We start from the raw sequence: 72,089 nt of genomic DNA, 5'->3' as shown, positions 1-72,089 counted from the left end.
TAGAGAAGAAAATGGAAGCTTTTGCTGATTATGTTTTAGCCACATATACTGTTGACACGGTGCTTTGTTCCAACATTGCGTATGGGCTTTATCATTATTAGGAATTATTATGAACTGTTTTGTGTATTTCATCCTTCAATGTTTGTGTTTTTGGACAATATATAAAGTGAAGTTACAAGCTACTACATACATTAAATTGGGAAGTGCCCATGCAGCAGCAGTAAGAAGAAAATATGTTCCAGAAAAGGAAACATTTGGCGTGTAAACTGCCGGTTTCAAGTCCGAATAAAGGAGTAGGGAAGTAATTTTTCTTCTAATTGGTGCAATCGTATGTTTTTTTTTTGGCGCAAATGATACCATGTCAATTTAAAACATGTGGCGCAAACGTAGCATTGGAGAATAAAGTTGTGGCGCAAAAAGGACGCATTTTTGGCGCAAACGGATCTTTCCCATCTGGACAAGCGCCGTCGCATGACACTTTCGTATTCCGGCTCGTTTGTTAATTTTTATAATGGTGTTTAATAGCAATTGGTTTTACTTTGGTGTGTGGTTGAAATTAAAACTTTTTTAAAATAAGTTTCCAATGATGCATATTGAGTATCAAATCAATTTTGGTGTGTTTTTATTTAATTATAAATTTTTAAAGCAACGAAAATTATAATATAAGTTAAAAGTAAAATCACAAAAATACTGAACTCTGAAGAAAATTCAAAACGGAAAGTCCCTAATGAAATGGCAAAATCAAAAGCTCAACCACATCAAACGAATAGAGTAAGTGCTGCTTGTCTGTTAAGTACTCTACTCGAAATTTATCAGTATTAATTTTTTTAGTGGAAATAATGTTTACGAAGGGAAAATGCTAAGAACATGTCTGCCCATGGACTGCTATCTTGCGAAATATAGGACGTTGGAAAATCTTGACTCCCATTAAAAAAATAATCTGAAACGTGTTCTCGCACTTATAAAACACCCATATACTTGATGAGACTGTCGTACAAGGGAGAGGTTTAGTGCTATAAAACCAGGTTCAATCTACCATTTTCTACATTTGAAAATGCCTGTACCAAGTCAGGAATATGACAGTTGTTGTCCATTCGTTTGATGTGTTTTGCTTTTTGATTTTGCCATGTGATTAGGGACTTTCAGATTGAATTTTCCTCGGAGTTCAGTATTTTTGTGATTTTACTGTATACATGTACGTCTACAGTTTTCCATCAAGTGTTGTTAAAACATGATCCACCACTATCCTATTTGGTGTGCAAGTATTATGCGAACTCAGACATGATTTTTTTTTTAATTTTGCCAATCAAATTCAAAAGGTTGCAAAAGCCTCTTCAAGCCAAATGTAAATGAAATAAATCTGAATTACTTTAAACAAAAATTAAAAGATATTTTATTTGTTTTTGGTAATAAACGAAATATTTGTTTTTAAAATGTAGTAAAAACAGGAAGAAATCAAAATGACACATGTGAAAAGCTGTCAACTTGAAGAGCTGTTTATACGTTCATCGAGTATCTCATATTTCTATCTACGGATGTGAAACAAGGAAATAAATAAGTCAAAGTCTTAGTATTGTATTATATGTTTAGCACCACTTGTAATGGTACCACTTATTCAATATGTTCAAAGAGTGAAGTTTTTTTTATATATATACATGTACACGTGTTTCAAATAAGAGTATTACATTTGGACGTTGTAGAACTAGTAACTCTATGATTCCACCGTCAGGGTAAAATTTGAGAAAACTAATTAATTCGTTATTTATTTCATCGTCATGATACGACCGTTATATGTATTGGTTCTAACATTCGAAATACTTTACAGGTCTGCCTCAATAATTAAACGAAAAAATAGATTTAAACCGTGTGAGTTCGATCATAGATGCGCATGTAAAAGAGACCAGAGTTCATCGCTTTACGTTGCAGATTGTTCAAGACTAAATATGACACGAATACAAAGGTTTCCAAACGTACTTTTAAAACTATCTTTACGAATGAATAGCTTGGAGGTGATTAAAGATGGAATATTTTCGGAAAACACACTTCTAACATCGTTGGATCTTTCATTCAATAACATTCATTCAATTTCATCATCTTCTTTCATCGGATTAGAAAAGTTGAAAAAACTCGACCTTCAACATAACAATTTGAGTATGATTAGTTTTACGCACCAATGGTTGGCCAGTTTTAAAAGCTTAGTTTATTTGAACTTGAAGAAAAACTTTTATGATGAATATCAACCAGATATATCATCTTTAGTGCGATTGGAAACTTTGAAAATGGATTTTGTGTATAACAAAACAGCAATACTGAGTAAACAGTTTAAAAATCTCAAACGCCTTATGCTTCTGGATTTTTCTGGGTTTACAGGACATTGTTCAGTACCAATTTTGACACCCAACACATTCCAGAATGTACCACACGTTCGACATTTAAATTTGTCTATGTGCAAAATAAAATCCTTACAGATAGAGACTTTTCATGTAATGAAAAATATGACCTCCCTTGATTTATCAGGAAATACATGCTTGAAATTTGAGGTATTAGAAAACGTTACAGCCGACCTCCAGTTTTCCGCAATCAAGATATTAATAGTTAACAAAATCCATAAAGTCTTTGATATGAATACATATTTGCATACTAACCATATAAAGCATTTGAAAAACACATCCATCCTAGAGCTTCATATGGACAGCAACCGTCTACAACAAATAGAACCTGGTGCTTTGAGATTTCTTCCCACAACATTGATCCATCTATCAGTAAGAGACAACATGTTTTCCTTAGGACCATACCTGAATGACTTGTTGGCCTTATCAGTAAAAACTGTAGATGCATCCGGCATGAATTCATTCCACAAGGAAGATAGTAACCCAGAAAAATGCAACTTAGACCTTGTGTGTACTTGGCACACTGATGTTAGACTTGACGAATATTCGGATCCTCAATTTAAACATCTGTGGTTTCGACGTGAAACAAATGAACAGGATGGTTTTAGAAGAACTTTCATACCTATACCCTACAACCTTACAAAATTGAATTACCGTTCTTGTGGCTCACAATATAACATAACGGAAGTGGAGCTATCTAATAATAAACTAGAAAATGTTGATCTGAGTAACAACCTTTTGACACGTTGGATTGGCCCCTTAAGAAATGTAAAGAATTTGAGATACTTAGATTTATCTTCAAATATGTGCTCCTATCTTTCGACGTTCTTCTTCGGTCCAGATTTCATTGTATTAGAGAAGTTGTCAATGAGTAATAATTTACTGGGACTTATCTTACCATCCGATATCCATGGAAACACATTCCAACACTTGTTAAATGTAATAAAACTTGATTTATCTCAAAACAGAATATCGAATTTACCTCACCAGATTTTTAAATCTCTAAGAAAAATGGAAATATTAGATCTAAGTGACAATTTTATCGAAAATATTGACTTTCAATTATCACATTTGATAAAACTGTCATACCTAAATTTAAGAAATAACTTAATAACATTTATCAATAATCAAGCGATTATCCAGATTAATTCCATAGTTGACAAGAGAAAAAAACTTGCTATCAATCTGTCGGGGAACAAACTGATTTGCACATGTGAATCTCAAAAATTTATAGATTGGATGGGAAGTACAAGTGTACATATTGTTAATAAAACTCATTACTTTTGTCAATTATCAACTGGAGAACGTGTCCAGATGAAACATATTCCAGAACTATTCACAACATTGGAAAAAGAATGTACATCCTATGTGATTCTCACTTCCGGACTACTTGTTTCGCTTTCATTGTTTATAATTGTTCTTATCATGGGTATTTGTTACCGATTTCGATGGAAGCTGAGATACTGTTACTACATGGTGAAAATTAGATCACGAAGTAAGATACCACAAATTGACGAAGATGAAAATGAATATATGTATGACGTCTTTGTGTCTTATGCAGATGACGATCGATCGTTTGTTCATACACAATTACTTCAAACACTGGAAAAAGAAAATGGCATTCGCCTATGCTTACATAAAAGAAACTTTTTACCCGGAAATGACATCGCGACTAACATTACTTCCGCTATTCACAATAGTCGTAAAACTGTTGTCATTATGACTTACCATTACCTGAAGTCGTACTGGTGTATGTTTGAGTTTAATATGGCGAGAATGGAGAGTATTTACGAACGCAATAATGAAAACGTACTTTTCCTTGTGGTTTTTGAGCAAATATCTGCTCGTGATTTTCCTTTGCATATTTTAGAAGTCGTTCAATCCCAATCGTACATAGAATTCCCAAACGACGAGCAAGGAGATGTAGTATTTTGGCGGCAACTTGTTACAGCACTGAAATAACATTGAAGCAAAAAATTTTAATATACAAGATCGTCGCTATTTTACAAGCGGAGTCGAGTGATATGAAAAAATATCGCTAGAAACTAAGGGGGCACGTGGCGTTGTCATTGAAATTGACATATAATTGAAAACATAACCTGAGGTAAAATAACGATAAACATATTATCATTGGTCATTTCAACTCGTACCGGCTCAAACGAGAAAATCAATCTCAGTTAGATGGTCAACGATAATCTATAATTCTTTCAAAGGTGAACGCAGTTGTTTATGCATACACGAATAATAAGGCCTAATCTTTGGGTTACTTTTGTACAAAAATACTGTATATATAGTTATTATTTAAGCAGCAAATTGTAATGTGCAACAAGCTGCAACAGTTTCTTGTCTAAATTCGATATCACCTGGATAGGTGCACGCCCGATGAAGCTAGTCTGTGTAGCAATATATTGATTTTTAGATATTTGTAACCGTTCTTAAAATGTTTGTTAGAATTACATTGTTTAACAATTTATATATATGTATATACAAAATCAAGTCCTTCGTCCATAGTTTCATTATTACTGTTGATCAAATTTGAAGAAAAAAAGTATGCATATACTCATGTAATTTTAACACACGGGTGTTTTAAAGAGAGAGAAAAAGACAAAAATACATCCACACTCTACTACTTATCAAAAAACGATGGCAATTTATTGTTCACCTGATATGCATATGCATAATAGCTGACACTGAATAGGAGTAACGTTAACAGCATTAGTTAATAAAGCAATGAAAACAACAAATGTTTTTTTAAAACAACTAAAAAAAGTGTCATTTGATTAAATTTCTTTGTGTTGAAACAGAAAGCTTCAAATCTTTGTACAACGAATTACCCATAGTAATCCTGATACCGATATGTTCAACAAAACGATTTGTCTTTTCCTATTGTGAATTTTACTTTCCTTGACGATGATTTTCCGTGGGGTCCTTCTAAGGGAGCGTAAATGTCTCAGTTTGTCCGATATTTGCGTTTTTCGGTGGTGTCCTGGGTTTCAATGACTTTGATTTCTTCATTAATCAAAACTTTTATAGCACGAATGAATATTCCATTAATGAATGAATACTATATATATGTTAATTACAAATATTGAATTTTACCAGCAGGAATAAATTAACAAGTGGTATATAAAGCGCTTATATTATTGATAAAGCTATAAAAAAAAAGAGTGGGAACTAATGTCATGCTATAATATGCAAATTTCCAACTTTTCTATTGTTTTTCAGAAACTGCGTCTGATTTTTAGGGTGATAAATTTTGAAGCAATATCATTATGTTTTAATATTTTTTTCTTCATTCTGCAAAGGAATTCTGTACATAAAGTGTTTGTAGGAATTACACACAATAAGTAAAATATTTAGTAATTTTTGTTTCAAATGAAAGCTTCGTACATGACATCTCTAAATAACCCATGTTGAAATTCTAATTACAGTGTCCTTTTGGTCTATTGTGGAGTGTTGTCTCATTGACAATCATACCACATCTTCTTTTTTCATATTTTGAATAAGAGAGAAAATATACGAAACTATAAAAGGAGGGCACATTCACCTGTTTTGTACCAACTGAAGACAAAATATCCATGTATGCTAAACTGTATAGAATTTAACATTGAAACGAAAAGGGCTTTGCAATAGTGGTTTTATTCATTGAAAAGTATGCTTATTTATTTGAATGCCAATTGGTCGTATTTGTTTTTAGTAATCTTGTTACACTAGTTTATTATGTAACAATTTTGTTGGTTTCATATTACGATATAACGTGGTATTTCAGCCTTATTTTTGTCATACAGCATGCATACACTTAAGACTTAACATGAAGTTTAAGTTTTTGCATTAATCCAGACTGAAAACATGAAGTCACATAGTGATTAGTTGTGGGTTTTTTATTTGCAATGTGTGCTTGTTTTATTTATTGTATCACTTACCTTCCAGGATATGTATATTTTTATTCTTGAATATATTATATTCTTGTAACATACATCATATGTTTATAATTGTTGATAATGTTATTTATCCTGAGCAAGAACTGAATTTCTATGAGGATAGGCATACACTGTTTGTTTGGCAGTCCATTAAAATAAAAGTTCGTGAACCTTTTTCAAGTCAGGAATGTTTCCATTTTTGCTAAAATTGTAAAAATATAGATTTTTGGTTAAATTCATTCTTTTTCGTTTTCATGATTTACTGGTCAATGTGTATAAATCAATTATTGTGTTTACTATTCAACTTGTACCATTATATAATTGTAAAGAAAAACATATTGCGTTTTGTGAATTTCAAGACTTCCTGTACTTTGGGAGATCGACTTCACTTTAGGTCAAATGTCTGTCAGTTTTGTGGATTTGAAAGACAAACTAACTCATGCACTTTCGACTTATGTCAATTTGATTGATAGAATTTGCTGTTTTTCAATTGAAGGATATTGATTTTGCTTTCTGCTTTATAAATTTCCTGTTTACAAAACTTTGAATTTTTCAAAAAACTAGGGATGTCCCTGTCCCAAGCATAGATTACCTTAGCCGTATTTGGCACCATTTTTTGAAATTTTTGATCCTCAATTCTCTTCAACTTTGTACTCGTTTGACTTTATAACTATTTTGATATGTGCGTCACTGATGAGTCTTATGTAGACGAAACGCGCGTCTGGCGGACTAAATTATAATCCTGGTTCCTTTGATAAATATTAAGAGGTTTGGCCAGTTTCACTGATATTTTTAAACTCCAGGGATACAAGATTAAAATAAATCATAACACTAAGTGGAATTTCATATTACAGCAGATTATCATTTATAATATACAATAGAAACAATTTAGTCTGCGTCATATTTTGTCTTACATCTAGAAATTGACAATGAGGATCGGTACAAAACTTTACGACAAAAGAGATGATTTCAGTTTTCCAATTGTGAGCTTTTCATTTCTATGTATCAACATTCCAGCAGCGCCTGCATACGGAGCATATATCTCAATTGATACGATATTACCGAGCTTGTATTTCCTATCATGATTTCCTTAGTAGAGGGTTGCTGCACAAAAGGAAGCTATTAAACCAAGAGATCTAAATGGTGAAGTTGAAATCATCCCTTCGTAAATTTTACGGACGCCATCACGAGATGGTTGACCGTTATGGAATATCCGTATCACATATGATATTGGATATATTCATTATGTAATGACTATAATCCTGTTCCCTATCAATCAATGTGACCTAAAGACTATTTACCGGATTTGTAATAACATGATCGAAACGACGGGTGCCAGATGTGGAACAATAGTTGCTTACCCTTCCGGAGCACCTGATATAATCACCAGTTTTTGGTGGAGTTCGTGTTGCTTAGTCTTTAGTTTTCTATGTTTTGTCTTGTGTACTATATTTTTCTGTCCTTTTCGCTTTTAGCCATGGCGTTCTCAGTTAATTTTCGATCTATCAGTTTGAATGTCCATCTGGTATCATCCGCCCCTCTTTTGCATACAAAATACTAAAAATGTACTTCAAACAATGATAATATATCCGCGTGATTAACTTGTACCACTTGCAAAATGTGTCTTTCATTCCATTCTGTACGCTATAGACCGAAGATTAACCACGCATAAGAACTATAGTTCAAGAGATTTTTAGAATTTAAAAAAACTAACAAGCATTCACGTGCAATACCTATACATGCATTATATATCTCACAGTTCGTATGCGCTACTAGGGTTTTCTAAAACGATTTCCCTGATAGCGAGTTGTTGCTTAATTTTTTTTTATAAAATTTGAATAAAATTTGAATTTGACGGACAATTGTAAACTTTTGATTGGTCTCTTTCCGTTTCTTGCAATGGAGCAGGTTTTTTTTTTAATTCTAGTTTTGAATGAGTTTTTTTTTTAAATTGTTCGCCTTTCGTTTAAATCATTGTAGACAAACACATAAACAATAAAAAATCCTTATTTAATAAAAAAAGAAAAAAAAAATGAAGCTATGTTTTCATTTTCCTTAGAACTTAGATGAATTTGGCTATTTGTAAGTCCTTTTTAGGTTCGTATATAGCCCTTTAACTGTTTTGGCTGTTATATATCATTGGCTTACGAACACACGGCTTTGAGTGAGATTTATTGAGTGTTGTTTACATTTTGTTCATTATAATTATCTAAAACTAAGATTTTCCCATTCTGAATAAAAGTGTTACATATGATTTTAATATTCCATGTAGCTTTCATAACGTATATACTGACTGCGTTATTATATACGTTTCTGTGGCGACAAGTAGACTAATAGCTTATCTTTTTTAAACAGATATACTTTAAAGCTGATTCGTTACTTTATTTGTGAATATACAATTTCAGCTTATATAATCACAATAGTAGAAAGCACAAAAACTATTATTTTAATTAACCACTTGGAACACTAACATGTTCATAGGGAAGTGTTCTGATGACTTCAAATACTGACAGTTAATTCCTGCTATTCGACCATTAAAAAAAAATAATAATTACTATTATTTTATTTTTTTGGGCTCGATGTTGATGAGGTTGAATTATGGAGTGCCGTGATTGGAAGAACAATAAATACTTCCTCTTATTTAAAGGTCGTATGTTTAGTTAAACAAAATCATTTATATGTTGATATACAGAGAATAGATTGTACCAGTGCGTATTTTTGTTTATTGAAAAGTATTATACTGAACAAAATGTTCACATATCAATAAAAAAAAATGTGGTATGAATGATTATGATACAACTCTCCATCCAGGTCACAATGAATACCATGTTAATAATTATAGGTCAAAGTGCGGCATTCAACACGGTGCCTCGGCTCACACCGAAAAGCGAAATATAAAGGACCAAAAATGACAAGTGTCAAACACTTCAAACAGCAAAACCAACAGTCTAGTCTAAATAAGAACACATATGGATCACACCAACAAACGACAACCACTCAACAGCAGGATCCTGACTAAGGACAGGTGAACAAAATGCATCGGGTTTTAACGCTTAAACAGACGCCAACCTTTATCCTAACCTCAGACAGCAGTTAAACATTACCCCATAAAAAGACACAATATAAACATGATAAAATATTAACTTAAATGGCTTAACTCGATCAAAAAGACATTAAAACACAAACAAGTAAACATACACTGAACCAATCAGTTTTGATCTATGACACAATAGAAAAACAAAATTAAAACGGAGGTTCCTATATGATATATACACGCATGTAGGAGTGATACATGTACATCAACCGTTTGTTTTCTAAATCTTAAACCTATCTAACAGTTTATCTTTTATAAAACATTCTACTAACACACACACACACACACACAAATACAAACATTTAACATTAATATATATTGTTTTGAGTATCATGCAACTGCGACACGTCCAAATATGTTTTGATAGATCATTCTCATCTTAGCAAATATGCAAAATAATGTATGGCTACGCCTCAATCAAGTCAAGTCAAACAACTTTGAACACATTTACGAAGACTTTGAAATTTCTTTGGGTGTTCAAAAGTAAAATAACAATAAAATACCGAACTCAAGTCTGTAATCACATGGCTAAATCAAAAGCTCAAGCACATTAAACGAATGGATAACGACGATGGATAACAACAGTCTATTCCTGACTTGGTGCATAATGAGAGTTTAATGCTAAAGACAATTGAGTAGTTTTCTTCAAGACAATTTACTTAGGCATGGGGCCCCAGTAGATGAGTTGTCTAGGTATTTGAACTACTGTTATCATTTGCATGTCACGCTGAAGTTGCGAGTTCGAATCTCACACGTAGCAGCTTTGTTCGACTCTTTTTTTAATTTACTAGATTATTTTTTTTAGCGGAGGTCTTTGGTGGCCTTTAGTTCTCTCTAGGCACTACGTCTTCCTACATCCACAAAGCTGACCGCCACGAATTATCACAATAGTGCTGAAAGAGGCGTTAAACACCAATTAATCAATCAATCTAAAAATCAAAAATTTACTGCTTTAAAAAAATTGATAAATGCCAAATATCATTTATCTGATTCCTTTAATGGCTTTGGATTATGAATACATTTGTAAAATAATACTACATTGTATTCAATTTATGTAGTGCTTAATTAAGCTGCACAATATTATGCAATGAAATTTCCTGTACAACAAATTAACTTGCAACAATATTTACTTTTTTGTAGGAAGTAAAGAAGGAATGTGCATTTATAAAACGCAGTAATAGCAGGAACAAATTATTATTAAAAATTTATATATGCAGTCATAAGGTTTTTTATATTTCTCTTTACGTTATTGATTGATGTTCAATCAATGACAAGGAAATAATGAAGTAAAAGTAAAAGTATTGTATCACAATCTTAATATCACGTGTAGTCACAACTCATATTCCATATTTTCAAAGAGTTGACATTTAAATACATATGTGTTTAAGAGGGAAGTATTTGAATTGGAGATTGAAGTAAAGTTCTGGTATTTCTATATGATAACCCCGTCACTTAATCTTCACCAAAATCAACGTTGAGAAATCTAATTAATACGATTTATATTGAATAGCCATGATACGGTTGTTATATTTACTATTTCTTACATTCGGAACACTTTGTTGTTCAGTTTCAACAATTGCAATGTATACATTATTTAAACCGTGCGAGTTCTATCAGAGATGTCAGTGTAAAAGAGACCAGGGATCATCTCTTTACTCTGCAGATTGTTCAGAACTCAATATGACACAAATATGGAAGTTTCCGAATACAATTGTGAAACTTACACTGCGAATGAATAGATTGGAGCTGATTAACGATGGTATCTTTTTTGATAACAGACTTTTGCGATCGTTGGATCTTTCTTTCAATAGAATAAACACACTTTCGCCATCATCTTTTATCGGGTTAGAACAGTTAAAAGAACTCGACCTCCAATATAACAACCTGAGTGAGATTAGTTTTACACATCAATGGAGCGTCAAGTTACAAAACTTGGTCTCTCTAAATTTGAAAGGAAATTTTTATGATGAATATCAACCAGACATATCATCTTTGGTTCGATTGGAAATTTTGGAAATGGATTTTGTGTTTAAAAAAACAACTATTCTGAATAGACAGTTCGGTGATCTCAAAAGGCTAAAGCTTCTGGATTTTTCTGGATTGACAGGACATTGTTCAGCGCCATTTTTAACACCACATACATTCCAAAATGTACCGCACGTTCGAAATATTAGTTTAGCTAAGTGCAAAATTAGATCCTTGCAGAGAGGAGCTTTTAATATGATGAAAAATATTACCTTCCTTGATTTATCAGAAAATACATGCCTAAAATTTCAGGTGTTAGAAAACGTAACAGCCGACCTTCAGTTTTCCGCAATCAAAATTTTAAAAGTCAACAAAATCCATAAAGTTTTCGACATGAATACATATTTGCAGACCACCCATATAATGCATCTGCATAACACATCAATCCAAGAGCTTCATATGGACAGTAACCGTCTTCAGCAAGTAGAACGTGGTGCTATGAAGTTTTTCCCCAGGACATTGATCTTTTTATCAGTAAAAGACAACATGTTTTCCCTAGGACATTACATGTACGACTTACTTTGGTTGTCATTAGAAACTGTAGATGCATCCGGCATGTTTTCATTTCACATGGAAGATCAAAACGCTGAAAAATGCAATTTAGATCTTGTGTGTACTTGGCACACTGATGAAAGCTATAATGTTTTTCATGATTCGAAATCTAAACAAATGTTTTTTGAACAGGATAAATTTGGTAGGATGATCATACCCATACCTTACAATCTTAAGACATTAATTTTAAGGTCTAGTGGATCAAAATATAACATAACGGAAATAGACTTATCAGAAAATACGTTAGAAAGTGTTGACCTGAGTGACAATATTTTGACACGTTGGATTGGCCCCTTAAGAAATGTAACGAATTTGAGATACCTAGATCTATCTTCAAATATGTGCTCGAACGTGTCAACATTTTTCTTCAGTCCAGACTTCAACATGTTGAAAAAGCTGTCATTAAGAAATAATCTACTAGGACTGGCTTTACCATCTGATAGTCATGGAAACACATTCCAACACTTGCTTAATTTAATGACACTTGATTTATCTCAAAACAGAATATCAAAATTACCTAAACTGATATTTAAGTCTCAAAGAAAAATGGAATTTCTGGACCTTAGTGACAATTTTATCGAAAATATTGACTTTCAATTATCACATTTGATAAAGCTGTCATACTTAGATTTAAGAAATAACTTTATAACATTTCTCGATAGCCATACTATTGTCGAGATTAATTCTCTAGTTGACAAGGGGAACAACCTGTCTATATATATGTTTGAGAACAAACTGGTATGCACATGCAATTCCAAAAGTTTTATAGATTGGATGGAAAGTACAAGTGTACATATTGTTGATAAAAATCATTACTTCTGTCAATTATCAACAGGAAAACGTGTTCTCATGGAAAATATTCCCGAACTCTACAAAAAATTGGAAAAAGATTGTACATCTTATGAAGTTCTTACTTATGGACTAGTTGTAACAATTCTACTTTTCATAATAGTTATGATCATGGGTATTTGCTACCGATTTCGATGGAAGCTAAGGTATTTGTATTATATGGTGAAAATAAGATCTCGAAGTAAAATACCACAAATCGACAAAGATACAAATGAATATATGTATGACGCCTTCGTGTCTTATGCAGACGAAGATCAATCATTTGTTCACACACAGTTACTTCAAACACTGGAAAAAGAAAATGATATTCGCCTATGCTTACATAAGAGAAACTTTTTACCCGGAAATGATATAGCAACTAACATTACTTCCGCTATTCACAATAGTCGAAAAACTGTTGTCATTATGACTTACCATTACCTGACATCGTACTGGTGTATGTTTGAGTTTAATATGGCGAGAATGGAGAGTATTTACGAACGCAATAACGAAAATGTACTTTTCCTTGTGGTCTTTGAGCAAATATCTGCTCGTGATTTTCCTTTGCAAATCTTGGAGGTTGTTCAATCCCAATCGTACATAGAATTCCCAAACGACGAGCAAGGGGATGTAGTATTTTGGCAACAGCTTATTACGGCATTAGAATAACATAGTACCGAAACATTTCAAAATATTGCAAAAAAGTGAAAAAGCGTAAGATCCTCCACCTTCTTTCGGAGAGAAACAGGTACAGAAAATTATCTTACACCTAAATTCCACGCATAGACTAACGCGAACAGAGTAGAACATTTATTTTACATTTGTCAGTGACAGAAATATTTAATTAAAATTTGAACAGTTTGTTGATACTGAAAATATTTTGTAAATAATAAAAAAAAAAAACAATCATTTGATTTGATTTGTTGTAGTTGTGAATTGTGACCATTGGGATTAACCCTAATAGTTTTGGTTGCCAATCTTAAGACCATCGTTAATGCAAAAAAAAAATCTTTAATATATGCTCCTATTAGTTTGTTTATAAGCTTCCACAGTTCTTCAAACATAGTTCTTAAAATTACTTTATTATATTTCTTGTACATGTTTAATCACTACCAACAAAAAACAATAGTGTCGTTCGGTATCAAAAGAGGGATTTGTGAAACCTGGGGCCGGTAACAAGAAGCATTATTATGTCTTACTAACGCCTAAAGGGCGTCTTAAGATTTAATTTTGTTATAATAAAACACCCATGCAACCACGCATCCCATATTGCATGATAAGACCCGACACTACTAATTTCGTTTTTCGGCAGTTAAGCTTGGGATGATCATTTTAAGATGCGTTATTTGAATATAATCAAATATGAAAATTATTCATGTTTATATTGATATATTTGTATTTTAATTCTTCTTCAATAGATCAAGTTATTATGACAGATCTGCCATCATCAGGGTCCAACTGTCAATTTTATGATATCTACTAAGCATATCTGCAATAGTTGCGTATAGCAAACATAAAAGTATCGGAGATATGCTTAGTATATCAAAGTTAAAGACTTTAACATTAAATTGACAGTTGGACCCCTGATAATGGCAGATCTGTCATAATAACTAGATCTATTGAAGAAGAATTCAAATATAAATATATCAATTTAACATGAATAATTTCTATATTTGATTATATACAAATAATGCATCTTAAAATGACCATCCCAAGCTTAACTGCCGAAACACGAAATTAGTAGTGTCGGGTCCTATCATGCAATATGGGATGCGTGGTTGCATGGGTGTTTTATTATAACAAAATGCAACTTAAGGGGGAAATAAGACCAATCTACGAACAACTTGAGGGAGCTTTGATTTACACTCTTTGAATGATCTTAGAATTGTCTTATCTTCCCCTTAATTTAATACTTACGACCTCTCGTAATAAAAATTTTTTGTTACCGGCCCAATGGCTTGTACGAATGTTTTATTAAACGTGTTGTTCTGCTCATTGCGAGCGTCAAATCTATTACTTCTAGAGGCGACATACATTGTGAATTGTCAAATGTCAGTTTTATAACGAATTTTTATTCAAATAGGACTTTCATTAATTAGATGTAAGCTTATTATATGTGAGTGGCGTAAGCCCTTAAAATATGAGACGATTACATTCAATTTACATGGCAGATTGAATACATATTTTATATTTACTGTTCTTCGTAAAAGATCACTAAGTTTTGCTAAAATAGGAAACATGTCATTATCTTATATTTAACAAATGCAGTAACACATTTAGCAGATTTTTGTGGTTATAAATAGGAATGCAATCTAAATTGCTTCTACTTTTTTTGTCATCAAATATGAATCGTTGTACATGTACTATCATGTCTTTTTCCTGTTTGTTTGCTAACATGTCCTGGTAAATGATAACACTTCTATCTAAGTATTAGATACATCTAGTACTACATAAAAGTCCAATGCGGTGTATCTTATATACTCTCAGATATTAATATCAATGCAGAATGATAGTTTTAAATATTTAGTAGGGGTCTGTCAACGATTTACCATATGTTGTTGATAAGCATGATATATGCAGGATATTGAAATTCATTTAACAACATTGTTTTTTATAATCACTTAACTGTGCAAACATCTGTAAATAATACAGAGGACATGGTTTGTAGTAAAATATCAGTAGAATCCTAATTTTATGAAAAAGAACCATTTCCTTTTCAATTTTACATGACAACCATGGATTGTTCGTGCCGTAAATTCGCACAAGGTAATTAAATAAGTAAGGAAGTATACGGGTATTTTATAGGAAAAACTTATTTTTCTAATACTACCCCCATAGATAAAAAACAAAGAAAAGCACAGCTCACTGAGTGATAAATTTTACGTCCTGCTGATAATTATGGAGAAAGATCAATAAGGAAACGGATGTTTGGACGAGTTTTCACTTTTAAAACATTTAATCTTGTGAAACTTAGTAATATCTATAACAATAGTCTCCATACATGTACTTTAAATCTACAAAAGCGTCATTTGTATGTTTCAACAATCAATACTGATAAGAATGCCAGAAAAATAATAAAAATTAATAACAATATTTTGACACCCAAATACCGGTATAACACTAAACTTATTAAACATCTGCATTTTCCGCATTCCTCTTTTTTTTTGGGGGGGGGGGGGGGGGGGAGATTAAAGAAAATGCTGAAAGTTCAAGCATGTTCACTCAATTAACATTCAGAAAATTAAGTACACGGAACACGTTTTAGTATTTATTGCTCTAATATGGCGTCAGTTAATTTTGTTTTTATTTGATGTTGCTGATGAGAATAGATTCCGCAAATGGTGAAGACTATTTTCATTTTGTTGGGGTGGCGGGGTATTAACATGTAACGTGCGGTTGGCCTTGTACAATGGTTCTTGTACAGTTCCTGTTAATATGCAGCGTTAACATTAACGACCTATTGGGAAGTTCGTGACTGTAATATTTTAATGGCGTGATTTGGATTTTAATATTTGAGTAGCTGCGTTGCGAATCCACAAACGTTTAATTAATTAAATAAAAGATATTGAATGCAACACATGCTCCATTCATTCCACTTTTCAAGACTTGCTCAGCTTAGTAAGTTAACAACTTTTATTCTCCAGGAAGATGTACGCAATGTATAAATAACCAAAAAAAATCCTTTTTATACTATTGTTGAAATAATAAAACCAAGAAAAGGTGTTTTATATTTTAAGTCAATCAGTATATATTTTTGATATTTTCTGATGTTTCGTATTAAAAAGGAAAATCACAAAAATACTGAACTCCGAGGAAACTTTAAAAAGGAAAATCCCTAATCAAATGGCAATATCAAAAGCTCAAACACATTAAACGAATGGAGGACAACTCTCATATTCCTGACTTGTTACAGGCATTTTCTTATGTAGAAAATGGTGGAATAAACCTGGTTTTATAGCTAGCTAAACCACCCCCTTGTATAACAGTCGCATCAAATTTCATTAGTGTGACTACGATGTGTGAACAAAACAAACAGACAGAAAGGTGAAAATGTCAAAAATAGGGATACAGAAGTCAACATTGTGTTATAATCTTGTTTACTATAAAAACAAATAAATATGTAACAAAGAATCACAAAATGGCATATAAACAAATCACATTAGCAAAATGCTATTTGTAAAAGTTTGACGCCTTATTGTTCATACGTGTGACCAATTTCAAATTTGTAAAAATATTTATCAGACAATTTATGTCTTATGAACATCTGTAGTATGTGTGTTGGTAGACTTGGTATGCTCATTGATTTTCAAATCCAAGTGACCAACACTGTAGCCTTATCATATATTCTGTTTTGCTTTAAACCAATTGTTGACAAATGTTAACAAACCATTAGGATTGACAAAAGAAGCTCCCTTTCGATTTCGTCGATTTTCAATTTTGTGATTCTAGAGTTATGACACTTAAGTCATTAAAATTTCAAATTATTAAACATCTTCTACTACTAGTACTCTCTTTAGTCTCTTTAAACAATGGTGTTGTCATTCATGAGTTGGATGACCGTTTGGTATATTTCGCCTCTCTTTTGCTGTGATACTTTTTCCTGAAATTTAATCATAGGTCTGGAATATCTCAATACTAGCTCCCTTTCAATATTCACGATATTTACTTTTGCCATTCTTGATAGTCGAGCGAATATATCCATAAAAATAATCGACATATCACCCAATAACTCTAAAATGCTTGTACTGATTACTTCAAATCTTTAAATGTCACAGAAAAGAGGTGATTGATACAAATAAACAATCAAACTCAGATGTGGAAAACAGTCGGACAACGCAATGGCACAAAACTAAAATAGATCAAAGGACACTGTGAAATTTAACTGCCGAATGTAAATATATTTGTTTCCATATTGGTCCATTGCTTCAATATGCATTGACCGATTCACATCAAGCTTTACACAACAGTTGAATTTGGTAAAGATGAATAATTTTATTTAATTTTTAATTTTGTGTATTAGTTAACATTGTTCTTATAATTGTTGAATGCATGATTGCTTTAATTGTGAACTTTTTCGATTTTGTCGTTTAAGCGTTTATTGATTTTTCTACAGTTATTTTTACACCGCAGTGTTTACTAACATCTGATATTGAACTAAATATTAGTTGAGTAGCAACTGCAACACACAGATGAAGATCGTAATAATCTATAATGTAAGGATAAGTATCAACTTTGAACTAACAAAAACAACTTCGTACAAATACGCTGATTTATCTATCAAAATAATAAGTTCTATTATAGATGATAACAATAAAGGAGAGACAGATATCTTTTATATCTTTTATTCCATTATTAAATACACTTGCAGGATTGCATTTACACAAGAAAGAAGTTCTAACGAATTTTAAAAAGATGACACATATGAAAAGCAAGGGGAAATTGTACATGTAATATGATCATGAATAGCTGTGAATGTTAGGGGACAATGGTACATATATTTTAGATGTCTATCTTCCAACGTTACACAATTTACACGGAAGCATATAGATATATGTTTTTTATTTCAACACAAAGCGTCTTATGAAATTGTATTCATAAACTTAGAAAACTTAACGACTGACCACGTTGAATATACTCGTGTTAAAGATTAAACATTTGGAAGGTACAGTTGTTATTTGTAACATCCATTTTTTGTTATAACCGATAACTCATCTACGTTTCGATGTTCTACATTTTAAGAAGAAATGATAACGACCATCATATCATTGAATAATTGAGCATGATGTTGTCGTTTTATATACTATTTCTAGTATTCGGAATACCTTGGACGTCACCTACAACAATTAAAAGTCAAAATGGCTTTACACCATGTGAATTCTATCCGGACTGTCAGTGTAACAAAGACAACGAATCGTCGCTTTATATTGCAGATTGTTCAGGGCTAAACATGACACAAATACGGAAATTTCCGAATATAATTGTGAAACTAACACTCCGAATGAATAGTTTAAACGAGGTTAAAAACGGTACATTTTTTGAAAACAGGCTTCTGAGAACATTGGATCTTTCCTTCAATAGTATAAATACACTTTGGCCATCATCCTTCATCGGATTGGAACAGTTGACAGAACTCGACCTCCAACAAAATAGTCTCAGTAGGAAAAGTTTAACATACAGTGTATTTGCCAGTTTTCAAAGCTTGGTTTATTTGAATTTGAAAGGAAACTTTTATCAAGAATTTCAACCTAATATATCCTCCTTAGTGCGTTTGAAAACGTTGAAAATGGATTTTGCATATAAAGAGACAACTATTCTAGGTAAACAGCTCAGTAATCTGAAACGGTTAATGCGTCTAGATTTATCCGGGTTTACAGGAAATTGTTCAATTATTCATTTGACACCACAGACATTTCAGTATTTACCACAGATTCATCATTTAAATTTATCTATGTGCAAAATAAAATCAGTGCAGAAAGGTACTTTTGATAAAATGAAAAATATTATCTCCCTTGATTTATCAGGAAATACATGTTTAAAATTTCAAGTCTTAGAAAATGTTACGATCGATCTTCAGTTTTCCGCAATTAAAATTCTAAAATTAAACAAAATTCATAAGGTTTTTGATATGAACACATATTTACAAACATCTCATATCAGACATCTGAACAACACGGCTATCGAAGAATTTCATTTGGACAGCAACCGTCTGCAGCAAATAGAATCTGGAGCTCTGAAATATTTCCCCAAAACATTAAAATATGTATCAACAAGAGATAACATGTTTTCTATAGGACCGTACCTGTATGACCTGATGTCCATGTCAATAGAACTTTTTGACATTTCCGATATGTTTAAAGCTCACAAGGAAGATCGTCACCCCGAAACATGCAACATGAACTTTGTATGTACCTGGCATAGAGAGGCTCAATATAATGAAAATCAGAATATACAGATGAAAGAACTATTGTTTGAAAGCGGACAACATTACCATGATGACAATGCTGTTACCATCATACCTATACCATATAGACTAAAAACATTGCGTTTTAGATCTAGTGACTCCAAATATAAGATAGCGGCAGTAACTTTATCCAATAATAAACTAGAACGTATTGATGTGAGTAACAATATCTTATCACAATTGATTGGTCCTTTAAAAAATACTAAGAATTTGAAATACTTAAACCTATCTTCAAATGTGTGCTCCAACATTTCGACATTCTTCTTTAGTCCCGACTTTAACAAATTAGAGGAACTATTGTTGGGAAATAATTTGTTAGGTCTTGTGTTACCGTCCGATACCTTCGGACAAATATTCCAAAATTTGCTCAATTTAAAAAAACTTGATTTATCTGAAAACAGGATTTCCATTTTGCCTAATCAGATTTTCAAATCTCAGAGAAAGCTTGAAATTTTAGATCTTAGTTCTAATTTTTTAGAAAAAATCGATTTCAAATTATCTCATTTGTCACATCTATCATACCTAAATTTAAGAAATAACCTTCTTACATTTATCGATAGTCATACGATTCTTGGGATAAATCATATAGTAAATATGAGTAAAAATCTTTCTATAAACCTGTTAGAAAACAGACTGGTTTGCACATGTAGCTCTGAGAGTTTTATAAAATGGATTGGTAGTACAAGTGTGCAACTTGTTAATAAATATCATACCTTTTGTCAATTATCAACTGGAAAACGTATCCTTATGATAAACATCCCAGAAATTTACAAACGTTTAGAAAAAGATTGTACATCCTATGAAGTTCTAATTTCTGTACTAGTTGTTACAATTCTTCTATTTTTCATTGTTCTTATCTTGGGTTTTAGCTACCGATTTCGATGGAAGCTAAGATACTTTTACTATATGGTGAAAATTAGATCTCGAAGTAAGATACCACAAATCGACGAAGATGAAAATGAATACATGTATGACGCATTTGTGTCTTATGCAGATGAAGATCGATTATTTATTCATACACAGTTACTTCAAACACTGGAAAAAGAAAATGGTATCCGTCTATGCTTACATAAGAGAAACTTTTTACCCGGAAATGATATAGCTACTAACATTACTTCAGCTATTCACAATAGTCGTAAAACTATTGTCATCATGACTTACCATTATCTAAAGTCTTACTGGTGTATGTTCGAGTTTAATATGGCGAGAATGGAGAGTATTTACGAACGCAATAACGAAAATGTACTTTTCCTTGTGGTCTTTGAGCAAATATCTGCTCGTGATTTTCCTTTGCATATTTTAGAAGTCGTTCAATCCCAATCGTACATAGAATTCCCAAACGACGAGCAAGGGGATGTTGTATTTTGGCTGCAGCTTGTTACTGCACTGAAATAATTTTTGAAAATAAGTGTTTAAGAATCAATAAATGATTTTGTGTTAGGTGAACCTCTGATTTAATAAACATAGTTGAATAAAATAATGTATGAAAACAAGTATTTGTGTTCACAGCTGCTTTATTGTTTATGTTTATGAAACTTGAAAGACAACCAAATATGCATATATTTGGGTATAAATAAAACATCAGATACATTCACACTCACATAGCTCTTTAAATTTACTTGTCTGTTAAAGCTCATCTCACATCTATGCATAAAAAAGCTCAAACTTAGTTTGAATAAAGAAAATCGCAGTACTAGCAATTTAAGGTATCTAAATGCATGTTCGGCGTAATGCATTTTCAGATCCCAACTATTCATATTGTACTCAAAACTGCTATATTAATTACTGGTATATACGAATATATCTAATAGACAGGTAAACAAGCCAGGAGGCTGTAGTTCGACAAATGGCGGACCCTGTGGTATGGGCTTTGCTCATTGTTGAATGCCGTACGGTGACTTAAATATTTTTGTTGTAGTGTGCACTTGAATCTTAATGTCAATTTTAGCAGGTTCCATGGTCTATTCGATGTACAAGGCAAACATCTACAATAGAAGAAAAATAGAAAAAGTAAGAAATTTGTAGAATCTTTTTTTTTTTGGAAAAAATGATTATTTCCTTTTTGTAAATAGATATAAGAAGATGTGGTATGAATTGTTTATGTGTACAGGTAAATCATGTCTCTTCTGGTCGTACAGCGCTTCATGTGCATAGGTCTTATTTACCTTTGCCTTTTCAGATTTTCGGGTATGAGCGTTCGTGATTAAGGTAAATCGGACGCAACAAGTTCATAGTGTTATTTACATTTACAGTATGAACCTAAAACATTTGCTACTTAAACATTTATCATTAAACAAACTTATTTTATGTTTATGCACACCTTTCGTTTTTCTGGAGAAAGGAATACATAAAATTGAGAATGGAAATGGGGAATGTGCCAAAGAGACAACAACCCGACCATAGAAAAAACAACAGCAGAAGGTCACCAACAGGTCTTCAATGTAGCGAGAAATTCCCGCACCCGGAGGCGTCCTTCAACTGGCCCCTAAACAAATATATACTAGTTCAGTGATAATGAACGCCATACTAATTTCCAAATTGTACACAAGAAACTAAAAATAAAATAATAACATGTATGGAAGTGTAGAGGACCTGATTATGTCTGTAAATATTTTAAGCACTGCAAATGATAAAACATACCAGAATAAACTCTGCAAATACCACTTCTAGCAAGAATATTAAGTATGTAGCAGAGTGTGATGTTCTCATTCAATCGTGCTGTAATAATATAATTTGATCCAGTTTCATGTATTGGTTAAATTTCAAGCGAGTTCAAAGTGTTCTAAATAGATCATAATTCTGAAAGTTCCATATCTCCATGTTGATACAATATATCTGGGTCTATTCCTATCATGATTTCGTTGATAAAGGATTGCTGATTACAAGAAAGATATTGAACCAAGGCTAGGCTAGGTTGTAATCACCCATCCAAATATATACGGACAGCTACATAAAAATAAACCTAATGTTTGTCAATAACTCGTCATTCATACCTGAAGAAGAAATGCCGCTACAATCATTCCTATGACAACAACAGAGAAAGGCAATTTAAATGGTGAATGATTCAGTTTCTTCTGTGTTACCCTCTGAATAATCTGTATCTTCTTTTGTGTGTATGGAGGGTACCGTATGCTAAATGAATAAAAACAAAGCTAAAATGTTTTGATATAAATTAATAAAAAAGTATAAATAATTATATCGAACTCAAAGGTTAATTTAAAAAAAAGAAAAAAAGAAATCCATAACAACTGACAGATCAAACTTAAGTTCAAGCTTCTTATTTCTCCCACCATTATCGGGGAATTTTTAAAATGGTTTGGTCATTTGTAGTATTAGTTTTCGTAAAGAAAAATCATTTACATGAATAAGGATTTCCAAGTATATGCCATGCATCAATATAATATAAACGATCTCTTCATACTCTTTGCCTTTTTAAAACTATGTTTTTATCTTGTCTGTGACGATAACTGTAACATGAGAAACATTCCGTGTTATAGCCGTAGTCATACATAGTAGTACTTGTATATCCTTGACAATTTCTGAACATGTGCAAATTTTGACCACGGATAAAAAAAAAACACATAGTAAACCTTATTTCACCGTATAAGAACGTACAAATCCGTTTTAGTCCCTTTCAGAATGGTATTTATACCCGTACTTATTCGTAGGGTCGATTGATTTCTACGGTTAGTTCCTGAGAACTATATGTATACGTATTAGAACAGTTACACCTCGTAATTGTTGAGGATACAAATTACAAAACGATTTGTAACAAGTTTGTCATGGAACAGCACGATTTCATTACGTATCAATACAGATAACTAGTGGTCAGCCAGGGTTCTAAAGGTATGTTTCTGTTTACTATGTTAGTTTCAGATGAATTTTTCAAAAGCAGTTAAACATCTACCTATTATGATTTTTATCACACACTACCAACTTCTTCAAAATAACTTTGGAGTCACATAATTATGGTTTTATTAAGATGCAACTGTTGAACCGTTTCGATTTGTACATACAAGTAAGTGTTCTTTTGGATTTTTTTTTATTTACATATATTTTATTGTTCAAAATGACAAATGGATTGCATCTGTTGAGATTTCATTGCATATTTTCATACATTGTGTTGTATTTCTGATATATGACTCCTATATCTTCAATCAATGTCTCATATATAACAATAACATATTTCTGGTAATGATAACCACGTTGAACATGTTTTTTTCTATGAAAATAACAGTCAGCATTTTAAATGAATATACCTGAAACTGTGATTCATGAATAAGTACAAAATGTGCATTGATCAAATTTACCTCTGTAATCCTTCCAATATAAGTTCCCTCTCTAAGCAAGCTCTGTTATGACAAAAAGTGTCAAAGGTCAACTTGCCATGATAAGCTCCCATACCACTGTTCCCAACACCTCCAAATGGCAAGGTCATTACTAAAACATACAATATACACCATTCATTTTATTAAAGGATTAAACGCCAATCGACCAATTCCCTCACAAACAAATAGAAGGACTTTTATGATATGTAATGTGAGTGACTTGGTCCAGATTATACACCAATAAATTCCTTTAAAAAGGCGTTTAATCCTTATAATTCTTTAAAATTGGAAATAGGGAAAAAATGTTTCCACACTCGTAACCTCTATCCCACGTAAGTTGTGTATATTTGTGTCATTGTATAGGCCTGGCGCATGAATTAATTTGTTGGCTTACGCAAAAATATGAACTGCATGACATTTGCAATCTGATAAAAATAAACTACAAAAACTCTTATTATCATTTAAACGAATCTATTTGTTTTTGTGATTTAATTTAAAGATTCACTTGCAGTGAAATAATTTTTGTTAACGTCGGTGTTATTATCGCCGCCATCTTGTTTACATTGGTTACGAAAAGAAGTTCGGTCAACGTCGTCTTTCCAAAAATAACCAACGTCATGATCAACTACCGAAAGTCCTCTTGACCAATCATATCAACGTATTTTCTAATATGCAAATCATATAAGAATTATATATTTAAAAATCATCAAATAAAAATATTTGCAGGTCAATTTATATTGTGTACTAATATTTGTCTGTTTGTCTTTTTATTTTATTAGCCATGGCGTTGTCATTTTATTTTCGATCTATGAGTTTGACTGTTCCTCTGGTATCTTTTATATCAAACAAATGTGACAAACCGAAATAAAATACATGTTGTTTTCAGGTGATAGTATATAGTCCAATTGTAAGTTTAAAGCAATATTCACGATTTTGGATATAGTGTGATTCTATAACTGATTTTAACTTCTATAGCATCGTGTATTTACTAGCTTTACGTCGACTGAATATTCTTAAACACAATGGTTAAAGATATTAAATATTTGCAGTTACTGTAAGATAAATTGCATACATTAATTCAAAATCGTGATGATTCTTTTTTCTAGAAAATACCTTATATACATTCTATACCTCGATTTTTGAGTTACAGCAACACAATTAGATATATTCCAACGGGTACGGTAGGTTTGACATACCAAATTGATTAAAAACGATTCAGTGCACGACAATGAAACCAAGTTTAGTTGAAAGATTTGGAAAGGAAAATTCCAATCTATATGTAAACACAAAAAAAATATTCAACATACTAACCTCCAGCATGTAACATTGTATCATTGATTACTAGACCGCCACTACTCGTAGAATTCCTAAACTTGTCTTTCACTTTCTTATCATTTGAAAATATATAGATAGCCAGAGGTTTTTCCCTGTGAAAATATGCTCAGATATTTAAATCTAAAATAAAAAAAAAAAAAATACCGAACTCCAAGGAAAATTCAAAACGGAAAGTTCCTGATAAAATTGCAAAATCAAAAACTCCTATACATCAAACAAATGGAAAACAATTGTCATATTCCTAACCTAGTACAGGCATTTCCGTATGAAGAAAATAGGGAATTAAACCTGGTTTTATAGCTAGCTTAAACTCCCACAACTAATATAGTGGAAGATATTAGCAGGCAAAATCGAGGGAATTGTGCAAATGATGATACAAGCATGAAAATTACCACAAAGCATCATTATTATATACTTTTTAAGAAATTACTGTTGGCCATTAAAATAATATTTTTTTTAAGATGGCCACGGCCATTTTCTAAAATGGCCGTTTTCTGCAGTTTGAAAATACTGATTTTTCTGGAAAACTTTTCTTTGAACTTCTTTTAGTAAAAACCAATTATCAGGTTTGGCGGCTACCTTCCTTACATCACATATTTATTAAAAATGAATATTTGATATATCCAGTATTTGCGGATGCGCGAAAATGTTACAAAATTCTTTCAAAAACATTTGAACTATTTACCATATATTTAGTATTTTTGGATTTCTAATGATATTATGAATTGGTTTAATAACATTTTTCAAGGTTATGCTACACATGTGTTTAACACTTTTGCGCATGTGCAAACTATTTATAGACATCAACAGCGATTTGTATGCACATCCAGGCAATTCTCAGGTATTCGATGGATAAGGCAATAATGTGGTGAATCCCGGAGAAACATCAATTGTAACTGCAGATCAGCCACTTTTGGAAATGCCTAAGCAAATTCAATGGGGATGGCCTGATTTTTACGGAAAAGATAAGTGTATCGTCATGTTTGGTGGATTGCAAATTGAAATGACTTGTTATAAAACTCTGGGTGATATATTACGTGATAGGGGATGGAAATGTTGTCTTACTGAAGCCAATATTGCAACAATTATGTATGTTCAAATGTACCTAGGACTAGACAGGCGCATCAGACAACTGCATGTATTTTGCTTGAACTGTTAATTTCGGATTATGAAATCTAAACTCAGAAAGTGTAGTTATGTCATGACTCTGTGACGTTAATGATTTAAAAGACTGGTGTATAGAGTCATCTCGACCACAGTTTCATTCCTGGCGTTCAATTATAAATTAAGAACTTCTTCTGATTTTGGTATTATGCTCATTTCATGAGTGAGTGTTCGTACTTTACAAACAGTCCATATAAAGCATGATAGCGTATTGTTTTAGGTCTTGATCGTGTAAATTATGCTCGATCGTTACCGACCATCTCCAAGATATGACTTCCCTTCACAGGTGGTAATGGAATTTGAAAATGATAATTTCACTGTACGCAAGTCCAGCAAATTTCTTTCTAATAAAGCAATTGATCAGGCACAAAAACAGAATAATGCAATTGTGAAGGGCGATGTTGGTGCCATATGATTAATCGAAGATCAAACTTAGACAAATGGATGGTAGCTGGACCAGGAGTCAGTATACTAGAAGATGAATTTGAAAGATCTTGTGGTTTGGGTCATTCGATAACAGATGAACGACATAATGAAGACTCTGCGAAAACACAAAACGGTGTCTTTAACAGCTTTACAGACTTTTTAAAGTGATGAACTAGTTTGGAAATTCATTTCAAGAAGATCGTCAGATTTGCAAAAAAAATACTCCATTTAGGATACTGTTGAACAGGTAAGATATGTAAATAAACTCCAAGATATTGGTCCAAACAATACGAAGATCTTTTGAAGCAAATGCAAATGAAGGAGAACCTGCTTTTTATAACCAAATTAAAAATAACAACGTCTTATTTTGGCCGCAAAATGAAACTGGAAACGTCTTTGTCAAAAACAAAGCTAGAGAACCTAAAAAGTGATTGCGATATATTTTCTAAACTTTCCAGTTCTTTTCACAGTAGACAGTTTTACTTGGAATATTTCTTTATCCATAAAAACCAAACTTCCCCTCCGTCTTTATCTCAGGATGTTTCTTGAAATAGTGGTATTAAATTGCTGCAAATGGGTTTACTTGAAATATTCTGCGATTTTCTGATCCAAAGTCGGACGCATTTATCGATGGTTGGATAGCAATGGTTAATTCCAGGTCACAAAGTTGGGCAAAACTATTTGATGATTATGCAAATGATGTCATACTGCCTTACATAAAATCTTGCATCGATAAGTATTCAAGAGTAGACATTGTATTTGATGTTTACTAAATGAATAATTTAAAGACTGTGACAAGACAAAGGCAAGGTTTTTGTGCCAGATAGAAATGTGTTGGTTCTGGTAGAACACCAAGGGTTTGGAGTAGTTTTCTCTGTGAAGATGACAACGAAACGAAATTGTTCAAGTTTCTTGCTGACAAAATTGCTTCTTAAGAGACTAATAATTATAGTATAACTAATCGCCGTATTTGAATATCAAAAATAAGACAACGCGTGACCGAACGACGCATGGATTAAACGAGTGCGCAGCACGAGTTTAATCCATAGCGGCGTTCGGTCAAAAGTTGTCTTATTTTTGATATTCAAATACGGCGATTAGTTATTCTTTTTATTACATTGGCAAATGGCTTTTTTTTATGAAATTAATGTAGAAAATGTAAGGAACTATATCTTTTTCCTACGCATTGACAATTTGTTTTTATCCGACGTTATCGACGTCTTGACAACGCCTATTGTTGTATGACGTCAGAGAGTGAAATAACCACGTTTATTTCACATGTGAAATTATCGGATTTTATCTATCTGGGAAATCAATGTAATTCATTGCAACCAATGTAATAAAAATATATATGTTACTCATGGTGAAAATATTCTTTGCAATTTCAATTAGGATACTTCCTATCTACCCCTTGTAATCATGAAGAAGCAGATACACGAATGTTTGTCCATGTTCGGCATGATTATGAAAAGTGTTGTAAAATGTTATTTTAGGTAGTACTGACACATATGTAATAGTATCAAGAATTACAGCAATCGAAAACTAGGTAGAACACATTGTGGATAGGTTATGGAAGGAATAAAGACTTTTGATGGTTTCCTGTACGTGACATATCAAATGCGTTTGGTCCTTGTGTATCTGCTCTTCCTTTCGCCCATGCATGTAGTGGATGTGACACTTTGTCGAATTGTCGTAGGAAAGGGAAGAGGTCAGCTTGGCTAACAATGGAAGGTTTTTCAGATGTAAAGGACGTTTTTGTTGGTTTAAGTATTAAGCGAGGCACGATGTGAATTGTTTGCCAGGAAGCAGCGGCATTGTGATGCAATTCCGTCAACAAGAGGTTCTTTTCCAGAGCACATCAAAAGAGAATTTAATCAAAGAGGAGTTGTTTGGGCTCAGCCTGATTCATGTATTCGCGACAGGTACATGTACCAAGTCATGAACACTGGGGTTGGATGACAAAAAGAATCAATGACAGTTGGAAACCGAAATGGACTTCTGTGACTGCCGTTGTATCCTCGTGTCAGGAACCTTTGAAATGCGGAGGCAAAAATCCAGCTGTGTTGGTACCTGTAAATGCTACCGTTCTGGCCTTCCTTATACGGGTTGTTTAGCTGTCAGATAATTATAAGATAAGCAACCTGTCTTTCTAACCAAACTTGGCATTAAAACTTAACAAAGAGTGTTATTACTTGTTAAGTTGATGGAAATTATGAAAATATTTTCTACGTATTTGCCTCCATTTTGGAACCGGAAATCACTATTTTTCTTCATTGTTTTATCGTACTTAGGAACTGTTTTGAATATTTTATCATAATTTACATTGGATTTTACATATAACACACCTTTCAAAGGATTAACAAATTATTGCCAATTTGTAATGACGCCATTTCCAAAATGTGTGGTGGCCATCTTGAAAAAATGATTTTTTTTCTGGCCAGCAGCGGATTTTTTATAAGTATCATTTAGTCAAACTTTATACCAAATTTCATGCTTGTATCACGATTTGCACAATTATGTCCATAATATATCCCACTAATATAGGATATTTTGAGTACTTGATATTGAAATCACTTCTAATTTCTCAAATTTATTTAAATCAAAAATATTTGGTATCTCATTTAACAGTGTATCTTCACTCAATCTTGACAATTTGTCTTGTCAATTTTAACTTTGGTTATCTGCTTTTCATTGTATGGTTCCCACTGACAATTTATTATACCATACCACACTTGTATTAATTATTTAAGTCGTTCTGATATCCAGTTATTTACGGAAATAATCCACTGGTCGTAGTCGAAATTTTATCCTTTTGTCAATTTCCTAGATTGTACCATCGGATATGTTTACTTAAAACTAGCAAACCCGACGGGTGCAAAACGTTACCAGTCCCTTATTACGAAAGCTTTGGGCTGATTAGCCTGATACATTTGTTTTTTTTTTTTGTCTGTTTTTTGTTGTGTCCTCCTTTTTCGGACAAGGTGCTGTCTTTTAAATGGAACTAATGGTAAATAAACTCATCATAGATAGCAGGACTAAATTTAGTATATACGCCAGACGCGCGTTTCGTCTACAAAAGACTCATCAGTGACGCTCGAATCCAAAAAAGTTAAAAAGGCCAAATAAAGTACGAATTTGAAGAGCATTGAGAACCAAAAATCCTAAAAGTTTAGCCAAATACAGCTAAGGCGATCTATGCCTGAGGTAGAAAAGCCTTAGTATTTCAAAAAATTCAAAAATTTGTAAACAGTAAATTTATAAATATTACCATATCAATGACAATTCATGTCAGCACAAAAAGTGCTGACTACTGGGCTTGTGATACCCTCGGGGAAATAAATCTCCACCAGCAGTGGCATCGACCCAGTGGTTGTAAATAAGCTCATCATAGATACCAGGACTAAATAGTAAATACGCCAGACGTGCGTTTCGTCTACAAAAGACTCATCAGTGACGCTCGAATCCAGTTAAAAAGGCCAAATAAGGTAAATGATAACCCGCTTTGTATCTTTTTTTCTTTTTCTTTTTATCTTATGTCTTTTGCCAGTCACATTTCATGTCTCTTCTGTATTATCTGTCTTTAATATTCCAATCAAGAACATACATTTCAATCATCATCAATGATTTTAACAGTCTTAACCCAACAGAACAAAAATGAACCAACAAATTTATAAACCATGCATGACAAGCATAAACAAGAATGTGTCCATAGTACACGGATGCCCCACTCGCACTATAATTTTCCATGTTCAGTGGACCATGCAATTGGGGTTAAAACTTTAATTTGGAATTAAAATTAGAAAGATCATATCATAGGGAACATATGTACTAAGTTTCAAGTAGATGTGACTTTAACTTCATCAAAAACTACCTTGACCAAAAACTTTAAGCTGAACTTCTCAATTTCATTTTCTATGTTCAGTTGACCATGAAATTGGGGTAAAAACTATAATTTGGCATTAAAATTACAAAGATCATATCATGGGGAACATGTGTACTATGTTTCAAATGGATTGGACTTCAACTTCATCAAAAACTACCTTTACCAAAAACTTTAAGCTGAACTTCTCGCTTTCATTTTCTATGTTCAGTGGACCATGAAATTGGGGTAAAAACTATAATTTGGCATTAACATTACAAAGATCATATCATGGGGAACCTGTGTACTAAGTTTCAAGTGGATTGGACTTCAACTTCATCAAAAACTACCTTGACCAAAAACATTAACCTGAAGGTGGACGAACGGACGCACAGACAAACGAACGGACGGACGGACGAACGAACGAACGGAGGCACAGACCATAAAACATAATGTCCTTCTACTATCGTAGGTGGGGCCTAAAAAGTCGTTGTTGGAAAACTCAATTGGATTTGATGACCAATTTCAATGATACATTTATAGGAACATACAGACGCGGACTTCTCTTGAACTGAATTTTAATGTGCGTATTGTTATGCGTTTACTTTTCTAAATTGGCTAGAGGTATAGGGGGAGGGTTGAAATCTCGTGAACATGTTTAACCCCGCCGCATTTTTTGCGCCTGTCCCAAGTCAGGAGCCTATGGCCTTTGTTAGTCTTGTATTATTTTTAATTTTAGTTTCTTGTGTACAATTTGGAGTTTAGTTTGGCGTTCATTATCACTGAACTAGTATATATATATTTGTTTAGGGGCCAGCCGAAAGACGCCTCCGGGTGCGGGAATTTCTCGCTGCATTGAAGACCTGTTGGTGATCTTCTGCTGTTGTCTGTTCTATGGTCGGGTTGTTATCTCTTTGACACATTCCCAATTTCCATTCTCAATTTTTTTTTCTCAATTTAACAACGCTGTAAATTAAGTACATCAGAACACACACACTTCAATTGTATATCTATTTACGAATTAACATCTAATATTGTCGTTATAAAAGCTTTAGTAGTGCGCTGACTTTTTTGTCGATTGTTAACATAGATAGAAGTCGAAAAGGAAGGTAATTTGATTTTGACGCGCGTCTGGCGTACTAAATTATAATCCTGGTACCTTTGATAACTATTGACAACTAATTTTTTTGCCAAACCTATGTTATTTTGCTATCGGTAAATAAAAGGTTTCCCTCAGTTCAACAAATAATGAATATCCCCTTGTAACTGGTAGAGTAAGCGTTTAACCCGCTCAAAAAATGACCAAAAAACCAAGAAAAAAATTGTGTCGCAATTTTGAGTCTTCACATTCTATTTATTATTATAAACACTGACCTTCCATGCGTAGAAATACCTCGCCTTCCGATGAAAGCTGAGCTTTATATACTATAATTTTCTTAAAACACCTTTTGTGATTATAATCTTGCTTTGAATTATCTATTATTTTAATGCAAAAATTTTGTCGATGTTTTGATTTTAATTCTGATTTTCAATTCCGGATAATCCTGTCATTGCAGACGTTTATTTCCTCTTCTATGCTACACATATGTATGTTTTTACTGTGTGAATGTATGTTATTTGAAGATACTTGTAAATGAAGATATATTGCTTGAAAATATATAATACCAAAAGAATAAAAATCAGTCAACTAACCCATTTACAAGAAATTCGATAGCTTCATCCTCGTTGTTCACTTGTATTATTGGCAGGACAGGTCCAAACATCTGTTTTAAAAACATATTTAGTTGCATTAACACTTGTGTATATTGGTTTTTGAATAAGGCAATGGGAATATGCAACATAAATATGCACAGTTAATATATAGACCTTTTTTGGGGCTTTATGATTTCTGTAATGTTCAGTACTTTTAAGTACGATACCGTTTAATTAAATTTTCTGTGATGTAACTTTTGAAATAATTTTAAATTCAGAAATGCATCTCCCTCATACATAGTTTTGAATCCTTGTCTTGGTTTGGTAATACTTTTTTAGTTTAGTGTAAATATATCAGAAATCAACGTTTATATTGAATTTCATACAATTCGGATTAGAGCATCACTGAAATGACATTATTTGTCAAAATTCCAATCTGATGGTGCAACATTGGTGCGTTAATATCATTCATATAGTTAGTTCGAAAGCGTTTAAAAAAAGTTATAACTGTTTCTTATTTCTATTTCGAATTGTTTGTTTTATTTTCTGACATTTAACTCATATACCTCTTCCATCATAGCAGGATCTGTAAACTTGACATCTTTTAAAACTGTTGGTGACACGTAATTTTCATTCTCATTTGTTATCCCACCAATAGCTATGTTGTCTTTACTGCTATCAATAATCTGTTTCACTCGTCTTAAATGTAAGCATTAAAACGGATATTTACAAAATGTGTATGTTAATGAAAACCATTTTAGTTTCGCTTTTTATAAATTGGTACAAGAAACTGTCGGAATGTTTTGTTATAAACAACAAAATATAGTATACTTTATTTGAAACTTCAACTTGGTGAAACCAGACCTATTAGTTTTCTCGTTTGAATAGTTTTACATTGTTATATGGGGGCCTTATATAGCTGACTATGCGGTATGGGCTTTGCTCATTGTTGAAGGCCGTACGACGACCTATAGTTGTTAATGTCTGTGTCATTTTGGTCTCTTATGGACAGTTTTCTCATTGGCAATCATACCACATCTTCTTTTTTTTTTATCTATATTGAGCTTGATTTTGCAAATATACTTAATAAAGAAAAAAAATGATTCGTATGATTTTTTTATACCAAATTATAAAATTTATTTAAACATATGCAATTATATATTGAAAATGATTTCCATTTTGTTTGCTGTTTTATTAATTTATAATTACTAGTAACGTGGTAAATGTCATGCTAAAAAGGTAATGTCCTTAAAATTGCATAAAAATCATAATTACTGGAAATGTCTTTCATTTCCTAATCTGCCGTAACTGTCTGAGCTTGACGGGTCATCTTGGTAAAACTCATTTATTGTTACCTTCATTGCTTCAATCAACTTTTCCTGTAAATGTAAAGACAGAAGGGTGTAAATAAAGAGCACTTTACTGTTGTATACCATCTGTTTTACTCTTTAATGTTTCTATTTTCACAGAAGTCTACCGAACAGGATAGAGCTGTACAAATTTGAAAGCATATTTCTAAAGTAATTATTCATTTATTGTTTCATATAATTAGTCATAAACCTTAACCAGAACTGAATTTGTCATATTAAAGGTCGTTAATATAATATAAAACAAGTGAAACTGCGAGCTACTGCTCACTGATGATACCCCCGCCGCAAGTGGATAATATTAATAGTGTAAAAATATGCAAGTGTTCGGTAAACAGGAAGTTGTCGAGAGATGAATCTGAAAACGCATCACACGGTATAGCTGACTTATATAAATCCTGAAACCAAATTTCAGAAATCCTTGTATTGTAGTTCCTGAGAAAAATTAGACGAAAATTTTCAACTTGGCTATCATGTGTAAAATCATACAAGTGTTCGGTAAACAGGAAGTTGTCAAGTGATCAATCGGAAAACGCATCACACGGTATAGTTGACTTAGATAAACCCTGAAACCAAATTTTAGAAATCCTTGTATTGTAGTTCCTGAGAAAAATGCGACGAACAATATTCATGGGACGGACGGACTGATCGACGGACTGACGGACTGACGGAAGGACAGACAGAGGTAAAACAGTATACCCCCTTTTTTTTAAAGCGGGGGTATAAAAAAAGTATGCATATGATTTGGTCATTAATTATTTCGAAAATAAAAATTGAGGCATTTGTTTTAAGAATGCAATGCTCGTTAAAAATATATATAAAAAAATCCGAATTTCAACAAGTCTGAGTGCTCCACAATAACTTTAAGTAACAATTACGATTGTACAGATTTATCATAGACCATCACTTGGTGTCGACAAGCATATTCATAAAAAAAAATACTTTTGTCTATTTTTCAGATGTCAATTACCAACCACCATCCGTAAAATTATAAATAATCAGTTCCAGTCCAAGTAAAGTTAAGTTTAAAATAGCATGTAACTTGCATATTGTACCAATAAACAACACTTCTTACCTGAATGTCTTTCGTACACATGACATAATCAGGTGCTATACATGTCTGCCCTGCGTTTATAGTCTTTCCCCATAAAATCCTGTTAGCTACAGCTCTAAGGTCACAGTTTTTGTCCACATATACTGGACTTTAAAACAAGAAAAATAGTGTTATTAAACATACTGTATAAAGTATTATATATTGTAGTGGAAAACCTATTTATGTCTAAAAGTTAAAGATAGTTAAACAAGTAAATTTCAGTGCCGCCATACTGCCTTTATATACAATATACATGTATCTATTATTTCATTTTGTGTTTTAAATGTAATTAATGATTTTTGTTCTCTTGTCTCCTTCGTGTATGATTATCCTTATAATTCAGATGCTCATTATGTTCCTTTTGTGTATTTTTTCACGATTGTCAGATGTTTCAAAAACGAGTTTAAGACATTACTATGTACCTTATTCTTAATATCATATCAATTATAAACACATTTCATTCGTTTCTGTACAAAAGCATAATCTTACTACTGTAAGTTAATGCTTATAGAATTATTTGGAAGACTTTTATCAGAATTTTATTAAACAAGTAAGACAAAAACAACATTTTTGGTTAAACTTTTATGTTGGATTAACTATGCGTTGTTATCTGTTGGTGCTTATTAATTGTACCTGGATTAAGGTCTGTTCTATTATGATAGAGAGTTAACTATTTCTAGAGCTTCGGTCAGTTTAAGTATACGATTTTAGTTGTATCTATATACTATGCATTCATCAGCATTCACACATATTGGGACATATTAACGTATCAGGGACTTTTCAATCTGCTTTCTTGAATTTTTATATAATAAAGTTTGTTTAACATTTTTAATATGTAAAATAAGTGTCCTTAAGATTTGATTTTATCGAATGTTGTTAGAATTATAAAATCAACAGTATATTTGGAATTTTTGTAATTTTCAAACAATGTATTGAAGTTAAAAACCATTATAAGCTAGGAAGAAAAATACTTTTTGCCTCCAAGTTCTAATGTGACTGGAGTAAGGTATTGACTTGCAGCTGTCATGACCATCTTCCCTATAGACGTATTTCCTGTATAGAAGATGTAATCATATCTTTCCTTCAGTAAATCTGTTGTTTCTCCAGTACCTCCATTAACAACTTTTACACAATCCTGTGAAATTGATTAAAAAAGGAGAAGGTATTATAAAACCACAACACCCTTTCCAATCCGCTATTATCAATGTCTAATCACAAGACGTGACTCATTGAGGAACTTTTCAGGAGTTACAGATCGATTGTTGAATTCAACCCCTGTTTTTTCGAAGGCTTCGTGTCGCTTTTTTTAAAGTTTTCTATGTAATGTTTTGTTGAATGTTGATTGTCTCTTCATCCTGTTTACTATTGCTGTGGCGATGACTGTTTTTGTCGGCTTATGTTTTTTTGTCTGCTTTCCTTGTATCAGTTGATTGTCAAGTTGCCATGGGGGTATTGGGGAGTCAAAATATATCGTTCAAACCCACAGTACTAGTAAATGTCAGAAACCTAAAACATTGTTTATGAATATACACATGGTTCTGCAATGACATTTGAATTTGATGCAATTACATTTACATTAAAGGTTTCTTATTTTTCTGTACCTGCGCGTTTCGACAATAAAAATGAGTGCTGCTCGAGGTCAAAAAGGAGTAAAAGGTAGAAAAGTTAAAAATAAATAAGTTTGATGCATGTGTGTGAAATGATGAATAAAGGTTTATTCGTATTTTCTGCGAATTTATTAAATTTTCAAAAAGGAGAAGTTATTAACTATTGTATAGGTTCACATGCAACAATTACTATTTTGCGGGTCGCACTTTCCATCAGTGAAATAATTCAATTCATTCTAATAAGCGGTCAACTTACATTGTCCAAGTATTTTGGAACTATATGTTCTAACAGTTTTGATGTACTCCAAGAAATTCTAGAGGTCTTCAGCAAAACACAATTTCCTTGAACAATGAAGAATTAGAATTAAAAGAATATATCACAACAACCAGAAAGCACAAAACAAAATACTCACTACTTTTTTTTTTAAAGACAAAAGTCATCTCCATTGTTATAGTATTAACTGACTTCTTACATGCAATGATAACTCATTGAAATGAATATTTTGTCTCAATTTACCATTCTGAATTATGTCTCACGTTTTCTTGTTAAATTTGTTGAATTATCCATAAATATTCAAACATAACTCGACATGTTTTACTGAAGTATATTAGTAAAACGTAATCTTCTTCTTTTTTCATTTTAGTAAAATCTGAATATTTACCACATTAATATTTTCAATCTTCAAAGCATAGTAAGAACATACTAACATTAGAAGCTAAAAGCTAGAAATTGATTCATTTTGTTCACTAGCTTAATCGATCTCAATATGTCTGCCATAGCTGTGGGGCATGCATACCGTCTAAATAGGCTTTAATTGATATGTATTCGTATTTCTAAGAAAGAACTGCAACAGATGAAACGTGTCTGATTGAAGTGATTTCAATTTTATATTTTAGAAGTGAGAACATTATTAGATATTAATTAATGAATTGATAACCATACCTCCAGCTAAGGCACCAAACATTGGCATAAGTGTAAGCATAATTGGAAAATTCCAGGTTCCTATAATCAAAACTACGCCATATGGTTGTTTTTGTATGAGAGCTTTGTCCATTAAATTAACCAGTGGTTTCTGTACCTTTAGAATTAAAAATGTAAAATTAAGATGTAATCTAATTGGTTGTACAATTAATCATAGACCTAATATTTACTACTCAACATGGATTCATTATACGTTTGGAAACTTTTAAAGTTATATTAACTGACCTAAACGGGTATACTCTTGGCGTTGTATAACAGCTTTTAGTAGTATTTTGTTATCATAATCTCGAGTATAATTTGTTCTGGGGGTTAAATAACACTGTGCAAACGATAGCCAGATTAAAACAAGGAGAATATGTAGCTGAAGTTTACATTGATAATTCTGATATAATATTAGACTGGTATCTTTAATAATCAATTTTAAATTGTAACATTACATACCCGCTGAATCTGCATGGATATGAAGATTAATATAAATTTATTACATTACAATACTAATTTTATTCCCCCAAGGGTATCATCAGCCCTGTAGTCAGCACTTCTGTGTTGACATACATTATCATTGATATGGTTATAATAATAAATCAACTGTTTACAAAACTTGGAACTATTGAAATGCAAAGGCTTTCCTACTTCAGGATTAGATTACCTTTGTGGTTTGTGAAAACTTTTAGGAATGTTTGGTTCTCAATGCTTTTCAACTTCGTCTTTTATTTGGACTTTTTCACTTTTTTATTCGAGCGTCACTGATGAGTCTTTTCCAGAATAAACACGCGCGTCTGGCGCAAATATAAAATTTCAATCCTGGTATCTATAATGAGTTTATTTATATAGTAAATGCATGCAATAATGATACCTTTTGGGGTTTCATCCATTCTTTTAAATTATTCATCGTGTCAATCAAGTCATTTCTACACTGATCTATTTCAAAAAAGGCTTCGAAAGGAGGCTGCAAAATAAATCGGAATATCATTTCACACAAAGTATAATTCTGAAAACTAATTCGATTTAGAACGAATCGGTGATAGAATACTTGTTAATTTCGTCCAGAAAAAAGTGTATCAAAAATGTCCAAAATTTTACGACAAAAAGTATATCACAGGATATTAAACTACCACTAAAACTTTTTAGCCAAATACAAAGGATCAAAATTGTATTTGATATTTAATGTTACGTTTTCGGTTATTATTCATAGTGATGTACTACACGTAGTGCTCGTATGCATACACATTAATAACAGTTAATCTATTTCAATTACTATATAGTTTCTTATCATATATGTATTGTTGTTGTACATCGAATGTCCAATATTTGCCCTTTATTCAATATGTAAGAAGTGTCGCCATCAGTTTAGTCACTGTTATTAAAATTATGATAAATTAAAAACAAAAAATTGATACAATCCATTATGTCCAGTTGCATTGTAGGGAATATATGGATCAGTTGAGTTTTTGAACGATTTCTGCACCACTATTATTGAGATACCTATACCTATATTGTCTTTATGGCTTATCTAAAAATATATATTATCGTACCTTGTGCAAATCTTGTTTCAAAGATTTCATTATTTCTTCTTTGTTTTCGTCTAACAATTTTAGGACACCCCCTAACTGTTGTCTTCTCCATTCATATGATACAGTTTTACCCGTTCTGAAGGCATCTTTTAATCCCTTTACAATCTACAATTTATTGATATCATTATCAGGTTTAATGACCTGTTCTTTGTTCCATATATATTTTTTAGAATAATTTTAGTACAAATTATAGTAATGGTGCCAATTGTTCTGCACAATATGTACATTTCGTACATCTGACTGGTATGACGTTCAAGTAAGAAGTAGTAAATTAAATGCATTTAGAAGAAGAAGCAAAGTTAAACAGATAAAAAACTTAAACTGCCATATACTAGTTAATGAAAGTCTCCGTGTAAAAAATAAAAGGTGTCCGTGTAACACCCGTTAATGAACTGTACTTCTATAGTTCTGCTGTTATTCTTTAAATGTAAATTAAATGTATATTACCTCTGTGCAATTAGCCATTGGTTAGATATCAAAGAAGTATCTACAGGAATCCAAGCAACAGCAAACCAAACTTGACTATTGCTGTAACTTGGTATATTTGGTTGATACTAGCCCTTTCTAAACATGTGTCTTACTTTAGCATCTATCTAATAAAAAGCAAATAGATTTTTGACGTGTGTCTCGAATTATTGCGACCACACATATAAAACATTGTAAAAATAAAAGCGTTGTAAGTGGTTAGAAACAGAAGGCAGAAATACTTTGTGGTGTCTTGATCAAGACTTTAAATCTTAAATAAGTCAGTCGAAGTAATTATTATCGAAATAAAGTGACAAAGTTGTAAATAGATGAAATGACATTTTCCGTCCAATATCGCGGTTGATTTAAACGCTTTCCCATGAACTCGATCATACCAGCATATAGTTAGCAATAACACTTCTACTTTGTTTATGCATATGTATTTAATACGTTCTTATATATGCAAGCGCAAAACTGCGGGATGCTTACTGGTGAATAATTCCACATAAGGTTATACCAGTCTTATTTTTACTGGTAAATCATGAAATATGTGTGTAATCAATGTAAAAATGTTGGATTATTACAAACCCCACTATTGAAATTGAAATTCTACACATTTTTTCATAATTTCATATGGTAACGTTTTATAAAACATCAATTTCATAAAGCAGTGAGTATTCGTTTCCAAATTAGTCTTTGTTTACTCTTTGCTCATACATACACATAAAACTATACCACTTTCCAGATTAATAGAAATGTTATGTATATAAAATACACTAACAAATGCATTTCAACTTACTCAAATGATTCTGTTCAAAATGTGATGGTCTTGTTCGTTGGAAAATAATTGTCCAATGGAACTTATATTCTTCTTCCTCGTTTACCCGTGTTCAACAGTATGCTTCATATAAAACGGTAGTGTATAATCCATAAAAATGAAAATTTGAATGATCAACAATTTGCTTGTAGTCTAAATAGAAAAATATGGTACGTTGGTCTTTGACTATTGAAACGAGAAAAACTTGTAGAATACATATGCTTACATCACAACCGCTTCAAATGATGAATGGAGACAATTTGAATTTTTTATCAAGAGACCACAAACATTTCATGCATGCTTTAGACTCACTGAACATCACTAAAATCTCAATGATATGGATCTGAAAAAGTTTTACAGCTAAGATTTCTCAAAATTTCTCGATTACAGATGACAAATATCATTTGATACCAGCATTCCGGTTTTGTGTGTCGACATTCCAAACTCGTATTTAGATAAGCAATTTGCAATCAATTTTAACATTTTTGAAACAACAGGTGTTTAAGAGCATGCATATGGTGGGCACATCCTGACAGTCGCTATTTTTGTAGTTTCTGCCTTACTGTCAAGGTTATAAAGATAAACAGTAAAACTTAAATAAGTAAAAGTCTTCTTTTACGGTCAATAACCAGCTCCAAATGATTTCCGTATTGTTTTATATCTGTATTTATATTTTCTTTCTATCTATCAAAGTGTCTGCAATAAAACAATACAAAACTAAAAATCGTCTTCTAAAAGCAGTTACTCCTGTTAGGGGCCATGCTGTCTAGTTTTACTGATGATTTTTATCACTTAAAAAAACAAGGAATTGTTTATAATTAATTAAATTCCATAAAAACCTTTTCTGCATCCGCTATAGTTTCGATCTTTCAAATGTACAAAAATAAATGTATTATTTTTCAAGAGAAAAAACTCTTATCATGTGTCAATTGGTGATATATTTGTCAATCGGTTTATTTATGGAACTTTTTTAGTGAAAGGTTTAGCTTCTAAATTTATCGTTTAAGACAATTACTCGTGTAAGAGATATTTTGTGACATTTTGTAGAGCAGAATCTGCTTACCCTTCCGGAGCACATGCGACAATCCCCAGTTTTCGGTGGGGTACGTGTTGCTTACTCTTAAGTTTTCTATGTTGTGTCTTGTGTTTTATAATTTGTTTGTTTGTCTTTTTTTTTTTTTTTGTTATCCTTGGCGTTGTCAGGTTATCGATCTATGAGTTTGAATGTCCCTCTGGTATCTTTCGCCCCTCTTTGACAATTTCTTCCAGCTCAATGGTTTGGAAGATCTTATTGTATTAGTAATTGTTACTGTATAAAATTATCTTGGACTATCAAAATTTCATGATAATAACCACACACTGGGAAACTTGATCCAACGGACATTTAAGGGACTATAATTCAGAATTAATTGTACGACTTTTCTGTAACTTCTTTCTTATTATGTCAGTTTGTTTTGTTCACACATTGTTGTCAATATAATAGAATTTTATGCAACTGTCATACAACTGAGAGGTTCAGCTAGCTATAAAACCATGCAGTTTTAATCCACCATTTTCTACAGAAAATGCCCCATGTACCAAGTCAGGAATATGACAGTTGTTATCCATTCGTTTGATGTTTTTGGATTTTGATTTTGCCATTTGATAAGGGACTCTCTGCTTTGAATTTTCCTTGGAGTTCGGTACTTTTTGTTATTTTACTTATTGAGTTTAAGTTGACAGACAACAGACAACAGACACAAAGTCATAAGCATAGCTCACCTGCTCTTATGCCAGGTGAATTAAAAACAGGAGATGTAGTATGTTAGCTGTTGGGATTAACTATCAGTCAAATGGTGTACATGTAACAATTGTATACCACTGTTCAACCTTCAACAATTAATCTATGATTAATTAATTACATCCCCAAAAAAGTTATAAATGGATGAAACAGAGACAATGATATGATGTATCATAAAAAGATGCACACAACCTATAACAAAACAAAATACAGGAAGAGTAATAAAACATCAAATCTAATTTTTTTTAAATTTTCCTTTCAATGATATGCAGAGAGGTTTATAGTGTGTGTGTGCATGTGCTTTTATAATTAAAATTGGAACCTTTTTGGCTCTAAATATAGTATGTTCACCCTAAATAAAGATTATTCCGGGTTCAATTGTATATCAGGTTAAACAAAACACTTATAGATGGCTTTTGTTGCCTTTTCAAATTAGCAGACAGCATTTCAGAGTAAATGTAAAGACTGGGTAGTACACCTTGACCTATTCTAAGATCGGACTTCTAAACTGAGTTAAACTGTGCATTCTGCTGTGTGTTTGTATATTCCACATTGGCTAGAGGTATAGCATGAGGGTTGAGATCTCACAAATCATATTTAACCCAGTCATATCGTTGTGCTGTCAAAAGTTAGCTAAGTTTAACCTTTGTAAGTCTTGTGTTGGTTTTTTTTCATGCTGAGTGTGGTCTCCATTTCACTGAACTAGTATACATTATTTTTTAGGGGCGATCTGAAGCCACCTCTGGGTGTAGGAAATTTTCTCATTGCCTTAAACCCCCATTGGTGGCCTTGGGCTGTTTTCTGCTCTTTCATCGGGTTGTGTCTCTTTGACACATTACCCTTTTCCAATCACTTTTCTATTATAAATTAATCCAATTAACATGGGAAGTAAATACCTCTTAGATATTGATATGAACTAGAAATGCAATATTTTCAGGAATTGAATTAAATAAACAAATTTTAGTGCAAAATATTTCTTTATTTACTTAAACATTCTCATATAAATAATTATACAAAAAATGTCATGTACATGTATCAAAACTCTCATTCTTAATGATATAATTACAATTGCATGATGTACTTCAGAATTATTTGTCTGATTGTCTGATTATCAGTCAGTTTAAAATTAGGAGCGGTTTATATATGTCTGTTCTGTTTGAGTTCTTAATCAATGAAGACTTTCCATTCATTGTCAATATGAGGAACAGCAATTAACACTTGTTATTTTGATACTAGCAATTACTTCACAGAATAACTTAGAAACTTAGTCATATATACACCAAAAATATTAGTTTACATAAAATAGATATAAATAAAATACCATATATAATAAAACAACAAGAAAAATTGATTCAACCTTTTAGTAAATAAGTTCTTACTGTTTTGGGAATGTAGGAATGTACATTAAAGCACACAATCTAAACATCTAAAGTATGATATTTCTTAGCTGTAGAGACATACCTTGTATACAAAACAATTTGCAGTCAGTTTATTTTGTAATGAATTATTTCAATGATAACATAAAAAGAGTATACTTGCAACAGTGAAAAAAAACAGCAATAATATGACTTTAGGAATTTTGGTCCTCAATGCTGTTCAACTTCGTACTTTATTTGGCCTTTTTAACATTTTTGGATTCGAGCGCCACTGATGAGTCTTTTGTAGACGAAACGTGCATCTGGAGTGTATACAAAATTTAGTCCTAGTATCTATGATGATGTATTGTTACTGAGGACTTGTCCTTAAACTTCTAAAAATTTTATATGCTTTTTTACCATGTAAAATCATAATCAATAATACTTTTAAATAATTAATAAAGTGTAAAATAAAATATCAATTTATTAAATATTAATACTTATGGCACTACTTTAGTTTTAAAGCTATTTAAGACAACCAACAATTTACTTTTTACTATTAAGATAGACTAATATTCTCAATACAAAAGGTCATGGATAAAAACAAATATGTCTGTTTCTCCTTTCACAGTCCCTGAATTTCAATAGAAGTTAAGTATGATTTTTTCTGTATACCAGATAAACTCATACTCTTACTCGAAGAAAATTGTTAGCAATGTCACTGCATGCGTTTGTAAAAGTGGAAACAAACACTTTTACATAATTGAATTTTAACTTAACTTATCATTATTTACAACCATACCTAGAACAAAAATTGTAATAACGATATACACTTACTTATAAGTCTAACAATTATTTTCATCATAACATTTTTTTTTTTAAATTACTTATGATGCTGACTTTCATAAAGATATATGCTTTACTTCAATCAAACAAATATGTCCCTGTAAATATCACATGGCACTTATTTGTCTTTTGTTATTCATTGAAGAATGGCAATTTATTGTGAAGTCCAAATACCTGAAAATAAAACAAGTTTATAGAGAGATCATTTGAAAACTAAAACTTCTTCATATACATTTCAATAAATGTGCAATGTAACTAATTCAACAAAGTCATGGAAAATTAATTTGATAAACTTATCTGACCATTAAAAAAAGAGTTTAAATATGAAATATCTTTTAATCTTGTTATAGAAATTTAGCTTTTCATCCTGAAACCAGATCTAGACATGCAAAAAACTTCACAATCAAATGCTGTAAATGGAAACTAAATTAGTGAAATACAATGTGAAATAGTAAATCCTTCTGTTAAAAATATAGTAGTGAGAACTATCTCATTTTGTCTTATTTTTGGAATAAATCCAAATTCAAAATAAAACTTCACAAATAGCATTAACCCTGTATTAATGTTGGTATTGAATGTCACAATGTGTTATCTTTATTCAAAAAAATACCATGATCTGAAAAATATAATTCCAAGCATACTGGATTGAAATATCCCAGCTAATCATAAAATTTGATTGGTTACCTTGACATGGGATATATGAGCCCATATCCCCTGAGAAGAAAGGAAAAAACTAATACTTATATAATATATTGTTATTTCCACTTCACAAAAGATATGATATAAGGGAATATAAAACACTGACATGGAATATAAGCCCAGTTCCAAGGTAAAGACCAAGAAAATCACATATAAATAAATGTTTTTATACTGAGATTAAAGCTTAAGTCAAACCAAGTCTACAACCTTATGTTTAACTTACTTAGGCTTATGCTGTGGTTACACCTAGGGTTCATTCTAATGTTAAAACAGCTCTGATATTTAAGAATGTTTGCAACTTATTTTTGACTTTTCCCTTTTTTTCAACCCTTCTGGATATTTTTCTAGGGAATGCATAAAAAAGTTTTGCCAAGCCACCTATGTATTGTGCATGCTTTAAAGCTATACATAGCACAAAAAATTTGGACAAAATTATCATTTTTAAATGCATTACATATTTTGAACAGTTTCTTGTTCAACTCTTCCCATATGCTTGATTTTGCATCAAAAATGTCTTCAAGAAATAATTTTACAGACCTACCTTTATGTTTTGTAATTTTGAGATAATCAATGTTGTACAATTTTTTCCTTTGAAAATGATACAAGTGGTTTACCAAATAAGTAGACGATTAACAGTCTGGCTTTGTTAGTTTTGTTTGTAGTTTTGGCCTTGGATTGAAAGTTTTTTTTTAGCAATTTGGTGCATTTTTTCTAATAGGGCTAAGTTTGCCTAATATACAATGCATCTACTGTGAATAAAGCTATAGCTAAAATTTCAGAAAATAACTTATTTTGAATTTCAGCATCAAACATCCTTAATATTTTAAATTGTAACAATTAAGGATTGAGAGGAATTTGCAAGCATCAATATCATATATTAAACTTCAACATATATTCCAATTTCCCCAAGCTTCTGCTTTACATTGAAGCATATCATGACACAAGCTATAATTATTAACCCTGCCCACATCTAAATAAGGCTCATGCAATTAAATCTCTTTGTTTTACCTTAATTACATAGGCAGCAATTGTTCCAATCACAAAGAATCGCACATAGGACATAAATGATCTTCCCTTCAGCTTCTTAGTTGTAGCCCATCTAATGTTTCCCATTTTCCTCTGTGTATATGGAGGGTATCGAATACTAGATAAAGGACAAAACAACAGCTCTAAATGGTGTAATATTTACCTAGAAGCCCAGAAAGGAAAAGAATCCTCCTTTCTTGGGATTTTTCTTTGACAGCCAGCCAATGACATTAAGGTTTTTATCTGTGTAAGGTGGGTATCTAATACTGAAAGCAAATCAACAATACAGGCTAGCTCAAAGTTCAGATAGTGCTGTGTGAATTTGAACTAGAATTATTGTGTGCAATCCAAATCTATCCTCTTCATCTTAATTTTTTTTCTTTTTATGAAATAGTTTCAAAAATGCAGTTTCTACATAAGGAAATACATGTACCAAGTCAGGAATATGACAGTTGTTTCCATTTGTTTAATGCCTTATAGCTTTTGATTTTGACATTTGATAAGGAACTTCATGTTATGAATTTTAATTGGAGTTTAGTATTTTTGATATTTTAATTTTTGTTTTTTTTAACTAATGTTCTCTCGACCAAGGATTGCTTTCATCTATACAATGCATAAATCGCATTCTGATTTTTAGTGGTTTTGTCAATATGGGTAAAAAAATAACACTATTACTGTGCCCTTGTCCCAAAAACGGAAAAGGTTTTAGTTGATTTAAGGTCAACTTTGTTATTCTCTTCTATATGGTAATTCATTTTTAAGTTGTCTTCCCTTATAGCATTATAGCTTCAATGCATGCCAGAATGATACTGAAGTTGTTTAAAAGCTAATTCACATAGAACTTTTAAGAACTCTGTACTGTTTTAGAAGTTTGTTAGATTCTGTTTTCTGAATATATTAAATATTATCCTCTGTAATACCAGAAGAAAATCCATTCCCTTAATAATTTTACTGTCTCAACTCAGGTGAAAGCTTTGTGATTACGAACTAATCTGATGTGTCAGAAAACATGTTCCATATTAGGTTGTAAAAAATTAAATAATCATTTTAGATGATAACTTTCATTGCCTTGAAGCAGTAAATTTTCACAACTTCCTAGGAAAAGGTAAAGCATACAGAAATGATAACAAATCACATAAGACTTTGCAGAAAATCAAGCAAATTAATAGACACAATTATAAAATATATATTTAGAATGAAATTCAAAATAGTGTGGCTGTGGCCATTGATTGACACATTAAATTCATCCATTGACTGGGACAATTTACATGAACGTTTGTCTGTAACGACCACTGTTCACGACGTACCTACGATAGACATTTAAACTGTGGGGTCACCAAAGGTTTCTTAACGCCTTTAATTATAAAGTAATTCGAAAAAATAATCAGGAATAACCTTTATGTTTTGATTTATATAATTGGTATAAATCAAAACATCGTGTTATTTCTGATTATTTTTTTCGAATTACTTTATTGAGGTGTTGAGAACCTTTGGTGACCCCATAGTTTAAGTGTCTTTAAAAAGTACATAGTGATCAGTGGTCGTTACATACAAACGTTCACCTAAATTGTCCCAGTCAATGGATGAATTTAATGTGTCAATCAATGGCCACAGCCACACTGTTTTGAATTTCATTCTATACATTTTTATTCATGAAATATAACTGTTCCAAATTTTGAAACTAGACTTGTCTAATATTGAAACAATCTTATTTTTGTCGGATAGTTTATTTTGCGTTTAACTCTTTCTAGTCCACTTCGAGGCTATTCAATTTTTCGATTTTATAATTTACTTGATGTAGTTTAATAAGGACAGAAGCAGGTTTTTCATATTCGTAACCATTTATGTTCACCTAATTTCCCAAAACTCATGATGGTCTTGAAAATATTACTTTACAGAAATTAACTTACCTCTGTAAACTTTCCATTTTAAGTTCTCTCTCTAAGCAAGCTCTGTTGTGACTGAATGTGTCAAAGGTCAACTTGCCATGGTAAGCTCCCATACCACTGTTCCCAACACCTCCAAAGGGCAAGGTCATTACTAAAAGACACAATGACTAAACCAAAATCTTCCACAATGTTTTATAACCCTAATTGTCATATGATATCCTATTTTTTTCCCTACTTTTCTGATGAATTATTTATTTCATGTGTTAGTTTTGATTTTACTATTACAAAATGTGAAGTTTAAGATAACTTGGTCATCTATGACAAAACTATATCGCTTCAAAATACCTTTGTGAGTAAAGGTACCTGTAGATCAAACTTAAATTTTGTGAAAATAATACAATAATCTGGGTTCACATATAAGAACGTATATATTATCAATATGTGTGTAATCTTGCTGTGAAATTTAAATGAAATGGGTGGAGGTAATCAAACAACTTTTTACTCTTTTCACCACCTCTTAGACAAAAGGCCTCATGCTGCAGCTGGCTCAAGCTCAACATCACAATATTATTTGTATGAATTGGACAAAAGTGGATCATTTTGTGTAATTTGGAAATTAAACATCCTAAGTATGACTTTTGGGTCTTTTGGTCTTAAATGGCAAAGAATATTCAAGGGGATTAAAAAAAATATTCCCAGATGTATGGTAACCAGAGTCTATAGCTAGAAACTGCATGCGCCAAAGCTGTTACTAAAAAAAATCAGCATTTTTGGTAAAATACAATGAATATTACTGACCTCCTGCATGCATCATGGTATCATTAATAACCAAACCACCACTACTTGTAGAGTTTCTAAACTTGTCTTTCACTGTGTTATCATTTGAAAAGACATACATAGCCAGAGGTTTCTCACTGTAAAAATATCAAAGATACAGTAAAACAAGGGGAGATAATGCACAACATTAATTCATAGCAAAAACATGGTATACAAATCTACTGGTAAGTAGGCACATATAATACACAATATGTTATGTGTTAAATTACCCCTAAAAGTTGGAATAGATCTTCTCTCTCTTTTCACTATATACTTATAAATCATCTTTGTTCATCTCAAGAATGATTTTCTCGCTTGATCCAGTATAGTGAGAGAGAAAATCAATCGACCAATGATAATCTTTTTATTGATATTTTACCTATGACAACAATGTTAATTTCATTGACAATGGCACATGCCGCCTTTGTTTCTAGCAATAATTTTTCATATCACTCTACTGTGCTTAGAAAGGAAATATCAGTCAGTTAGATCAAAAGACAATTTTATGAATGAGCAATATAGGTTTTTCTCAATGTTTAAAGCTGGATGGTCATGTTAAATTGCTTACATCCTTGTCATTTGTAAGGGTTGGCAGTTAGTTCAAATGTCTCATTGGAAATTATACTACATTTCAATTCATTACAAATTGCACAATTTTTGTGGGAAATGAGTTACTGGTCAAAATTAAGTTGCAATTGTAAAAATGTTTAAATTGGAATATGAACAATACAATTAGTTTGACTGTATGATACTAACCCACTGACAATGTGTTCAATAGCATCATCTTCATTACCTACTGGTATAATAGGTAGAACAGGTCCAAATATCTGAAAACAAATAAATGACGTTAACTCATGGAAAAAAGTTATGATCAAGATTTAACATATACAAGTGTATATTTTTTCTCCAGATCTTAGATGAATAATACATTCTACAAGGTAGGGATCATGATTTTCAATCATCTATAAGTGAACTATGACAGTACATATATGTCATATGTCATTTGGTCTCTAGTGGGTATCTGTCACTCATTTGCAATCATATCACATCTCATCTTTATATAAGTGTGCGTCCCAGGCCCTTAAAGGACCTTAAACCCAGGATGGTATAATTTTTTAGTGTGGTTTTATTGGTCTCAGTATGGTGGTACAATTTTGGTCAGCAGTGCTGAACTTTTTGGTTTAAAAATCCTTGTATATTAAATTATATTCTTTTAAATACCTCTTCATTCATGGCAGCATCTGTAAATTTGATATCTTTCAATATTGTTGGAGAGATATAATTATCCTTCTCATTTGTATCCCCACCAATAGCAATACTATCTTGGTTGCTGTCAATCATCTTTTTCACTCGTCTAAAAAAAAAATCAACAAATCTAATTCTATTTTAAATATTTGAATAAAATTACAGATGCACTATAGGTGCCAAAGCTGAGTTGGGATGTTTTTGAATTTGTATTAGAAGAAAATCAAGAAATAGTGATTTGTGTTAATACGGTTTTTTTATTTGATTTTAGTAGAGAAAATTGTGAAACCTGCTGACAAGTTATGTGATATGTTGAAAAAACAAAAATTTACCAAAATTTCTTTAAATTGATGTGTTAGCCTAGCTAACCCAACACCCTTATATCCAACAAAAAATGCATGGTCCAAAAGACAAATAAATACCAAACTGTTCCTTAAAATTTCAGAGAACAATGTCTTTAAAGGTATTGTGACCTTGACCTTATAACAATAATAGGTATTGTTATTTCCAAGTGATATTTTCAAGCCATTTTTATGAAGATTAAACAATTGATTCAAAAAGATTTTATCTGGATAACAAAATTTTGTCAAAATTTTGGTTTATCAATTATTTCTGTGACTTTGACCAAGTGATCTGAATATCAAAAGAGGTATCCTCCGAGCATTATAAACATAGAAAACATGTTTTATCCAAAAATTATTTAATTATCTAATAATATTTATTAACTGTTCAAAACTGAATCATTTATAATCCACAAAAATAGAGAATGCAAGCCACTTTGAAAAAGAACAATTCTCTGGTTTAACAGGATGACAGGCCCATTGCACATGTGCAATCAAAGTGTTTTAACATCATTAACAAAGCTGTCAAAATCTGTTTAAATGAATAGAAAATTACAAATCTATAGAATAATTTCATTACAATGGGCTGTAAGTTATACTTACTGGAAATGTCTAGAATTGACCATTCTGCCGTAACTTTCTGACTTTGATGGATCATCAGGGAAAAATTCACCTAATGTTGTTTTCATGCTCTGAATTAATTGTTCCTACAAAATCAAATATATATATATAGATTATTACATTGATACAAGTGGATTATCGGATTTATAGTTAAATTATCAATTCTAAAGTATGAGCCTCGGCGAGGACTTTAAAATTTATAATTGAACTATCAAGATTGGATAAATCTGATAATCCACGTGTTACTATGTAATAATCTGTTTCTCTAATGATTAAAAGATAAATTTTCTTCTTTTCTAAACCAAAATCCTCTTCGAGTGCCTTCCACTTTCAAGAAGTTGTCAATTTCATTAACACCAGGGCTGCGTTCAATATCGTAGCAGCTACATAGATTTTGACTATTGAACGTGTAGCTATATAGACTAGTTGCTACATAGCTATTGATAGCAGCTACGTTACGAAGCGGCTACGTAGCTGCTACGATATTGAACTCAACCCTGTTAGAACATTTTGATCAATTCAGGGAGCTGAGAAAGGTTATGACCCTTTGACTCAGCCAATCATCTTCCGAGATCACCGGAGACTACATGTTGATTAAATTTTTTTATACCATTGTGTTGGAAAGGGATATATTTCCATAGAATTAGAGAAATATATATATACACCATTCATACTTTTATGCTTTTATACACTTATTTATCTGAAGAAATAAATGCACTTTCTTTTTAAAGTGGATCATACATTAATATTGATTCCTATGTATTTTTTCATTTAAAATGTATGGAAAATCTAATCAGTTTCAGTTCAAAGAACTATGAATATGATACGTCTGAGGAAGTTTTTGAATGGGTCTGTTAAAATATTATTTGAATCTATAGTTTGATTGGAGAAAAACATCTTTCCCCTTTCAGTTAAGGAAGTTTGCTTGTCATGTTTGGAATCGTTGTCCCATTTTCAGAATCCTCTGGTTTTATCCATTTGACTGCCTTTAAAACAATTTGCCCATTGACCCCCATTTTTCTTTTTATAAATGTTTTACATGTATAATTATAAGCCATCTGTAAAAGTCTAATAAAATTTTAATAATTTTTAATAGTTTTTGAGAACTTAAACTTGTCATTGATAAAGCTATGAAAAGTCAACAGAAAACATTTTCCGGCCAAAATTTCAATGGCTAATATCTCGTGTATGACCCATAAGTTATCTACCCTTACCTGAACATCCTTTGTACACATGACATAATCAGGAGCTATACATGTCTGTCCAGCATTACATGTCTTCCCCCACATAAGTCTGTTGGCTACTGCCTTCAAATCACAATTTTTATCTACATACACTGGACTGAAGAAAAAGAAAAAACATTATTCTTTTATACAGGGAAAGTCTTTGAAGAGATGTTTTTTATTTAGAGTGCAGAAACGGAAAATGATTATAGTTATTTTATCAAATATTTCTGTTTATGGTTTTCAGTCCAAGAATACTGAATTTTCTTAGAATACTTTATACAGTTAATGCTTTATTTTGTCATCTTTTTTTGCACATTGTATGAGTCTGATGAGTTAAGCCCTTTACAACTGATTTTTAAAGTTAATTCTTATGTTGTACATGTACAGTTATACCACTTTACATAAATCTACCTTTTGCCTCCAAGTTCTAATGTGACTGGAGTTAGATATTCACTTGCAGCTTTCATAACAATTTTTCCTACAAATGTGTTTCCTGTGTAGAAGACGTAGTCATATCTCTCCTTTAGTAAAGCTGTTGTTTCTGCCACTCCTCCATTTACAACTTTAACACAGTCCTGTTGAACAAAAATCTAAGAGTTTAGTTATGCACTTATTATTATTGAGAGTATTCAAGCAAACAATAAAAAAAAATTCAAAAGAAGAAGTAAGTTGAAGCTAAAACAAATTTTTTCACAAGAGTTGTCTTTATTTGCACCATATACACATGTACTATGATTACAGTTGCCAAATCACATTTTTTCACATTCAATTCATTTTTTTTTTTTTTATTTATCAAACCAGATAAATGTGATCAATGTCTTAATCTATGCAGACTTCTAGTTTTAGATGAACTTTTTAATCTATTGTAAATGTTTACTTTCAAATGGTTTCCACTTTAAAAATATTAAAGAACCTAAGTGAGCACACTCACATACCTCACGTCCCCACATTGTCATTGGAGAAATTAAATAAGTGTAAGAAAAAAAAATTGTATAAGAAACAATATTGAATAATAATTTCCTGTCAATATGCACATCTACATAGTATGTCCTTATTATCTACAAAATTTCATGAAATTCTGTTGTGTGGTTTCAGAAGAGTTGACAAACTGTTGCAGAAGTACATTGAAGCAAATAAGTTCAATGGGGCATAACTCCTAGAAAAAAAATTGAATCGTAATTTCCTGTCGATATGCACAACTACATAATATGTACTTTTTATCTAAAAATGTTTCATGAAATTCTGTTGTGTGGTTTGAGAGGAGTTGCGATGACAAGAAACAGGACTGACGGACTGACAGACGGACGGGTCAAAAACATTATACCCTCCGCAACTTCGTTGCATGGGGTATAATAATAACGTCATCACCTTCTGGCATAGTAAGTCTATAACTGAATTTGGCTTTTCCTGATGGGTCCCATTTGGTCATGTAAATTCTAACATATTCTTATACATACTTACTCTGTATGCAAACTTTGTCAAAACCAAATTAAATGTTCAAGGATATACAAGTTTTTATCAATCCATGAAAATTTGTACCCACAAAAATAAATGAATTCACAGTATATTATATACATCTTAATACGACTTACATTGTCCAAATATTTTGGAATCAATTTCTCCAGCAATTGTGCTGTGTTCCATGATACTTCTGAGGGCTTTAATAAAACACAATTACCTAAAAGAAAAGCAAGCATTACAACTACACAACAGCCATGGAGGATTTAGACAGGTTCATCCATCCACAGTGAGAGTCACAGAAAAGGCAAAACATCAAAAAAGTCCTATAAGCACACACAATATCTTTTTCTTTCATCATAAGATGTAGAACAGAACATACAATACCTTTGATAATAGGTAAGGCTTCTGTATTAAATATTTTTAAATGCTGAAAATTCAGAAATTATTGAAGGCATTTATTATTGCAATATTTTTTCTAAAGGATGGACAAAAATAGGAAAGTAAATTAGTAAAATCTCCATACATTTATCATGTTTATATGTATCTGACATCGGAATGTGATTTCTAATTATTGCGATACCCACTCAGTGACACTATTTGCATTAATAAAACTCTTGCAATAATTTCTGAATTTACATTAATATATTGCTTAGTGTGAGGTGGTTGTCTAATATTGGTAGATGGAGATCACAGCAAACACCTGACCTGCAGAAGTTTTGTTCCAAGATAGTCCCTTTTACCATGTCCAATTTCATTTTAAGACACCATTTAAAACCTTTAAAATCTATGCAGTATTGGGAATTTGAGATCAGTATGGACTGTATAAAAACATCAAAATATGAATGATGTCACCTTACAGGTTGTTTTCATTGGGGTGAAGAAATCAAACTAGGAATGTCAGCCTGGTTGGCTTTTTTTATGTGGTAATCTTTTTAAAACTTTTAAACATTTCCCAAAAAAAATAGCTTTATTTCCCATGTGCAAAACAAATCTAAGCATTTCCATAGAAAAGCATCCATGTGATAAACCTTTTTCAATATCCACATTGAAACAACAACTACAAAGGAACTCTCCTTTAGTGTAAGTTTCAAGGAAATCTATTTATAAATTTAGTGTGCAATATATATCTGTGAGGGAAATCTTAAGGTTTAATATAGTCCTGTTTCTGTGAAATAACTCAATTAAAACAATTTAGATAGAAAGGGAACTTTTATTCCAACAATCCTAATATTGCTTTAAAATTTCATGACAATTCATTAAAAAAAACTTATTTGAGCTACAACACACGGGTTGACAGACTGATATACAATAATATGTGCTGTCTAAAAAAGGCCAATCAAAATCATTTAATGTGCTGATGGAAATAAATACTATCATTTTTATTTAATTTTTGGTGGTGGCTAATAACCTAGGAGCTATTTATTCGTTCTTTGTACTTGTTGTAAAATTATGATATCTTATAAAAATTTGAAATAATGTTGCTGAAGAAATCCATACAAGTGTATTGCAACTTGGAAAAATGAAGGCAAAATTAGGGAAAACAACCCTTTACATCTGCTCATAATGCAAGTGTCTGCAGTTTTTTTTTAGGAAAGCAGGAAATATTGATCATGGACTTCATCTACCAGCAGATTTACTAAACTGAAGTATAAGTATAATTCAATATTTGTTTTTACTAGCCAAGTAAACTGTTCAATTGATAACGTTTTGAAACAACTAGTACTCATTTGGAATACAAAGCAACTTTTAAAAGTTTTATTCAATATTTAAATAAATTACAACACATTTAAATAGATAATCCAATATATTGTATTGTTCCTGTTACATATACTGAGGTACTTCAGAGGCAGGAATGGATTGTGCACTAAAAAGGTGTGTTTGGAATATGCAACACATTTAAAACAACAAATGCAAGCTGCAAAAATGTGAGAAAGAACATTGTGCATAATTCACTGCACTATTAAAAAGATAAGCTTGTTATGTAACAGGAACAACAAAATATTTTGGATTGTCCATAAACTTGAAAGATTTGACTTTACCTGCTGCTAGGGCCCCAAATAATGGCATAATAGTAAGCTGTATGGGATAATTCCATGCCCCTATCACAAGGGCTACACCGTAGGGTTCTTTCTTTATATAAGCTGTGTCCATCAAATTCAATAGTGACTTTTTAACCTACAAAATCATCTTAAATGGTATTAAAATTAGTACCTGCCGCAATTGCACCAACAATTGGCATGATAGTTAGTTGTATAGGGTAATTCCATGCACCAATCACCATAGCTACACCAAATGGCTCTTTCTGTATATAACAAGTATCCATAAAGTTTGCTAAACTCTTCTTTACCTAAAATTGTTTGCCCAAATAACATCTTTTAATTTCAAGTGTACACAATTCAAAGGACAGTGAATCCCAACACCATAATAACTTCATACAATTATGGTATAAGATCCAGAATGAAAAGACACTGCATTCTTCATTGTTACAGAGCTGGTGCATTTAAATTTAAGATCAAGGATAAAGGAATTGTCATAACAAATCTTTGATGCAAACTTTCCCCTGGACACACCATTGTCACGCATTGACATTTTAAAACTGTACACATTTTCCTTTTAAGTCCAAGGCCATTAATGCTCTCTACAATTACTTAACTAAATCACTTATACTTTTCATTTAATATCAACAAATAAATAAAAGGCTGTCTCAAGTTTGGTTTAAATTAGTTTCAGAGTAAGCAAAGATCTTTGAAAAGGTTTTACAGTACAATTGAAGACAATAGACACCCAAGAGACGACAACAACACACTTGGCATTAAAGGCCAAGTTATCTAAAAATTAGCTTAACACTTTAAACAACAACAAGAACAACAAATTCTTGAAGACAAATTAATAAGGGACAGATTGATGCTTCAACCCTTTGATTTTAATAAAATGAAATCTACAATTCAGTATTATTATCTTTTAAAATAAGCTTTTCTATATTAAACACAAGTAACATGAGTTAGTACCATTATTACATCTCAATCTCATTAAAAATCAAAGAGCAGAATGCTCTGAGGGATACGATTGCCATATAGTTTTCATTGACACATGTATAGCAGTTCTGACAACTTTTCATTAAGCAAATTCGTGAGATTTGGCCAAAATAGAAAAGATCAAAGAGGAAAAAAATAGATCCAAGGATAACGCTGCAAAAAAGCATGAACATGCGTGAGTCTCACGCATTTTTGGCAGCCCTGGCCTTGATAGTCCAAATAATTATGACGTCTTGAAAGGCTATTATATTTTTTTTCTTTGACGCCTTACTTTGAAGTAAGGCTTCAAAGAAAAAAATTATAATAGCCTTTCAAGATGTCATAATTATTTGGACTATGGCCTTGAAGGCATAAAACTTTGCTCAGTGCTTGGAGCACAAAAATTATGCTCGAAATAAGAAATCAAGCAATTTCATTGGTTGATTTTCGAGTATGAGTACAAAAAAACTGACTCGAAAGTTTTATGACCGCAAGATACAGCTGGATAGTATTATTTTCAAAACTAATCCAACTGCACATGCAAAGGTAATATAAATCTGAATAGTCACTCAACTTTAAAAATAGCCAATCCCGGATACAAGTGTACGAGCAATGTACTTATTGTGTTTTATTTGTGTACTATCAATTCCAAGTTTACTTTCCACAGCAGTCACTGAGAGAGAGAGAGAAGGTATTTCACTTCATAGTCCGAGATTACTCTGATGTCCGAAGGCTGATTTGCCAGACAAGCTAGGACCGTGGGGGAAATGCTAGTATACTTAAATTACAAAATTAAATAGTCCCAGTCCCATATAATCAGATATATTATATCAAATATTATTGGATGCCGAATTGAATTTTAAATAGGTGCCGATTTGACTAGATGCCGATTTAACCAGGTGCCGATTTGACTTGTACCCAGTAATCTCGGACTATTCACTTCGTATCTTATCACCGTTAATTCTAGGAGGAACCCCATTTCCCAGTCCCATATATTATATCAAATATTATTGGATACCGAATTGACTTTTAAATAGGTGCCAATTTGACTAGATGCCGATTTAACCAGGTGCCGATTTGACTTGTACCCAGTATAAATCTCGGACTATTCACTTCGTATCTTATCACTGTTAATTCTAGGAGGAACCCCATTTCTAACTCTTTAATTATTAATTTCCTTTGGGTCAGTGGGCATGACTCCTTTCCGTACACACTCCTCTGTTTAAATTGAGATCGTTCTTAATATAATACGACGTGTATCGACATCTAACGAGTTAATTTTTTCTTGACGATTTTAACGGGAAATACTTCTGAAAGGGAGACAACTCGAAACGATAATATGGAAGACTCCATTTCGGCTAAAGGGGTGTTATAGGTAAAACTTCATTGATTTTAATTTAAATGATGCATATGATTTTAAATTATACAACAACAATATTAAACCCTCAATAGCAGGCAGACATAGAAAGAATCCAATGAGTTTCAAATTAATTAATAAGCGGGGAATCCAGAACAACCACTCAATCTGATACCCCTTGAAATCAAGAAAGCTATACGCATGCGCATTAATATATAAACAAACCAGCTACTTGCGATTTGGAACAAGAACGTTTATTTAATTTATGATATGATGGATGAGTCTCAATTTCTTTATGAGAGTATAATATCAGTTTCATAACGGTAAAATATAGAAAACTCCACTTCAGTTCTTATATGACAGGAATAGAATTATCGGAATTCAAAGAACTCTCGCATTTATCAAAACTGGGGAATTCCCTCTGACGTGTTTCTAAATTTATAAAAACACTAAATATAAATACTGCTTTATTCTGATTTTCCGTGTTGTTAAAAACACGCATATAAGTCAAGGGAAAAATCAAACATGAAGATTATTAGAAGAACATTACAGGAAAGTTGTTTATGTTCAATCCTTTTGCTTGTTTTTACCTTTTAAAGCAAGACAATCATAAGAATCTGAGATGTTGCTGAATGTTTAGAATAAAACGGTTGACGTGAGGGAATGAGCCCTGAGTCAACGGTAAAAGTCTACAGATTGCTTGAAAGCAATCGTATCCCAATATACTGGGAAATTACCAAAATACTGGAATTTCAACAGTACTGATATCTGCTTCCTTCTACACGTATATATACCTTTTCTGGTTTCATCCATTCCTTTAAGTTGTTCATTGTTTCAATCAAATCATTTCTACAAAAGTCAATCTCAAACACAACAGCTTCAAGTTTGGGCTACAAAAGAAAACAGTGAACAGCTATTTACAGGTACTATTTCTATTTACATGTTATATGACAGTCCAAAACTGAAAACCAACTTATTGTTGAGAGTACTGAATTTCATGTTCAGAATTTAAAATCTGATACCATGACAAATTCATACCATTCAAAATATAATATATTATTAAGTTTTATCTTTTCATGACTATCATGACTATACATGTACGTATATTTCACATCATTTTTTAACAGCCAAATTACACAAAGACAATGAAAAAGTGGGTTTTACGATACTAAAATTGAGTTATAGGTTTATGCCGTAAACATTTGAAATGATTTTCAAACTATTCATGATGAAATAAAGTAACTCATAGTATGAGAAATACAGTTTACTATTAAGATAAGAAAGGAATTATTTCATTCAATAGAAACTTTCCTTGCAGACTTATAAAACAAATGTTTAGACATTTGAATAATCCTTGCAAGAAATCAATTGCAAAATCCAGGCAGACAAACATTGTTCTCCATTTACCTTTTTGTTAAAACTAGAGAATCAACATTGAGATCTATAATTGCTGTAAGTTCATTAAATGTGTTGATAATATGAAATGTATCATAGATTGCAAATGGTACAACATATTATTTTTAATTTCTGTGTATATAATAGACTGTGTATGAGAGAGAATTAAAAACTAATTTTACAAGTTGTTTTCTTAAATCTTGTGTTACTCCTTTAGTGGTTTATCATTCTTGTGGTAGCCTTAGGTTCTTGTCATGAGGAGAAAATTTATGTATACTAATTCTCTGCTTAGCACGCAAATCTTTGGATTGATTGATTGTTGATTGCTTAACGTCCAGTGGCAAATATTTCATGCATATTCAGGACGATAAATCTTTGGAGAAAGAGCAAAGATGGAGGCAGAACAAGGTGACAATGTCTTCCTGTGGTCCACCATAACCTTGTTATCTACATGTAGCAAGTTAAAACATTTGTTTTAGCATGTAGGTCAACATGGTCAGGTACAAAGCCGATTTCATAACCATATCATATATAAAGTCACTTGTTCTTGTCAAAATGAAATGGTACAAGTTATATTTACCTTGTGTAAATCTTTCTTTAATGCATCTGTAATTTCCTCTCTATTTTCATCCATCAGTTTGAGAACTCCCTCTAATTGTTGTCTTCTCCATTCATATGATTTAGTTTTCCCACTTCTGAAGGCAGTTTTCATTCCATTCACAAGCTACAAACACAGAATAAAGAGAACTATCAAGAACTTTGTCACATAAATAAGAGTGTTTCCTGAGACTCAGTCTCAGTAACAAAATATCATACCCTTTTTGGAAGCTGAAGGAAATATTAGAACTATCCATGAACATGATGCAGCCATTTTATACTGGTACTTGTGTAAAGCAAAATATTATCCTATGAAATATTGTATCATGAAATTTTGTCCCTATCTTAGTATGAAAAATTGTCAAGGGAGAGAAGGAAAATTTCCATATTTTGTCCATATAAATGGCCCACATGGCCCAAAAACACAGTTATTCCATAGTGCATTTCTTTAGACAATAAATTCAAATTGAAAAAATTGCATCTGCTCTATCTCAAAAAGATTTTTACAGTGTACAAAATGGTGTAGTGTATTACTAGTGGGACAAATAATATAAAAATTACAGAAACTTCTACCAGCTCCAACTCAAAATATTGACAATTCTGTGTTAAGGGGGTCTAAAATTCAGTTTGACAGCTTTAGGCGTTATAAAATTTGACCTTTTTGAACTGGACCAAATCACTCCTTAACATAAAAATTCAGCACCCAAATTTTTTTAACATGTAATTTCATCCCCCTACTTAATATTTCATGCATTAAATATCAATTAAATATCAAGAAATAAATTGGGAAAGTGTATCAAATTAAAAATCCAAGTTATACACTGTTCACACTAGGGACTATATTGGTAGACAACGAAAACCAAAGGACAATAACTGTGTCCTTGGACCACATGTACAGATAATATTTCTTGTTAACATGGTCATGATGGTTAATAATGGGAAAATAAATCTATCAAAATTTCATTACAACTTACCAGTGTCACAAAAACTTATGTTCCAAGAACATTGAGCAATGAACAATGAAAATGAAAGGGTAAGGTCAAATAAAACTTGTGAGACTGACTGTCACTGACATGTACATGTACATCATCATGACCATAAAATATTTCCATACAACAAATACAGCTGACTTTTTGCATATCAATGCATATAGTTTAAGAAAAGAAAAAAAACCCACAAAAACTTAACTTTGACCACTGAACAATGGAAATGATTTCAAGGTCAGATGACATCTGGCAGTTGGACATGAACACCTCACAATCATTCCATGCACCAAAAATAGTAGACTAAATAGTATATGAGATATGGACTTGACCACGAAAACTTAACCTTGTTCACTTATTCATGAAATGAGGGAGCTGACAAACTTTCATGGACAACAGGGACAAGACACCATTGGAGTCCATGAAATTTTGTCAGCTCCCTCATTTAAGGTTAAGTTTTCGTGGTCAATGATTGGACACTATTTCATGTACAACATGTACAATGTATTTCATGATGATTTTTATTATATAAATTTTGTCTGCATGGTCTGATTGACAATATTTCATGGGAGACCTCTCTAGGAATACTAGTGGAAGCATACTTATTTCAGCAAACAATTTGTATCAATGATCCTGTACCAATCACAGGTATCTGGATCCCAGACTAAACAATTATCTGCAAATTTGTATAACTGTTAACTGAAAACTACAATGATAAGTACAAAATGTAATATGGAATATGCATCATTAGCCTTCAGCATTGTTCAGAAACCAATCAGGTGGTAGGTGGATCCTGCCACAATCAGCATGATCATGATCAGGGAACCATATGGTAAAATTGGAGTTCATTAGATCGATGGCACCTTTGTTGATAAAAACAAATGTCTTGTGTTTTTGACCTACATTTGTTACTAAGAACAAAAAATGAAGAAACGGGTCTAAAGTCAGAAATGACGTGTCGTACAAATCTGGAATTGGTTATAAATTTGATAACATTTTAGTTTATATCAAACTGTTAGAGGCGATCAAATTGATGACTTAATGAATTAAATTGTTACATATACAACTATAAGATACAAAATACTATTTTGATATCATTTTGGGACAAGTTGTTCACATTTCAAAATGAGGCACTTTGTAAGCCTTGTATGATCTTGTATACATTCAAGAATATAAAATAACCTTTAAGTATTACAACTAACCCCATGACAGTCATGTGACTGAATGACCTTCAAGTTAACTTTGCATGCAAAAAGACCTCTGCCATATTTTTAGAAAATTTGTTTATTTTAGATTGATTTTTTCAGAATTAGTGAAAGGGTACAAAAATGTGATATCAAATAAAAAAAAAACATAAATACTTAATTATAATAACTTTATTTGGAAAATCTTCACCACATGTGGTATCATTTTCTATTGATACTAGGTAAAGTAGCCGAATATGACATCATGCGCAGGATACGGGAAGTGAAAGAAGAATTAGGTCGAAAACATAAGACGGTCGAAAAAACACAGTACGAGATGAAATGATCTAAGAAATATATACATATCATTATCGCACTGTTGTGATTGGTTAGTAAATTTCATAGGGGTTCATGACGTGTTAATGGTGACGTCATCTATTAATGTTGTTGTGTGTCATTGTTTTATTTTTCAACAAAACGCAGCAGAAAAAGTCCAGCGTGCCAGGGCTTTCCCTTGAAGTTGTAGTAGTAGGCTATTGCCACTAAATCACAATTATAGGTGGCTGAAACATGCGTTTAAAAAGGATATTAAAATTACAAAAGAGGGCTGCTAGATTAATACTAGAAACAGACCCATTTGCTCCTTCTGCACCCTTATTCAAACACTTAAACTGGATGACAGTTGAACATGTTGAACAGAGAATAAAATATCATTAGTTAGTGATGACATTTAAGTGCATTAAAATTGATGCCCCATCATATCTTACTAACAAGTTTCATTATGTTTCAGACAGAAATCCATACACCTTGAGAAATGCTCAGGGGTTAAAAATTCCACTAGCCCGACGCCCGGGACTAGATCAATTACGCCTCGGGCAGTTAAAATGTGTAACCCGATATGCCCGACGGACTAGTAACACAAAATTCTTGACGTTTCCAATATAAAAAGTGGAAAATCCCTTCATCACTATTCTATGTTAGCCAATCCGATTCAATTAAGTCATCCGGGATTCCAAGAATTTGAACTGGTTTGTACAGGTCCTGTTGTACATATTTTAAAAATAGAAAAACAACTCTGGCTGCTCGGTATCGTATGTTGATTGCAATTCTAGTATTTTAAATATTGATTTCTCATACCATGGCCTGGGGTATTGTACATTGCTGATGCCGAGATTTTCAATTAACGGTATTTGGGGGTATGATGTATTGATCGGTATTGACCTGTCTTGTCGCACAGCTCTTGAGCACGAAACCATGCAACAAAATATTTCTTAATATTTTAATACGGGAACCCCAGGAACTTTATCCGTTTCAAAACGAAAAACTGTAGATGAAGGGGGTAATGAGACTGACAATTCATCCCCCAAAAAATGCCAAATACGACCGGGAAAAGTGGAAATGTTTTTATAGTGTCTAATAATTAACGGTACCAATTTTGTTGCACCAGATGCGCATTTCGACAATACATGTCTCTTCAGTGATGCTCGTGGCCAAAATATTTGAAATCCAAAGCTTATATAAAAGATGAAGAGCTATAATCCAAAAGGTCCAAAAAGTATAGCCAAATCCGTGAAAGGAATCAGAGCTTTGCATGAGGGAGATACATTCCTTAATTTATAATAATTTATAATATTTTGTAACAGCAAATTTTAATAACACAAAAAATTCGTATGTTCATGCCAGTAACGAAGTACTGGCTACTGGGCTGGTGATACCCTCGGGGACTAATAGTCCACCAGCAGAGGCATCGACCCAGTGGTAGTAATAAAATTAACGGTACCAATTTTGTTGCACCAGATGCGCATTTCGACAATACATGTCTCTTCAGTGATGCTCGTGGCCAAATTATTTGAAATCCAAAGCTTATATAAAAGATGAAGAGCTATAATCCAAAAGGTCCAAAAAGTAAGACAGGAAGCCTGCCAAGTCTTTATCGCGAGATTCACACATTTTCATGCTAATTTGGAAGCATTTGCCTTTGATCTATTGTTTTGTATTTGATCTTTACAATTTGGCCAAAAACTCACGCATTTACCATATTTACTACCTGTAAAAAAAGTTGGCAGAACTAGGACACAATGATTCCTTTGGCAAGGTTGGCTGTTGGTGATGAAAAAAACAGACGATGCTCTGTAAAAATTGCCGTTAATTGCCCCAAGCACGCAAATAAAAAGTCTGCTTTGAATGTGGGAACAACTAAATTAGGTTAAGCACCAACAGAATAAATAGCAGATTAACAAAAAATATGAAATACAGTGTATAACATGTATAATGTCTTCTTCAAAACAAAGGACACACATTTTGTATTAGGCAGCAAACTCTAGATTTTTACGGCATACTAGGGCTAGCAGGTCAGTTTTGATGGACTAGCAGTTCTTCCAACAGGGCTAGTGAAATCCTGCTGCCAACAAGTCTTGGGCTAGTTAGCTGTTACAAAAAATTTTAACCCCTGATGCTGTTCAAGGATACTACATACTCCCTAAACCAAAAACAGAATTGTTCAAAAAATCTTTTATGTATTCTTGACCATTCTTGTGGAATAATTTGCCGATACCGTTAAGAAATATTACAAATGTTAATTCTTTCAAATACAAAATAACAGATCATTTATTGAAATCAACGTTAACCTAGCTGTATCAATAATATTAAAAACTGATCATGTTATCATGTTTATTTTTTTCATCACATTTTATCAAGTTGTATTGAACATTATCATGATTATTATCATACTTACTTATCATGCTTATTATACTAATGTATGCAATGTATAATAGTTTGCATTTTGTTTGATTTCTCATGATGAGGGCCAGGAAGATTAGTTATATACACATGATATAGCTAACTGTGTAACCGGGTACCCTCTTAAAATAAAATATTGTTGTTGTTTATCGTTCGGCGAAGCCGGATGCCCACCAAGCTTACAGCTTGGTGCTTTACGACAGGGGGTCTGGGGGCTGCTCAAGGCCTCCAGAAGCTCTGGCATAAATAGAGCAAAATCCTGCATTCTCGCAATCTCCTGGCACCTAATTTCAATTTTCAAATGACCATTTTTTTATGTATGAAATTAAAGAAGAAAAAAAAATCTCAAAGGAATTTCAATTTTTTTTTTATGTAATGGTTTATTTTTTATTCTCTTTTCCTTATACTGAAAATTCATTTGCTTTTAAAAGAGTTTTATTTATATAATAATCCCATTTTGTTAGAAATCTTGATCGATTTATTTTTAACTACTTGCATTTGTAAACAAATTACCCCTCTTTTTCTCCAAAGACTGTTACGCGTATTTAAATCATACAATTATTTCTCAAGCATTGACAATAAATTGATTTATCCACTGATTATCTCTTTTTTGGTCGGATACATAAATCATTTGGAAATGTTATTTATTTTTGGTTGAGTCAACAATATTCTACTTTCTGTAAATTTTTGACCTTGATTCTCTGAACACAACGTGGACTTTGAAAAATCAACTTCAAAAGATACTGGTTTTAAGATTTTGAACAACTGAACATGATCTGCTACACTTTCTTTAATTTGACTGATATTATTCCATAACATAAAATTGTCATCCTATCAGATGGTCTTCACGTTCTAAAAGCCAAAAACAACAAGTTAATGACCATCGGAACGTCTCTATTGTTATCGTTCAATGACCACCGGAGCGTCTATCTTGTTATCTTTGAAAAGAAACAATGCATTCCGACTTCAAATAGACAACAAATCAGTGACCTGAATTCATGTGAATTATATTTAGCACAGATAAACACTGACTTTTCATCCTTGTTTATCGTGACCGCGACTTTGCGACAATCAATACGTCTCTCGGGTGCCTGCAAACATTTGAAAAAGATATTTTTTTCTTTTTAATTTATATTTTTGTCGGTGAAGTAGCCGGCCCTTGAAGCCACCGTAAACGGTGGAAATCTGCCGTCTACCGACTACTTTGAAAAGCCCTGGCGTGCGATAAATTCGTTAAACGGTTAACTACTGACCCCCTACAGATCCATAGAGGGTGAATTAAATCGTCTATGGATCTGTAGGGGGTCAGTAGCGAACCATATAACTTAAGGATATAATAGCAGGACAATTCCGTGGGTGTGGGCCCACCGAAAATGTCATTATTCAATCTTTATTTAATATCAATGTGCAATTGATAAATTAGTTAATATCATTCTGAACTGTGAAACAAACTTTAGTTCTACATAATGAACTGTGAAAAAAACGAAGTTCTACATTCTGACCGGATGATATCTCGGCTGAAGCTCATACAAAAACATTTAGTCGTTCTGTTTTCCAACTAAATTTGCTGTCAATTCCTGTACTTTGAATATTTCTACTTTACACTGTTTGATAACATACCTCTGTGAAACTGGCCATTGTTTTTAGATGATGTAAATCTGCAGCCTCAACAGTTTGTTTGCGATGAAAAAGTGAACTTCAACCTTGCTCAATGTTAAAAAGTTTCTAACTACCTAGTGAGAAATCAAGTATTTTATAAACGTCTATCTAACAACGACAGAATGTAGCTGACTACCAAAACAACTTCATTTGTTTAAACAACGACGTACGAATTAAATTCAATGCCATAGAAAACTAAAAACAGTGAAACATTTAAGAAAAATCACTCAAATATTATTGGAATAATAGTTTTGGAAAATTAAGAAATTAAGTTTTATTTTTTTTTATTTTGTGGAGAAAAAATGTATATTTTATCAATAGCTGATTGATAGTTTTACCGAATTTCGATTTGACCTTGTACCAATTTCAAGTTTTCATCACTGCACCATAACGGCCAAGAAATTCACCATACTTCTTCATTATTACTTAAAAACCTGGACCACTAAAAAATGCATCATTTAGTCGTCTATTAAAACATAGCAGTGATAAAATAAAAAGATGTTTTATATTTCCAGTGAGATTCTACAAGAAACAAAATGGCTAAGAAATCATAACAAGAGTCAACTATAAATGTCAGTGCCGTACGGCCTTCAACAATGAACAAACCCCGTTCCGCATAAACCGCCATAAAATACCTTGTTTTGTAGTTTTGTATTCAAACAAAGAATCTATAAGAATTATAAACGTTGTTCAGTCCGGCAAACATGTATTTCATTGGATAGGGACCTCTTACATATTTGTTTTAATCAGGTAAAAAATAGCCTATATGCAAATTTTCATCAACTTGTAAATACAGGTTCAAAACTGTATCGTATGCCCTTAGATAGGCAATATCCTTTGTCATAAATCAATTCATTCGAAATGTTCATCCTACTTTCAAGATCAGTCTGTTACCATCATATCTTATACCGCCGAATCAATACCCATTACAACTTTAAGTCTAAACCTCTTGATTCACTTGAGCTAGTTCACCATTATTATGCATCGTCCTGTTGATCACAGTATTAATGGTGACATACACATTGATAACAACACTGCTCTGGAAATGTGACAATCAAAAGACCAAAACAACGTGATCCTAAATCCATAATTTCGATTGGCAACTTTTGATACCAATGCATTCAGTTGAGTATTACGTTCAAAATGTAAACGTAACTTTGTTTAACAATAAAAGAAATTGCTGTATGCTTCTCAGAGCAGTACACGAACTAGCAATGCCAGACTGCAGAGTATCTGTTAAACTGCGCCGTCCTCGATGGATGGTGTTAATGTGGATAATAATACAATCCAAAAATATGCTAGACTACATACAAACTACGTTGCTTTCCTCATGCAACAATAATATAAAAATAATATATTTCACAACTCTACCTTTTACACTTGTAATTTTCATTCTGGACGTAAAAAGAGTCAAAGAATTAGTTCAACCTTGTTTCATTAAATAAAAAAATGGCTAACATGAATACTAATATCTTGTTTCTGATGGAATTAATCGTACCATGTAAAACTCTGCTCTGATTTTCAGATAAAAGGGTACAAAGTACTCTGATCCTGTTTGTTACACTTCAAGGAAGTGTTGTCGATAAACAATCGGCATTTAAATGGGAACAAACAATGCTCTCATTCTTGTCAACTTGTTTTCTTCTTCATATGAAGCAGATTTTATGCAGAAACTTCTTGGGTAAAATAAAAAGAAGTTAGCATTATCCTTTAACTTTACATTCCGCAATATGGACGATGTCTGCAAACAAAACAATTTAACGGTGGGAACTTCTGTTCAAAATAACGTTGACACCGTTATTGTTTATCCAATACAATATATATATATATATATATATATATATATATATATATATATATATATATATACGAAGACAATGTTGTGTAGAAGTTATGGTTCTATACACTCAGTTGACACTTTGTTTTAGCAACACACAAGTTCATGTTTTCTTTCAGTAAACCATGGCCATTGCCTGCTATGTCTTTAAACTAAATCCGTCTGAGGTATACTGATTGATATTTAAGTCTGGTAAAACATTACTGATTCATTAATTGTCATTCGGGTTTGCAAAAGCTTTAAGTAACTGTGAGTACGTCTAGATCGGTACATTGTGTCCTTTGTCTTTTCTATCTTATCTCCATGTCAGTTGTTCTTGTACTTAGTATACAGATCGATGAGTTATTTGTATCAAACAGCAGTGGCGGATCCAGAAATTTTCATAAGTGGGGCCCACTGACTTACCTAAGAGGGGGCCCGCTCCAGTCACGCTTCAGTGATTCCCTATATAAGCAACCAAATTTTTTCCCAAAAGGGGGGGGGGCGGGCCCCCTGCCCCCCTAAATCTGCCTCTGAAATAGCCCTTCCCAACTGTGCTTAATAGTTGTTCGTATGTTGAGTTTCAAGAGTGCCCACTCACATATGTAAGGTAAAACAAATTCAAATTGCAAATCGGTGAGTAAAATATCAAGTTGAAATATTTAGTTAATGTCTGTCATAGTTGCTTTTTTTTAATTTGTTGTTGCAATTCATACTAAATCATGATGTGGTTTTGTCATTTGAATTATTACACAGTAGTTCCATATTTTCCCATCTCCGTGCCTTCAATAGCTAACTATTTGATGCAAGACTGTCATACAAATGAGAGGTTTGGCGAGCTATAAAACTGCCAAGTTCAATCTAACATATTCTACATATTAAGAAAATGCCAGTACCAGGTCAGGAATATGATAGTTGTTATCCATTCGCTTGATGTGTTTAGCCATTTCATTAGAGACTTTCCGTTTTAAATTTTTCTCGGAGATCATTATTTTTTTTAATAAACGGAATAAGTTAAGTCCAACATGTAGACCGTCCAGTAACATGTAACTGTTCAAATATTTGACCATTGGCTTTTAATGGATTGCCTTGGACTGCTTTAAGGTCTTTGGTCGGGTTGTTGTCTCTATGACAAATTCGGATTTCCCCATTTCTAATCGCAATTTCATTACACATATACATCGGTAAAAACACATCATGTTTCAATATTATCAAATGTAACCTTTTTGAATTCATTATAAAAACTGAAAAAAATCAAACAGTGACCAGACCTGTATCTCATTTTTCATGAAGGCAAATTTGAATTCCAGATATAATCATTTCCATTTTCCTTAAAAATTATAGAAAGTTGTTATATTTTTATTATTAGATTTAAAATCAAATATAACCAAAACAGTAAACTTATATATACCAAATTTAGACCCTAATATGAAAAACAATTTTAATCTGCTTAGTTCTGGACGATTCTCATGATTTATCTGCAATAGGAATGCTCCAAACCAAATGTTGTAGACTAGTCTTTAAGAATAAATTAAATATGTATAAATACAATGTATAACGTGGAGGGTTTTATACATCATCCATGTTAAACAATAGGAAAATAATTATGTCAACTTTATTATTGACTCGAAGCCATAGTCTTGTATCGTGTTGTTGAATTTATATGAATTGTCGCTCTTTTCATGGAGTTGTTTTTAATATTGACTTTCTGCATGGGCAACTCAACTCCATCTTTGTACTCAGTAAGGATTTTGAACATAAACATGTCTCACATAATTTATTTCTTTAACTTTATATGCTTGATAATGTGGAATATATGCGTGACAGTAGCTGTAAAAACAAGGAAAAGAGAACAACGAATGGTGCCGAGTCTTTTCGTGCCTACCTGAACAAGCAGTTTTACGATATAGCCATCCTAATATATTTGTTTTTGTCGATGTGTTATTGAAACTGCAGACAACATCTTACATAAAGATGAGAACTCGAACTGTAAAAGCACCCGTTCGGAAATATGAAAAGGAGAAGATGGATGCAACTTAAACTACCAATACATGTCCGATTTAATTGTATAACATATATATGTTCTCTTTTCCTCAGGTTCAGGAGGTGATGCACAAATGGTTGGTGGAAATCTCGAATTGCCATCTATATAAAATTCTAATATATAATCGGCAGACTTCATGCATTTTATATAGTCAGATGGAGCATCGGCTATTAATTCAACCAGAGACATATAATACAATACAATTGTATTATATGTCGTTGATTCAACAACATATTCTTCAATCATGTCAGTTAGCAAGTAAGCCAAACCTAAGATTTCTCAATGAAGTTTCACTAATCTTTACCCGAGTCAACTAGTTATATCTAGTTGAGGCCACTATAATGTAACATGTGTTATAGTAGTCTCAGTATCTGGTAAATTGTAGATATAAGATCAGAGTATTTTATTTATTAAAAAGATAAAATGAATAATTTATCTAATATATATTCAAATATTTATAATTTACCAAGTAAGTTTTCGGAAAAGTAATAAATACAAATTGCGAAAACGTATACTTTAACTGTGCTGAAACATGGTATTGGGAATATGAAAAATTAGCGGAATTATGCAATACGCCCAAATTTTCAAGATAATTTTCTGTTTCATTGTTTTATCAATCCATAGTAAACGACGTAATTGAATTATCGCTCTTTTTATATGATGCTGTTGTGTTATTGTAGATTTAAGTCTAAAATAAATAAAAAGACAATATATCAATTTTTATTAAAATATATTTAAGCGAGGTCATATTTTAGTGTAAAGCAAAACGTTGTCATGTAAGGTGTGTGGGTGTTTGTGTCAACTATCTTGTTTTAACAATATAATAAACTGTCTAGTCTAAATCGAGCTCTAACGTGTTACATTTTTTTTCTTTCTAAAATCGTATCCAGCTTTAAATGTAGAAGGGAAAATCTAGGTTGAAGGATTATTTTACCATGCTTTTTACATATTTCAGATGACATCCTTTTATGTTACTTCTTTTTTTGTCCCATTTGATAGTTTATGTGTTTTTATACGTCCCTGGCTTTCAAGGGTTTGGGGTTGAACGTACCTGATGAATTAAGACCGGTTGAATTAAGTACATCAAGAAAAGCGCTTCGGATGCACGAAATTTCTAAAGGGATTAGTTCATTTATTAACAATTGATCAATACCACTGCTGGTGTACTGCTAATACCCAAGGGTATGATCAACTCAGTAGCCAGTACTTCGGTTTTGTACTGACATGATTTATATTCAAAATTTTCTAAAAAAAATCGTCGTTATTTACAATTTACAACTCCCTCAGGCAAAGCTGAAATTTGATATTTCGACTCTTTTATGATCTCTTTGGTCACAAACAGTTCTTAATAGTTATCCCATAAGGACGCGGTGTGTCAGTGTAAGATCACCCCGATGGCCGGAGGCCAGAGGGTGATCTAACACTGACACACCAAGTCCGACTGGGATAACTATTTTACATCCCAGCTGTTTTAGATTAGCCGAAAAACCATTTACAATTCATAAAATCTAGTTTAG

At 32.1% G+C, this 72,089-nt stretch overlaps 5 protein-coding genes across 7 annotated transcripts; 3 read left to right on the top strand and 2 right to left on the bottom strand.

The window, feature by feature from the left end:
- The first annotated feature begins 1,792 nt into the window (after positions 1-1,792).
- LOC143082723 (toll-like receptor 4) lies at positions 1,793-5,489 on the top strand. The gene has a single exon (XM_076258554.1). It carries the CDS (start codon positions 1,944-1,946, stop codon positions 4,350-4,352), a length of 2,409 nt encoding a protein of 802 aa, XP_076114669.1. The 5' UTR covers positions 1,793-1,943; the 3' UTR covers positions 4,353-5,489.
- A 5,246-nt stretch (positions 5,490-10,735) lies between these two features.
- On the top strand, positions 10,736-13,696 carry LOC143082722 (toll-like receptor 4). Its single transcript, XM_076258552.1, has one exon. It carries the CDS (start codon positions 10,917-10,919, stop codon positions 13,476-13,478), a length of 2,562 nt encoding a protein of 853 aa, XP_076114667.1. The 5' UTR covers positions 10,736-10,916; the 3' UTR covers positions 13,479-13,696.
- A 4,796-nt stretch (positions 13,697-18,492) lies between these two features.
- On the top strand, positions 18,493-21,253 carry LOC143082720 (toll-like receptor 4). The gene has a single exon (XM_076258550.1). It carries the CDS (start codon positions 18,589-18,591, stop codon positions 21,163-21,165), a length of 2,577 nt encoding a protein of 858 aa, XP_076114665.1. The 5' UTR covers positions 18,493-18,588; the 3' UTR covers positions 21,166-21,253.
- Positions 21,254-21,277: 24 nt separating this feature from the next.
- On the bottom strand, positions 21,278-40,806 carry LOC143082721 (aldehyde dehydrogenase family 3 member B1-like). The gene is made up of 15 exons (XM_076258551.1): positions 40,462-40,806; positions 39,645-39,790; positions 39,159-39,302; positions 38,480-38,572; positions 37,585-37,720; positions 36,898-36,983; positions 36,006-36,169; positions 35,017-35,143; positions 33,850-33,953; positions 33,141-33,273; positions 32,575-32,645; positions 25,410-25,525; positions 24,081-24,210; positions 22,764-22,902; positions 21,278-21,755 (listed from the first exon to the last, which is right to left on the bottom strand). The coding sequence occupies exons 2-15, from the start codon at positions 39,660-39,662 to the stop codon at positions 21,732-21,734; spliced, it is 1,485 nt and encodes a 494-aa protein (XP_076114666.1). The 5' UTR covers positions 39,663-39,790; positions 40,462-40,806; the 3' UTR covers positions 21,278-21,731.
- Positions 40,807-44,328: 3,522 nt separating this feature from the next.
- Positions 44,329-66,784, bottom strand: LOC143082718 (aldehyde dehydrogenase family 3 member B1-like). 3 transcript variants are annotated; one of them, XM_076258548.1, is made up of 14 exons: positions 66,674-66,784; positions 60,131-60,274; positions 58,950-59,045; positions 55,996-56,131; positions 53,916-54,001; positions 52,735-52,898; positions 52,312-52,438; positions 51,080-51,183; positions 50,112-50,244; positions 49,647-49,717; positions 48,873-48,988; positions 48,096-48,225; positions 46,168-46,303; positions 44,329-44,634 (listed from the first exon to the last, which is right to left on the bottom strand). In XM_076258548.1, exons 1-14 carry the CDS (start codon positions 66,689-66,691, stop codon positions 44,593-44,595), a joined length of 1,503 nt encoding a protein of 500 aa, XP_076114663.1. In that variant the 5' UTR covers positions 66,692-66,784; the 3' UTR covers positions 44,329-44,592. The 3 variants fall into 3 exon arrangements, with proteins under 3 accessions (XP_076114663.1, XP_076114664.1, XP_076114662.1); XM_076258549.1 differs by lacking the exons at positions 46,168-46,303; positions 55,996-56,131 and adding exons at positions 46,349-46,451; positions 55,824-55,959; XM_076258547.1 differs by lacking the exon at positions 55,996-56,131 and adding an exon at positions 55,824-55,959.
- Positions 66,785-72,089: the final 5,305 nt, after the last annotated feature.

The sequence above is a fragment of the Mytilus galloprovincialis genome, chromosome 7 (assembly GCF_965363235.1).
Source record: "Mytilus galloprovincialis chromosome 7, xbMytGall1.hap1.1, whole genome shotgun sequence".
In the NCBI taxonomy this organism is placed as follows: domain Eukaryota; kingdom Metazoa; phylum Mollusca; class Bivalvia; order Mytilida; family Mytilidae; genus Mytilus; species Mytilus galloprovincialis.
The sequence above is the reverse complement of the archived record's forward strand: the minus strand, read 5'-3'. Positions and strand labels throughout refer to the sequence as shown.

Excerpts from the sequence above, each read along its gene's own strand:
- LOC143082723 (XM_076258554.1), top strand. The coding sequence starts at position 1,944 with ATGACACGAATACAAAGGTTTCCAAACGTACTTTTAAAACTATCTTTA.
- LOC143082722 (XM_076258552.1), top strand. The coding sequence starts at position 10,917 with ATGATACGGTTGTTATATTTACTATTTCTTACATTCGGAACACTTTGT.
- LOC143082720 (XM_076258550.1), top strand. The coding sequence starts at position 18,589 with ATGATGTTGTCGTTTTATATACTATTTCTAGTATTCGGAATACCTTGG.
- LOC143082721 (XM_076258551.1), bottom strand. Across the intron at positions 35,144-36,005 it reads TTAGAACTTGGAGGCAAAAA|TCCAGTATATGTGGACAAAA; the intron begins GTATTTTTCTTC and ends CTTGTTTTAAAG. Across the intron at positions 25,526-32,574 it reads ATCGAATTTCTTGTAAATGG|GGAAAAACCTCTGGCTATCT; the intron begins GTTAGTTGACTG and ends ATATTTTCACAG.
- LOC143082718 (XM_076258548.1), bottom strand. Across the intron at positions 48,989-49,646 it reads ATTGAACACATTGTCAGTGG|TGAGAAACCTCTGGCTATGT; the intron begins GTTAGTATCATA and ends ATATTTTTACAG. Across the intron at positions 46,304-48,095 it reads AAAATGGAAAGTTTACAGAG|TATTCGATACCCTCCATATA; the intron begins GTAAGTTAATTT and ends TCCTTTATCTAG.